This window comes from Prosopis cineraria, unplaced genomic scaffold (genome assembly GCF_029017545.1).
Source record: "Prosopis cineraria cultivar Desert tree isolate PC_DT_omini unplaced genomic scaffold, ASM2901754v1 PC7, whole genome shotgun sequence".
Classification (NCBI taxonomy): Eukaryota; Viridiplantae; Streptophyta; class Magnoliopsida; order Fabales; family Fabaceae; genus Prosopis; species Prosopis cineraria.
Window position 1 is genome coordinate 999324 of NW_026555338.1, and position 72089 is coordinate 1071412.

General features: G+C 34.4%; 1 protein-coding gene and 1 long non-coding RNA gene across 7 annotated transcripts in view; one reads left to right on the forward strand and one right to left on the reverse strand.

Moving 5' to 3' along the window:
• The first annotated feature begins 38521 nt into the window (after nucleotides 1–38521).
• On the forward strand, nucleotides 38522–49110 carry LOC129315583 (uncharacterized). 6 transcript variants are annotated; one of them, XR_008594540.1, is made up of 4 exons: nucleotides 38522–41024; nucleotides 48400–48655; nucleotides 48738–48834; nucleotides 48937–49110. It is a non-coding gene; the product is annotated as an uncharacterized LOC129315583 (long non-coding RNA). The 6 variants fall into 6 exon arrangements; XR_008594541.1 differs by having other exon boundaries at nucleotides 48774–48834; XR_008594539.1 differs by having other exon boundaries at nucleotides 48400–48834.
• Nucleotides 49111–68259: 19149 nt separating this feature from the next.
• The window catches only part of LOC129315627 (uncharacterized), a 14607-nt gene continuing 10777 nt past the window's right edge, over nucleotides 68260–72089 (reverse strand). Inside the window, exons 2-5 of the mRNA XM_054959498.1 lie at nucleotides 69741–69846; nucleotides 69476–69631; nucleotides 68515–68610; nucleotides 68260–68442 (exon numbers count right to left, since the gene is read on the reverse strand). Coding sequence (XP_054815473.1) covers nucleotides 68350–68442; nucleotides 68515–68610; nucleotides 69476–69631; nucleotides 69741–69846 — 451 coding nt within the window. The 3' untranslated portion in view covers nucleotides 68260–68349. The remainder of the gene's footprint in view (nucleotides 68443–68514; nucleotides 68611–69475; nucleotides 69632–69740; nucleotides 69847–72089) is intronic.

Consider the following 72089-nt stretch of genomic DNA (forward strand, 5'->3'; position numbering starts at 1 on the left):
CACCCTATCAGCAAGGATTTCTTCTATCTCCTTATCGTACTCGGTGACGATTGCTGTCGGTGCTCTCTTCGAGATACCTTGAGATGGATCTTCTTCATCTCTGCAGTATTTCTTCAAGAGACTAACATGGACGACAGGATGAATCTTAAGCTTGGGAGGGAGTTATACATGGTACGCAACCTTTCCCACACGTTTGACGATAGGGAAAGGGCCTTCATATCTCCTGACCAAGCCTTTGTGGATCTTGCATAGTGACTTGAATTGATTCGACAATAACTTGACCATGACCAAGTCACCAACTTGAAACTCAATGGGGCGGCACTTTTTATCTGCCCACTTCTTCATTTTACGGGAGGCTTTATCTAGGCATGCACGAATAATGTCAGCTTTCCCTTGCCATTCTTTAGTAAACTTATACACAGCTGGATTGTCTCCCTTATATGGCATGGCAAGGGCATTGGGGTTTAGAGGTTGTTGCCCGGTAACTATCTCAAAAGGGCTCTTACCTGTCAACTTGCTTCGCTGCAAGTTGTAAGAGAATTGGGCCACATCAAGCAACTTGGCCCAATCTCATTGATGAGTGCTCACATAGTGCTGAAGGTAGAGCTCTAACAAAACGTTGATCCGCTCTGTTTGTCTATCGCTCTGAGGATGAAAGCTTGTTGAGAAGTTCAAGTCTGTCCCCAAGATCTTAAAAAGTTCTCTCCAGAATTTCCCGATGAATTGGGGATCTCAATCACTAACGAGGCTGTGAGGGATCCCCCATAGCTTCACGACATGCTTGAAAAACAAGCATACCGCTTCATTAACTTTGCAATTTGCTGCGGTTGGTATAAAGGTGGCATATTTGCTGAATCTATCAACTACTACCATGATGCTCCCACATCCTTCAGACTTAGGGAGAGCAACTATGAAATCCATTGAAACACTCTCCCATGGTCTCTTAGCCACCAGTAGAGGTTCGAGCAGACCAATAGGATGTTGTTGTTCAACTTTGTTGTGCTGGCATACTAAGTAAGTCCTCACATATGCTTTAACATCGTCTTGCATATGTGGCCAGTAAATGTCATTTTGTACAAGAGTAAGTGTTCTAGTCATACCTGAATGTTCAGTCCACATTGAATCATGGCACTCTTTTAGGACATCCCTTCAAAGGTTACCCCATTTCGGCACATATACTCGGTTCCTAGAGTATTCCATCATTCACCTAGAATCTTCGAGTCTTGCCTTTTGCTGCAAGCTTTACTAAGTCACTTGTAGTTGAGTCTTGAGACATACCTTCCTTGATTCGTTCAAGGAAGTCATTTTGGGGCATGCTTGCTGAGAGAGTGGCTAACTCGGCTTTTCTGCTTAATGCATCCGCCACCACGTTTGCTTTGCTTGGCTTATACTCTAATCGATAATCAAACTCAGCAAGAAAGTCTTGCTAACGAGCTTGTTTTGGATTGAGCTTTTTCTGTGTTTAGAAGTAGCTCGTAGCGATGTTGTCTATGATTATAGTGAACTTACTCCCAAGTAAGTAGTGGCGCCAGGTTCGGAGACAATGGATGATGGTAGTCATCTCTTTTTCTTGTATCGTGTAGCGCCTCTCTGTGTCATTTAGCTTGTAGCTCTTGTACGCAATAGGGTGCCTTTCTTGCATTAACACACCCCTATTGCAAAGTCTGAGGCATTGGTGTGTACCTCAAATGGCTTGGAATAGTCAGGCAAGGACATGATAGGCTCTTGCACGACCATCTGCTTCAGCTTTTCAAAACCATCTTGGAAATCTTGTGACCATTGCCAAGACTTATTCTTCTTGAGCAAATCTGTTAATGGAGCAGTGATGGTTAAATACCCCTTGATGAACTGGCGATAGTAGTTTACCAGACTAAGGAATGATCTTAACTCTAGGACCTTGGTAGGAGGTTTCCATTCTTGAATGGTTTAAACCTTAGTTGGGTCCATCATGAGCTTCCCATCCTTGATCTTATGCCCCAAGAAGTCCACCTCTTGTTTGGTAAAAGAACATTTTTCTAGCTTAATGTAAAGTTTGTGATCAGAGAGTACCTGGAAGACTTTCTTCAAGTGTTGAGCATGCTCTTTAAGAGTCTTGCTGTACACCATGATGTCATCCAAGTATACCACCACGAACTAGTCTAAGTAAGGGTGGAACAACTTGTTTATGAGCGTGCAGAATGTTGCTGGGGCATTCGTTAGTCCAAAGGGCATGACCAGGAATTTGAATGCTCCATATCCTATCACGCAGGTTGTCTTCGGCTTGTCACTTGAGGTGATACGTATTTGATAGTACCCTGATCGAAGATCAAGCTTAGAGAAGCACCTGGCCTTTCTAAGCTGATCAAACAAGTCAGCGATCAAAGGTATTGAGTACTTGTTCTTGATTGTGATCTTGTTCAAGGCCCTGTAGTCGATACACATTCGTAGCAAACCATCCTTCTTCTTTTGGAAGAGGACTGGAGCACCATATGGCGCCTTGGATGGTTGGATGTACCCAGAATCAAGGAGATCTTAGAGTTGTCTCCTTAATTCAACAAGTTCTGGAGGTGACATATGGCAAGGTGCCAAGGCAGGTGGTTTGGCACCAGGCTCCAACTCGATTTGATGATCTACCTCTCTTCTAGGAGGTAGTTTCTTAAGCAACTCATCTGGCATGATGTGCTTGTACTCCCATAGAACCTCTTAGATGCAAGTGGGCAAGGTTTCTCGTAGATTGGTTGTGCCATCTTCTTCCTCAACTAATGAACGTACGGTGGCAACATATCCTTCTGTGTTCTTGAGACCCCTCTTGAATTGCAAGGCGGAAATCATAGGTTTAGATTTCTCCAAGCGCTTCAAGGGGATCACTCAAATCATGTTGGAATTGATGACCACCATAGACTTGGCTTCGGGAATAGGGAAGGCATGTGCTTTACAAAAGAAAGCAAGTCCCAACATAACTTTGAAATCATCTATAGGGACAATAGTAAAGTCCAGCGTACTTGCCAGTCCCTAATCTTCACTTTCACATCCTTGGCGATCCCAAGGACTTGTTTTGCTGGGGAGTTCACAGCCTTGATGTTTCCTTCTCCCTTGTTGAGTTCAATGCCCAATCTCTTAGCTTCCTTAACCTCCATGAAGTTATGAGATGCTCCTATGTCGAGCATGGTAAGGGTAACCTTACCTTCGATGGCAAGATCAGCATAATGTAGACCCTTCTCTTCCTTCTTGGATGGAGAAAAGAGCTCAGTTAGTGCATTCAAGTGTTGGAGGGAACCAAGGTCGACCTATTGCTCCTTGTCCCTCTTTTCCTTCATTTCAGCGATCAAGGCATTCATAACCTTGCAGTTGGGCCAGTCACAAGTCTAGTGTGCACCATCACATATGAAGCATGGCTTTGGTGGCTTTGAGGCATCACATTTGGTTGAGGATGACTTGTCTTGTTTAGAACTTCCACTAGAGGATTTACCACCATCCTCACGATCGGAGTTATTTTTTTGTCCTCCTTTGTCTCCCCCACTCTTACTAGGATTAGACTTCTTAGACTTGGTAGAGTAGTCGATTAGGCACTGAGTAGTTGCAATTGCCTCATCTAGAGTTTGCACCTTGTGCCTGTCGAGCTCTACTCTAGCCCATTCTTTGAGTCCATCCATAAAGTGGAAAAGAACTTCCTTGTTAGACAAGTCTTCTATCTTGAGCATGATGGTAGTAAACTCTTTGATGTAGTCAGGAATACTATCACTTTGTCTCAACCTACAGAGCTTACCTCGAGCCTTCGTCTCAGCTTTGTGGAGAACAAAGTGCTTGTGGAGTTCTGACTTGAACAACTCCCATGTGTTGAGAGTGCAGATGCCCTTCTCTCTCTTAGCATGCTTTCTGTGCCACCATAATTGGGCTGCATCCTGAAGGAAAGTTGAAGCATTATTGATTCTAACCAAGTCATCGGTGACTCCTATGGCCTCGAAGTACTGTTCTAGGCCAAAGAGGAAGTTCTCCGCAATTGTGGCACTACAACCCCATTGTACATGATCGGCTTGGGCACTTTCAAACCCTGAGAAGTGGCATTTGAAGTACTACTACTAATAGGATTGCTTACACAGTGATGAGATTCCCACTCATGACGAATCTCATTCATCTGGGAGCATAGATCTCACACCTCATCTCTAACGTATTTGCAGAGATCGGCGAGATCATGTATGAGTGCATGAATGTCTTCCCCCAAATTATTGCTAAGTTCTGCAATCATCAACTTGGCAACACGCATTATCTCAGTATTCTCTTGCAGGAGATTGTTGAGTTGATTGTCGAGTCCCCTAATAGTAGTTCTCACTTCCTCTATGTTAAATTCCAAGCTAGTAACACGAGGTTCAAGGGACTCACCTACAGGTGCCCTACTTCGGCCTCTCTCTCACTTGGACTTGGTATGAGCTTGCTCCTCATGTATACAAGCTTGCTCTTGTGCTTCCATGCCAACATCATTTCCTTCCTCAGTTGCCATTGCGCAATACCTTCCTTTAAGCACAAAGGTTAGAACCGTGCTTTGATACCAACTATTTTAGAACCGTGCTTTGATACCAACTATCACGGGGCTAGTCTTTTGACCCGTGCGGCACTTAGACAATCTTCGCTGAAAGTTGCTAAGTAAGCCTAACTTGTATGAAAGGAGGATGCTTGGCTAAGTTGAGGAAAGGGAAAGCCTGAGGGTAAAGGATACTTGGAAGAGAGCTTGGAGAATGTGAGAGTAGTATTGCTTTGAGAACTCAAGGTTGTGTGTTACAAATGAGAAGGGGGTGAGGTATTTATAGGCCTCCCCCTTGGATCTAGATATTTCCCACCTCCTTAATGGACGGTGGAGATTGAATTGATCCTACGGTTACAAATGATTCTCTAGAATCCTTTCCTAGATATTTACAACAAATATCTAGATATTTACATGGAAAGATCTAGTAGCAAATATTAAAATATTGAGGCTAGAGTTGTGTAGACTTCTCTATAATGTTATTACACTCTAGTCCAGGAGCCTTCTAGAGGGTTCTAGAACATTCTGAAGCTCCTTAACCTCATGAAAAATGATGAATCATGACAGTAAGCTTGCTTTGAGCACTCTAATTTCTTCAAAGTAACAACACCAGAGGCATGACCTGGCCAGTTAAGGCCAGAAGCATATCGTCGGCAGAAAGGATGAGCTGACTGGTGCCCACCAGAGGCAGACCGATCGACCTAGCCCAAGGTCCAACTATGAGCTTTTTAACTGCAACAACTTAAATATACACTATTAGAGCTGGAATTAATAGATCCTCGTTAAGGGATTTATATTGTACTCATTCCAATTACCAGAATCAATGAGCTCGGTATTGTTATTTATTATCACTACCTGCTCATGTTAGGATTAGGTAATTTACGCGCCTGCTACCTTCCCTGGATGTGGTAGCTGTTTCTCAAGCTCCCTCTCTGGAATCGAACCTTAATTCTCCATCACCCGTCACCACCATGGTAGGCCACTATCCTACCATTGAAAGTTGATAGGGTCATAATTTGAATGATGTGTCGCTGGCACCGGGGCCATGCGATCTATCGAGTTATCATGAATCATCTCAGCAACGGTTAGAGCCTGCATAGGCCTTTTATCCAATAAATGCATCCCTTCTGTGAGTCGGGGTTTGTTGCACATATTAGCTCTAGAATTAATACGGTTATCCGAGTAGTAACTACTATCAAACAAACTACAACTGATTTAATGAGCCATTCACAATTTCACAGTCTGAATTAGTTCATACTTACACATGCATGGCTTAATCTTTAAGACAAGCATATGACTATTGGCAGGATCAACTAGGTAGCGAACCTTCATGACACCTCTCGTTGCTCGTGCAACGGACCACCGGGAACGATGCAGGCGCGACAGTCCTCTAGGAGGTCAAGCTTTCTTTCGGGACAAGCAAGGGCATCCGCCCCATGTTCGCATAGAGCACCACGTTCGAGAGCATAGCGTATGACCTCGTGGGCCCAATCAATCGTCGTTGGCTCGAGAGAGCATGAGGAATGCTATCTAGTCCTCCGATGCCCCTTTGGGGGGTAATGGATGGAGAACCTTCTTAAAGCCATTGCTTTCCGCAGCAGTGGTAAGCAATACAAGAACTACCCCTGAATCAAAATCAAAAGGACGAGACATGAGGACGATTACATGTTTGGCAGTTTGATGCTCAAGCACAAAGCTAGCTAACACAGACAATCCAAGCACTACTCACACGCCTACGTATTCAAGCAGACCGACACCTTCGCGCCAACTACTCCTCGTGAGCCCGGAGGTTGAGGCGAGCAAATGGAAGGGACGAGAGGTGCTGGCCTTGCACCGCTAGGCATGAGCAACACATCGAGTTGGGACATTCAACGAAACCATCAAAGCCGAGGCAACAAGATCATCTGTCATGATAAAAAGCACCAGCCCCTCGCGCACCCCCGGATACCACCGCACACGACAATTTGTCCCCACGCAGGCTTATCAAGCAACACAAGGGGTGGGCCCTGTGTGACATATCATAGTCGAGAGGACGCACCACTTGATTGCCCACTGGCATATGAGCCGATTATCTAAACTTAATGGGGAATGGGGCCACCAGCCACGCACCGAGCACAAGCGAGAAACCCCATCACACTAAAAGCTACTAAGTAGACAGAGGAAGATGCCTAGGCAGGCATCTCTAAGACTCGCTCAGGATAGGGGAAACTCAAGCATGCAAGTTCCATGAAGTGCCCCCCAATAAAGAATCCTATCACGACTTGCCTCATACCAAGCAATCAGAGGAGGCCTATGAAATTCTAACCTCATGCCTGTCTGCATGCATATAATGGGAATCAAATATAAGAATGGTCTCGCAAATTGGGGCATGCTTATCCCTCGCTCTTTCTTACCAACCAATCCTGGGCAAATGCCTACAAAGCAAGCTTGTTCACCAACGTGACTAAGGGATCTCGCATGTGAAAGGGTCATGGAAGAAGGGGTTAGCGGTTTGCCAACCCCCTTCAGAAGGAGGGAGGGAAAACCAAATCTTTCCAAATGATTTTTACGGCCCCTCAACAACAACTGACGAACCCCTAAAAGAAAACCAACCATCGATAAAAGGGTTCGCTAGAAGAAGCCAACGGACTGTGTAAGTTGGAATGTTCCTGGACTTGATTGTGGCAGGTCTGGACGTGCCATGACTTACTTGAATATGCCAAGACTTTCTCGTGGCCAGTTCGAACATGCCAGGACTTGCTTGTGACAGGTCTAGATGTGTCAGGACTAACCTAAATGTGCTCAGGGTAGGCTTGGATACGCCAAGACTTGCCCATGGCAGGTTTGGACATGCCAGGACTTGCCCTGGATAGGTCAGGATGTGCTTGGACTTACCCATGGTAGGAATAGATGTGCTAGGATGTGCCCGTGGTAGGTTTGGACATGTCAGGACTTTCCTGGACGTGCTAGGACTTGCCTTGGATGTGCCAGGACGTGCCCTGGGTAGGTCAGGACATGCCTGGACTTGCTCGTGGTAGGTCTGGATGTGCTAGGACTTGCCTGTGACCAGTCCAAACGTGCCAAGTCTTGCGTTAGATGTGCCAGGGGCTTGTCATGACGTGCCAAACCTTGCACCTCCTTGCCTGAACCATGCAAACATTTGCCATATGCTTGCTCGGGGTTTTGCTTGAGCATTCCCATATATTGCCAACAGTTGCGATGACCTTGCCAACACAGGCCACAAGCTTTGCCTGGACCTTGCCAACACTTTCCTGGGGTTTTACTTAAGCTTTCTCGGACCTTCCACCCCTTGCTTGTACCATGCCAATAGTAGCCACAAGCTTTGCCTGGACCTTGCCAATGCTTGCTCGGGGTTTAACCCGAGCTTTCTCAAACCTTCCAACTCTTTCCCAGACCTTTCCACATGCTTGCTAGGACCATGCCATGCTCTTGCTCAGACCATGCCAACATTTGCCACACGCTTGCACGGGGTTTTGCCCGAGCTTACCCAAACCCCCATTATATTTAAACGTGCTTTGCGCAACGAGCTAAAGTGCTTGAGTGCTGAGCACTGAGTGTACATGTGCAATTCTTGAGGGTTCATAAAAAAGAAGGGTGGGACTCCTTGAGGCTGGGTGCCCCCCAAGGAGCAACATGGGCTTTTTCTACTTTGGTACAAACAGACAAACTTTTTGCTCAAATGACAATACCCTTTTTGAGGGACCTAGAGATCTCCAATTTGCATAATTTTTTGCATGATTTTTAGGCATGATATGAGGATGAACTCTACCAAGTTTCATAATTTTTAGACACCCACAGAATTTTCTAGGATTTTTTGATTGCTTTAAAGAGTGCAGCCTCTAGGGACCGCCACGGGCAACGGCTCTAACAATCGGACCCCCACACATGTCAAGGGGGATGAGTTTGAGTTAATAAAACCATGAAATCACAAATGTAAAGAGTATATTTCATTTTGGTATGGGTAGGACTTTTTATACATTGCTAGGACTTGCCTGTGGTAAGTCTAGACCTGCCAGGACTTGCCCTAGGTAGGTTTGGACATGCCTAAACATGCCAGGACTTGATTAGATATGCCAAAACTTACTCGTGGTAGGTCTAATATACCAAGACTTGCCTAGACATGCCTGAGCTAGGCCTGGACGTGCCAGGACTTGCCCTGGGCAGGTCGGGATGTGCCTAGACTTGCCCGTAATAGGGCTAGACATGCCAAGACTTACCCTGGGCAGGTATGGACATGTTAGGACTTGCCCTGGATATGCTAGGATGTGCCCATAACAGGTCTGGACATGCCAGGACTAGCCCTAGCTAAGTCCAGACGTGGTAGGACTTGCCCGAGGTTGCTAACACTTGCCCCATTCCTGCCAGAGCTTTGCCAAGGCTTGCCATAACACTCCATCACATACCACAGGCTTTGCTTGAGTTGCCCACAACTTTGACAATCTCCCACACTGTGGGCGTGCCATAACCTTCGGCCCATTTCTAGATGTGGAAGGTGGGGGGGATGAATCGAAGCGACTTGGGCTGAATCTCAGTGGATTATGGCAGTAAGGCTACTCTGCCACTTACAATACCCAGTCACACATTTAAGTCATCTGTAAAGGATTCTACTCGTCGCTCGATGGGAATTTCTTCAAGGCATCCCTTACGACTCATTCACCGCAAGGGTGTCGCCAATGCATATGCCTTTTAGGGTCAGGCCCCTATTACTGGTCGGTAAACGAACGGCAAGTGCACGCGTCACTTCTAGCCTAAATTTTGACTTAAAGGCGTTCAGTCATAATCCAATGCACTGTAGCTTCACACCACTAGCTTTTCAACTAAGCACAATGACCGATTATGTGAATCAACGGTTCCTCTCGTACTAGGTTGAATTACTATTATGACATTGTCATCAGTAGGGTAAAACTAACCTGTCTCACGACGGTCTAAACCCAGCTTACATTCCCTATTGGTGGGTGAATAATCCAATACTTGGTGAATTTTGCTTCATAATGATAGGAAGAGCTGACATCTAAGGATCGAAAACACTAACTGCTACAAGCTAGTTATCCCTGTGGTAAATTTTCTAACACCTCTACCTTCAAATTTTGAAGGACTAAAGGATCGATAGGCCACGCTTTCACAGTTCGTATTCATATTGGAAATCAGAATCAAAGGAGCTTTTACCCTTTTAATCCACACGAGATTTCTGTTCACGTTAAGCTCATCTTAGGACAACTACGTTATCTTTTAACATATGTGTTGCCCTAGCCAAACTCCCCACCTGACAATCTCTTCCACCCAGATCAGCCCTCCGGGCGAGCCTTGGGTCCAAAAAGAAGGGCATTGTCCCACCTCCAACTCATGGAATAAGTAAAATAATGTTAAAAGTAGTGGTATTTCACTTTCGCCATTTTTGGCTCCTACTTTTCCTACACCTCTCAAGCCATTTCACAAAGTCAAACTAGAGTCAAGCTCAATAGGGTCTTCATTCCCCACTGATTTTGCCAATCCCATTCCCTTGGCTATGGTTTTGCTAGATAGTAGATAGGGACAGTGGGAATCTCGTTAATCCATTCATGCACATCACTAATTAGATGATGAGGCATTTGGCTACCTTAAGAGAGTCATAGTTACTCCTGTTGTTTACACGCACTTGGTTGAATTTCTTTACTTTGACATTCAAAGCACTGGGTAGAAATCACGTTACACAGCATCCGCAAGGACCATTGTAATGCTTTGTTTTAATTAAACAGTTAGATTCCCCTTGTTTATACCAGTTCCGAGTCGATTGTTCAACGGCCAAGGAAGGGACCCCGAAGGGCCCATTCCCAGTCTATCCTGCTCTTGCTGTGGGAGCAGCTCAAGCAGTCTGTTAATAGCCGATGGGTTCGAGGCTGGGACCCCCGTGCCTAGCCCTCTGAGCCAATCATTTTCCCAAGGTTACGGATCCATTTTGCCGACTTCCCTTACTTACATTATTCTATTGACAAGAGGCTGTTCACTTTAAAGACTTGATGCAGTTATGAGTATGACCGAGCATAAGAAGCACTCGGTCTTCTGAATTTTCGAGGGTTACTGGGGGCGCACCGGACACCACACAATGTGCGGTGCTCTTCCAACCACTAGACCCTACCTCCGAATGAGTCATTTTCAGGGTGGGCAGGCTGTTAAACAAAAAAGAGAACTCTTCAGGCCTTAAACTAAGTCCAAAAGTGGATCACATACACATGATTAATACCACATATCACATATATCACATCAATAGCTCATTTTGGCCTCTTAAAGCCATATTACACAATTGTGGTCTTCTATGAGGAATACATACATACAACACATACTCACATATACAACTAGACTTGTTCTACTTTCAACCCTCCAACTCTTACATTTGGGGCTCTACCTCACTATGTGGTTGAGAATTGCAAATGTACTCGGCTCTTTCAAATGGGGCTCCACCTCACCATTTATATCAAGTTGTGTTAATTTTTCACATAACAACACAATTCACAATCAACATATAATCATCACATATATACACACCAGTGGAACAAGTTACAACATAACAGGTACTTTCTTGTCTCACATTTAGGCCTATCTACATCCCCTTTACTGGGGCACCCTTTATATAATGCAACACCATATATAGATATATACAAGCAAGATTCATAACACAATTCACTTTCTCATATTCACATATATCTATGTATCTTAGTTGGAAATTTTACTGTATAAATAACTTTATACATTCATTTCATTCAAATGGTAGTCATACCACTACCAAGTGAGGCTACTCTTTCCTCGCTTTCTTTCCTAGCCTTCTCACGCTCTCTTCACCTATGTTCAAAAGTAACAGAGTGAGATATACGTCCTAGTAACTCAGAGGTAACCCCAATTACTGGCTAGTAAGCAAAATCATAAACAATCGATAAAGTAGTATGTGTATCAGTAAAAACAATATCATATGCATATACAGATATTTAATCTCATCAATCCCATTATGCTCATGCAATGCGTTCCTAGTTTCCCTTGGCAGAGTAATCTCTATGCTCAAACCAAGACTTCTAGTCACAAGGAACAAGGCCCACCATACCACTGCTCAGAACAAGTAATCCTCTTTGTGTATGGGTGGTCTCCTAGATCCATCATAGCAGTACAAGCTCTATTCTCTGGAGACTTCTTAGCCTTATACAGAGTAGGACTATGACCCCTTACCCTAGTCTAGGGTAACCTCATGGATTATTCAATATCCTAGGTTCATTATGGTAAAGTCAAACTCTATTCTCTGAATCATCAAGATTGTTCTCCTAGGTCTATCATGGCAGAGTCAAGCTTTATGCTCTAGATTATCAGGACTTCTTAGACCTCTTCACGGTAGAGCCATGTCCCCCTATTATAATCTAAGGTATTCTCACGCATGCGATACATGTCAATGCACGTGCCACTTCAAATTCATTTTAATCACTACTCACACACTTGCATGCATATACTTTCACAATGTTGTTACTCTATCAGTTTCCAATACAATGCACATAGTTATATCAAAATACTTGTAAACAATTTCACAAACAAATAAGTAAAAGGGTTACTCCAGTTATCTTTAACCTTTACTACTAAGGGTTACCAACCACGCTAAGCTCCTAAGAGCACAGATTCTCACGAACAACTTCATAGGTGCTCAATCTATATAACACGGTGCCCTTCAATCAATTCTCAACACTTTTCACAAGCATTGATTTAGCTAAATCAAATCTGTGAACAAATAAAACAATTCAATTGAACCTTTTTGAGATTATCCATTTTTTATAGTCAATAGGCTATTCAAATGACCATAACAATCTCCTAACACATTTATTCAACTAATTTCTACCTTTAACCTAACTTTCTTAGGCCAAATGAGCTCGACCATTCTTTAGTTTTATATTCGATAGCCTGTTTTAACTCTTTCTTTCAGATCACAACACCTCAAAACTTAATGAATCGATTTCTTAACTGATAAAATTCAATGAAAAAGGGATAGAATTGAGGTTTAGGATTGCATGATACTTACCCAGCAAGTTATTAATTAAAGCAGACTCTTGAGCTTTAGTTATGGCTGGCCCTAGTAGAGATGGACTCCTCTTCCCTTCTAAATGTATTTCTAGCCCTTTCACTTCTGATTTCACAAGTTGACATGTCAGTTTTAAGTGATCATTATATAATGTGCTGCGGTGCACGCAACTTTTGTTGCGGCATGTGGCACAGTGAGTTCAATATCACTTATGCTCGCATGTTATACTCTGAATTGTCTTTCTACCCTTCAATCCTATCAATATTACACCCAAATAACACAAAATATCAACTCAACACCCTAACCACAATCAATCTACCAATAACTAATTTATCTCTAATCAGCAACTAGTTCCTGGGATTAAAATTCAAGATTGCACAATAGAGGAATGACACTATGAACTAGAGTGGGTGAGTGTAGTAAGGATTTTCTTTACTATGCCACGAGCCACAGTAGAGGATGGATGTATCATAGTGCATGGTATAGAATTTTGATAAATGAGGTTGTGGTAGCTCGTGAGAAATAGAAAGGAAACAAGGAGGAAGGGATTATGGCGCTAAGAAGATAATGAGGGTAAGTATTATATTGCTTTAACCTCTAATTTTATCCTATTTTCTCTTAGTTTTAACTATTGAAAAATTGAATTTGAAATTTTTAAGGAGATAATTTCTTACTTTATAGTAATAGAAAGGTCCTTTAGGACTAAATTATTACTTTTTGATTGGTTTGAATCAGAACAATAAAGCTTTGAATCTATAAGCTCAAATTAACCTAATCTAGGGAGAGGGTGGCGAGAGAGAAATTGGTTGTAAGGTGGTTGATGTTTGTAATGAGTGATAATTGGTCACAATGCAAGTAAATAGAAGCAAATGAGGGCAAGGATAGTGAATTAGGTGTTAAATTATTGTAGTTGGCATTTTTAGTCAATAGAGTAATTAACTTTGGGTGCCTAAATTGTGTAGATTCTTGTATATGATGAGTTGAATAGCTAAAGAAGCTCAAATAGGATTGTGGAATATAAGTAACCCTTTCTATTAAATAGAAGGTTGAGATAACTATATAGTTTATTATGCATATTAGCTATTATAACTTTGTAGAAGTAAATATGAAATTGTGAAATTTGTTGTTTCATGAATTTTATGCATGATTTAGCATTTTAAATGGCTTTAGGATGGAAATTGAATTTGTGAAATAAAATTTGATAATTTCTATGCTTTATATATATATATGGTGTAAGGTTTGTGGAAAAACTAGTGAACCATGTATGAAAAGCACGATTATAAAGGGTGAGAGTTCACCCAAGATATATGGAGATGTATGTGTGGAGACAAGAGTGAATAAATCCATATAGTCGAGTTAGCACTATGGGACATCTGGTGCAATATATTATGGGCTGGTATTTTAGGTAATCTGATACAGCACTATATCAAGACTGTTGCCATAGGACATCCGAGGAGTTTGGTAACTCCGTAGTGCCTATTAGGGTGCAATTAGGAGTTAATGATGGCTTTATGATAAGTGTGTAAAAAGAGGGAAACTATAGTCTGTAGGTGAGATAAATTACCTTTGGCTGAGTGTTTCTACTATCGAAAGTATGCTTAGGTCAATAAGTGATTGATCCAGAAGAGCTTATAATTTTATGTTGGGGAGCTTTAGAGAATTGGTGGATAAATGATTATGCTAGTATATGGAAATGATTTATATGAGAAAAATTTATGAGTAAAGCTATGTTACGATAAATATATATGCTATATTTTGGTTTTACTACTTTGTCATGTTTATTTATGCTAATAGACATTAAATGAACTATATTGGTCATTGAGATTTTGATCTCACTCGTGGTTATTTACATTTTTCAGGTTCTGGTAGTAGTGGTGTGAAAGGGAAGGAACTAGGGTGAGAATTATGATTTTCTAGATAAAGCCTTGCAAGGAATAGTGTAATGAATTCGCATATAATTAGTGAATATATATATATATATATATAAGTTTCCATAGGGATGGTTTTCTTGTGCATGAACATGTGATTTTTGTGTGTGTGTGTGTGTGTGTAATTTTGAGCTCTAGCCCACTAACCTGGAGTATATGCATGTATATGCTGAAATAGCAATGTGGGCTAGTAGAATATGTTGCACCAAAATTAAACAATACCTCAACTTGATGACCACAAACAGAAATCATACCTCAAATTAAATTTGGAGACACTTTGGCCTCTTCCTATATGATTGCAAATACCTATCTAGGCATGATAGATCGTTGCTTGGTCCCCATAATTTTGCCTTTTGGACACTGCTTAGCCAAATGCCTTAACTTGCCACATTTGAAGTAAGCCCAACATCTTCCCATATGAGATCAGCAACAAATGTTGTATTGGGGCAACCTTCCTGTGCTTAATGTCGATGTTGGTACATTTGATGCTTTCCTCAAAGACTATAAAAGCTCAATTCTCACACCTCCATTTCTTTGAATTAGTTGATACTAGGACCTTCTAGTGAAACTCTTTCTTCCTGCAGATTCAAAACTGCCAGAACAATAACCAAGTTTCTTCACAACTATGCTTGTTAGACCTAATGAGGATGAAAATCTCCCAAGGCTATCTCATCTCCTCTCTGCCTCTCTACCTCTCCTGGCAACCTCAACTTGTAACACATGTCTTCATATGTCGTCATATCAAATAGGGCAATCTAATATCTGTACTCGAGTCTTATCTTCTCTAACAATTACTCTGCCTTTCACTTTGTGTCATTATTGTGCTAGAGGTATGTAAAATAGACTAATAAGTCATTAAATGTTTTGATAAAGTTTTCTCGTCAAGATCTCCCTACTTGAATGTGTGAAATTCCTTTTCTTTCTCTATCCTAAATAAGACTAGAAAGTATTGATCAAAGAAGATCTTTTTAAACTCTTCCTAAGTCAGACGAACACCATCCAAAGGTCTCATAGATTCCCACTATCTCGTTGCAGCCCCAACTAACTATATAGTGGCCAATATAACCTTCTATTTAAACATACAGACCATAACATCAAAGATAGTCTCCAACTGCTCAATCCACAATTCTATATTGCCTTTTTTCATACTACCATTAAGCATGGGTGAGTTGAATTGAACAAAAGTCTTTCAGGCCTGATCTATTGATGGATAAGTGCCAAGTACTTCTAGCCTATTGCCCGAACTTTGAGATAGTCCAAGTGTGCTTTAAACTTCTTGCACTGGTCTTCCTTGATCCTTAACTCTCTCTTCTTCTCTACGTCTTAAAGTTGTATCATGATCCTATACAATTTGCCTTATATCCACCATCATGTTTCGTAATTCTTCTAGTAGTTCATCATGCCTATCTCTTAGTGGTGACTCCACTCATTAGATTTATGGCTCTTGTTCCTCCTCCTTTACCCTTCTAGAATGAGTAGCTCTAGCACAAGCACCTCTTCTTATGCCAACTATACCTTTTCCCCTTCCTAAAGACAAAAATAAAAAGAAAAGGTTAGCATAAAGGAAAGAGTTGTATAATGAACAATGATAAGTTGCCATAGTTTAAGATGAAGGCAGCACACAAGCAAACTAATCAAGTCTTGAAACTAATACTAAATTATAACCTCTCCTCATTCTAGATAGTGTCTCTTACACTAATCCAGTATAAAGAGAGGTTAATTTAATCACCACACCAAAGCTACCAAATTATATTTATGGAAAAATCAATTTTAAAAGCTTAGGACGCAAGACTTCATGGATAAAATCATTCAAAAAAAATACACATCAAGCAATGCATAGCGCAAGATGAAACTCTACATTTAACACTCTCATGTTGTACAAGAAAATGGGCAATGTGCTATGGCATGTACTACATGCATCACCTCATGTGGTACAGAGCCATAAGCCTCCCCCTTTTGTGCCATGTGCCACAGCTTGCCAAGCCATGCACCATGGTACACATGATAAAATTTTGTTGTTAAAATTTCAATTTATGAAAGTGAACTTCTTGCTACGCTGTTTCAACATGCAATATCTAATTAGAGTAATTCAAGCATCCACACAAAGTTTATTTCACAAGCTAGCTAATGAGATAAGTTTGGACATAATCCAATGGTCCGATCTAAATTTATATACTCGGGTGCAAAAAGTCACTTATCTCAAAATTTCATGCCCCCAGGTGTTCAAATCACACACTTTGTCTCATTAAGCCATTTTGGGCTTAGAACTAAGTCTAAAAGGACCATTCACACCTAAATAACTAACATTCAAATCAAGATTTAGCCATTCAATAGCCTATTTACATAAATAAGGGCTGTTCTGTAATATCATTCCAACATACACCCTTTGCCAAAATTTATCAAACAATCCACATATATTCACTATTCACACATTTACAACATATTCACAATCAAATCTTAGCCCTATGCCTTATAATTCACCACATAACACATTTATCCACATGCAGGGATAAGATTCACAAAAATCACCATAAGTCACAATTCAAAATGTGCAAATGTCATCTTATGGCAACTTTTCATTTACGAATATACAAAAGAGTGATGTTTATTACACAAATTCTGATTTTTGTATGGCTTTATCAACATTAAGCCAGCTTTGATTTTTTCCCCTTCCCTAACTTACTACTATGACCTATAAAAATGTAACCATAAGGTGAGATAATAATCTCAGTAACAAAATAACTCACTAATATTAATTATCTCAGGTAACTATAAGCAAGTATCACATAATATATACATTTGAACATAGCATATAATATAAGTTTCATTTAATAAAACCTTTTCCACCACAAATCACCACTTTTATTAGCATGATCTACTACCATCCAATCCTCTAAATTACCCTGAGCTCACATTAGGCCAATACACATTCTTTGACCTTAAACTCACCTTCAGTGGTAGAAACACTTAGCCAAAGGTGTTCTGTCCCACTTTTGGACTACAATTTCCCCCTATCACATACTGATTTGGGTGTCGTACTCCAACACCGCTATACTAAGGAGCTCAGATCTCCAACATCGTACCCTTAATATGCACTAAAGAGATAATCTCTAAAATTACAACCTATCGGGTATTAAGAGGAATGTTGCCATATGGACTTCTCACTTCTTCTCTCTACAAGTGAACTCCCACCCCCTATGATCATGCTTTCATATCATATGCTTGTTTACTTTTGCAACACTCATACATTATCTCAAACATGCTTAGTTTAAAATAATTTCATGTATAACTATAATACTTTCAAACAATTACAATTGAGAATCAAATAGAGTAAGTTATTCAATTACCTTAGCCTTTTTATGGTCACCACACTAGCTCTCTTCCTCAAGATACACTTATATTACAACAGTCAACACCCAATTGACATTCTTAGCCAATTAATCAAATTGACTAAATGCACTTAATTATGACTTTCAACCATAACTTTCATTTATTTATTTTCACTTTGTCAATCTAGGTCGATCACCACTCATTCATTACTTTCTATCACTTTTATCAATCCCAATTCACTTCTTTCTCCATTTCACTCTTGTCTTTCTTTTAGTTTAGGGAAAATTTCAACTTATAGACTCAAAGCTTTATCATTCAACCTCAAACTAGTAACAAAACCCTAGTTCTACTCTTGAAATGCCTTTTATCATAGAAGAGTAAGAAATAAACCCCTTAAAATCCCCTGATTCAATTTCTCTATAAGTTATTCTAACAAAAATTATAGTAGAATCAAGTTAAAGGTGATACAAAACTTATTCGATAAACTACCAGTCAAAAACTTCTTCCTTGGCTTAAAAAATTCATGCCCTAGCTGACTTATGCTCTTTGCTCTCTTCTCTACTCAATTTTCCTTCCTTTCCTCTCTCTTTTCCTAAGCCTCACACAACTTTATTGACCTATTCTTGTGCCATGTGCCACAGTGAGGAATATCCTCATTGTGCACACACTTTTCATTTTTGAGATGCGGTTCTTCCACCCATATCTATTCATCCAACATTATAATAAGTCAAAATACCAAACCTCCATCTAAAACTCTATTCACTCACTAATTACTAATTCACCTTTAATTAACAACTAGTTTTAAGATTAAGAAAAATTAGGATGTATATTTAATGTTTTAAACAATTGAATGTAAATAAATACGTTTTAAGAGGGTTTATGGGGTATTACTTGGATAATAATGCATTTATTTTTACTATCTATTTAATAATGATATTATTTATGGAAATAATATTATTAACATGCATTATGATCATAGAGACGAGGAGTTACACTTAGGGAAATGCAACTAGATTAGGTACCTTAAATAGGCTAAGGAACTGCTAAAGGGAGAAATTATAAGTGTTATACTACCTTAAAGTGTTGAATTGGTCAATACTCAAGGAAGGTAGAAAAGGGTAGGAGGCATGATCTCAGTGGGAGTTCACCAATGGGGAGATGCGGTCTTATGATATTCTATGGCTCATTGCTAGTACTCAGTGTTGCCTTATCTAATTATGGGCTTAGTTCACTAAAAAGGTTAGTGGATTGAGTGTTTGACATCTTTCAATGAGGGAGGGGATTTGATATGAGAAGTGTGAGGTTAAGTGCCTAGATCAAGGTAGCCTTCACGTGGAAAGTAAGTTAGGTTGATTCTAGAAGGGAGTTGGTTTCAACTTCTTAGGATCCATGTCGAAGGGGTACAGGTAGTTCGATGGATCAGATTATGCTTTGGATTATATTTTGTGCCTGTGGAGGTACAAGTGGATATATGGTTTACATGTAAGCTAAAGAGTGCCAAGGGCATTCTATTGGTTAGGAAAGGCCATATCGGCCTATGTGATTCATTCAAGCATTTTTATTAGTTTAATTATATGTTATTTTGAATATATTATTTATTTACTTGACTATGGCTTTCCTTGTAATAGGGAACATAGATTTCTTTGACGGAGACAGTAGTTGTCTCACCACTTATTTCTTCTTTATTTTTTATATATAATTTTTTATTTTTCACCTTCTTTTCTTCTTCTTTTGTTTCTTTTTCTAGCAAATTTGTTGGTTTCATTTTCATATATGTTATTATTATTTTTCAATCTTTCTTTACTTTTCTTTTTCTTTTGATTGCCCCTAACTCTTTGTGAAAATAATAAAAATAATGTTGAGACAATAGAGGATAAAAAGTAATGGATAGAAAAATGACAATAGACATCCACTTACTTGATATATGACATTTTTTAAAATTATTTCATATTCAATCAATGAGACATCAACACCTAGACGAGGGACCCAAATTATGAGAAAGAAGACACATCCAAAAATCTTATATAATGAAAAAATGTGTTTCAATAGTACTTTTATAAAATCCCATATCATTAAGAATTTGAGAAAAATGAGGAAGAGTTATCTTATAAACAACAGACTTCATGGACAAAAATAAAATCAAGAGTGGTTAGTTATTGCATTTAAACTTTTCTTGGTGTGGCAAAAAAATAAAAGAAAGAATGATACTTAAGTCATAACAGAGACTGTGACAATTAGGTTTTAAAAAAATTATAGAAATTATTTTTTTGGCCAAAGTATAAATATCAATTTAAATAGTTACAAATTCAAAAAATTTAATTACAAATAATACATTTAAATTCTAAATACAAATTTAGCTTACAATTAAGATTTTTATTTGTAATTGTTTGAATTAATATTTATAAATCATTTTTAAAAAAATTTTCAGATCCAAATTGCTTAACTGTATGGTTGTCGGAGACTGGCAGATCCAAATTGATCAAAGAGCCGGCAACTTTCTTTTCTTTCTTTGTTTTTTTTATGACCAATGAGCTGGCAACTTTCTTGTAGAAGACAAGTTAAAATCCATAGGAGATTGTAAACGAAGAAAGCCAGAAGAGAACAATTAAGGTCAGATATCAGAAACAGATCACGTTGTTGTGTCATGAATGGGCCTGATAGTAACAAGGGTCCTAAATGCCACTTTGAGATAAATTACATTGAAGTTAGGGAATGGATTATTGGGCCTTGGAGTCATGTGAATAGGCCAACGGAAGGGGTGATGGGCTTTGGTGTTATGAAGATATGTAGACAGAGCAGGTGCAACGTGAGGGTTGTTGAAGAATTTGTGAATTGTCTTCCTTCTTGAGCCTGCGTCTCTTCTCTCTAAACTTCTACCCTACTTCTTCCTTCTGTGCCCTTTTCTATATCGATCACTTGTTCTTATTTTCATGTTGATTTCCTTCCATTTACCTGATAATTTCATGTCTATGACTGTAATGGCTGGTTATATGAATTGAGTGTCTATATCCAACGTATTTTTGGATATAACAGTAAAGAGAACACAAAAATACCCAGCCGTCAGGGCAAGAGCTAGGCCCCAATGAATAGTGACCCGTTGTAAAAAGTGGTTCAAATTCTTTTTTCTTTTCTACTCTGCGCGTCTCCTCCCTCATTTCCTCTTCTTTGCGCCTTCAGAACTCTCCTTACTCCTCTCCCTTGATTGACGCCCCTCCCCTGCCCCGCCATTTGGCCCTCGCCCCCCTCGTCCCCCATCCCCTCCTCCCCCTCCTCTTACCCTTCCGAGCCCCCTCGGCCCCATCCCCCTTCCCCACCTTTACTCTCGTTCCCTTCGTATTTCCCTCCCCCTGCCTCTACCACCTCTTCCCCCTCCTCCTCCTGCTGCTTGCTCCTCTTCTTGTTGTTGCCGCCACTCTTGATTGATTAGGTATGGCTCTTAATTTTTGTAAAGATAATTTTTTATTTGATTGTATTTTTTGTTAATTTTTTTAATTTATTAGGATGATATGTGTGTATATATATATATGTGATGATAATGATATTGATTATTATTGAGAGTTTTGTTAGTGGATTCATAAAGCCTTAAGTTGTTGCATGTGATCATTAATTTAGTTTAAAATTATCAATTTTCTCTATAAAAATTTTTTAGAAGTCTTAGGAGGTCCAATTTTTAGAGGAGACTCTGTCGAAATTTTTTAAAATTCATTCTTTCCCCTTGAGTTGCTTAAATTTAGTTTTTAAGAAGGCGTCATCAAGTTGTTTGCATGTGGTCATTTTTGAGAAGGTCCAATTTTTAACATTAGTTATATTCTTTAGGAGTTGACATATGGATCGTAGTTGGATGAATGCTAGATGAACGAGTGATGGGTATGATAATGGGGTGAAGGAATTTTTAGAATTTGCTAAGAAAAATGTTGTTGACAATAGTGGAAGGTTCTATTGTCCTTGTGTTAATTGCTTGAATGAAAGGAGATTAGGTGCTGCCAAAATAAGAGAGCACTTAATTTGTGATGGGATTTAACAATGAATTTAGTTTTTAAATTAAAGTATGTTTCCTAAGTTCAATTAAATTTATATTATGTTTTCTAATTATCTTATATTTGTTTATTTTCTAATTAATTTAATTTATATGAATTAATAGGAACATGGAGTATCAGAGTGAACATGGTGATGACACTCAGAGCCAGCCTACTATTGGCCAACCACTTGGTGATGACTCAAGTCAGGGCACCCCTAGTGAGAGCAAGTCTGTGAGAAGAGGTAGACATAGCACACGATTGAGAGATTTGACATTAAGTAGGAGTGCTGGGCATAGGTTACTAATCTAATTTGATTGGAGATGGAGTCTGATAGGGGAACACAAGGCCAAGTTTGTTAGTTTTCTTGGCCTCCTATCTTATACCAAGCCACCTATTGTATTTGAGGATTAGTCTAATATGCCAAAACGTGTGAAGGACCATATATGGGAAAGTATTCAAGTACGTAATTAATTTATGCATGTAGTTATATGTCATTGTTAAATTACTAATTATCATCTTATGTTTTAATTGCAACTCACGTACGATGTTCCTTCTAATCAATATTGCTGACACAGGTTGATTTCCTACTGTGGAACACGCTGGAGAAATTTCAAGACTGATCTTGCTAGGAGATATATCCATATTTAGGTGCCATAGGGTCAGGCTCATCCTAATCCTCTTGACACATACCAGTTCCTTGATGAAGATACTTGGCAAGAATTTTTCAAGATTCAAACTTCTGAAAAAGCTTTAGTCTGTTGATTTCTAATTAATTTAAGTTTTGTTTAGTTTTACTTCAACTATAAAATTTAAAATTTAGTTTTTTAATAGGAAAAATGAGCTAGAGGGTAGGAAATTGCTAGACAAAATCAATGCCCCCACATGCTGTCTCGTGGGGGTTATGCTAGGGCTAATAATATATTGATGATGGAGAAACAGAAGAAGAGAGAAGAAAAAGCTAAGTCCAATCCTTTCATACTCCTTTCTCTACCATCCCTAGTCTCCCGAGAGGAGAAATGGAGATATGGACACTAATACTAAAAAGGAGGCAAAAAAGGCTATATAAGTGAGATGACGTGCAAGATTATTAAGAGGATTGTAAGTAATATTATTATTTCTTGTCCCTTTACATTTCTATACAATTATATATAATATTAATTAAGATTATTATTTTAATGTTACTGGATGCTCTTAAGGAGCAACAAGCTCAAGGAAGTTTTATTCCAGAGGGCAAAAATAATATCTTGACGGTTGCAACAGGAAAACTAAAGCATCCGGGTCGTGTGAGGGGCGTTGGACATGATATGGGCATAAGAGACTACTTTGGAGCACCTTTACACCCCAACTCAAGAGGTGTAGTGACTAGAAAAGAACTTGAAATAGTGATATCCACTGTGAGACAGCAAACTAAAGAAGAGTTTGAAGCTTCATTCAAGGCCTGGCTTTTACAAATGAAGGAGCAAATGAAGGAGGAGATGATAAGCAAGATGAGCTCACGACAGGAGATGACTACTGAACTAGTTCATATGTCTCCTAGATTTCATAGCACAAAAGGGAGTAATGTTCTTGAGTGTGTGTCAGAGGGTCCTTCTGGTGACAACATTGGTGAACCATAAGAGATGTTTCTAGAAAATCCTGATAGAGACTTGGTTGCTCTTGGTAGTGTTTATAACTTGAAGTCAACCATCCACCATAAGCAAAGTCAAAATTATCAAGTAAAAGTAGGGTTGAAGATCCAAAAGTTCCAAATGTGTTGGTTCCATTCCTTATTGATGGGTGAAGACTGTAGCAGAAGCTATTGGCAATTTTATCCTGTGGCCTAAGAGAATTGTGAATATGGTTCAACCTATGGTATGTAATTTTATTATGTTGCAGCTTTCCTAAAATGTTTTCTTACTAGCTATTTCTTTCTTTTTTATTATGTATAATAGCTTTTCTCGTCGAATCTCCCGAAACTTCCAGAACCCTTGCTAACTCCATACCAACAAATGATTTTAATGGCGTATGATTCATCATTCAAATTTAAAGATTTAGAAATGGATCTGGAGGTTGTGGTTAAGAAAGACATGACAGTGACCATTGAACGGGAAGATTTGCTTGGACTTTTATCAAATAGTCAGCTTACCACACCACACATTGAACTATTTATGATGTAAATTTGTGTTTCTTTAATGAAATTAACTTAATTATCAAGTCTAGTGATCTAACACAATTGCATTACTATAGGTAACTTCATCATTTGTGCATCACATCAGGCAAAGGTGATAAATTCGGATTCATTTGCCCACATCACATGACAGAGAAAGGGAATACTCTGGAGTTAAGGGCCTAGTATCTCCAGCAAAGAATATGTGAGTCAAGAAAGATGTTTTTATCGCTCCATACGTGCACTCATAAGGATTAATTTGTAATTAATAGTTTTTTCAATGTAGATTTACTTTAACTCGTTATAATTTGTAGGAAGTATTGGTAGTTGTTTGTTCTTTCAATGAAGAGCAACTATTGTCTTCTTATGTTCCCTCCATTACAAACTTGGGAAGGAAATGAAGAAGACAATAGACTTGTAAGTATATTTGTGCAAAAATATTTAATATAATTTACACTAAATATTTTAGTTACTAATTTGGTGATCTTGAACATAGAGCAATGAAAACATATCAAAATGTGGTCTTACAAAAGCACAGACATAAGCTCAAGGATCCTACATGGATCGAGCCAAAGGTAATGATATACTTTATAAATATGTTCAATTACTAAGATTTTTTATTGATTTGTTATGATTTTTTCTTATACAGAGTCGTAAACAACCAGTGAAGACGAATTTGTGCGGCCTATATGTCATGTGACATATGCTCAACATTATCACATTAGGTATGACTGAATTTACAAAAGAGGTAAATATATTTTTAAGAGTTTTATTTTATTATGTTATTTGAGAGTACATAATAAGTCTCTTTTACAAATTATATTTTAGATGATTGACAATTCGGATCCATTCCCCAAAGCTGAAATTGAAGACATTCGCATACATTGGGCAACTTATTTTGGAGAGAATTTGTGAGTTTTGTAAAAGGTTTCATACAATTTAAGAAATTTTTTAGTTATAGATAACTTTTGAAAACATTTATTGACGTAATGTTTTGGATAGCTTAGTATATAGTTTTTAGATAGTTTATAGATAACTTTGAGTTTTGAATGGTTGTTAATTTAATTTTATATCAAAAATTATAAATAAATTGAGCTGTCTGATTTGGCTGTGGTAATTTTTGTGTACAAAGTAGGGTAAATTTAAAAATATGGACATTTATTTTAAAAACAAAATACACTTTTTACAATGATTATTACCATAATCGGTGTAGAAATTACTATTCTACATGGGTTAACGTAAAAATCGGTGTAAAATAGCAATTTTTCTACAGCGGTTATGTTTGAATTGCTACAGAAAGCGGACTTTCTACACCGGTTAGACTGACAACTGCTGTAGAAAGTAGTCTTTCTATAGCGGTTGGACCTAAAATTTTCATAATAAATAAGTTCAAGGTTTATGGTGCAACTGGACCTAAAATTTTAGGGGATAATTTGCTCCCTTATCCTTTAAATTTTGATAAATTATTTTTTGAAAAATAAAATTTTCACAAACTTGTGAAAACAACCCAATAAATTAAAGAGGCAAAGTAGCTGGTAGCCTTATTATTATTACCTTGACTGATCTGTTTTATAAGTTACTTTTAACTAATTTATCAAAATCAAGGTGGGTTAGTTAGAATAATAAAATTATCTCAAAAATAAATTACTCTTCAATTTTATTCATGCATTAAAAAATTAATGTGATGTGTGGAAGGAGTTTTTTTAAAGATTGGAATATTATATTTTAAGACTTTTTTTATCATATATAACAAATCATTAATTTTTGATTAAATATTAGGCATCTTAAATAATTTAATATTTGATTTTCTAGCTTAAAAAGCTAAAAAAAAGTGGTCTAAAGATAGATAAATAATACATTAGGTTTCTTAAATAATTTTGGCTTAAGTCCTAGCGCCTACTTTGCAGTATTAGAGGCAGGCTTCACGTGAAAGCCTTTGTAAAAAGCCCAATATTGCATGATTTATATTAGAGCCGGTAATTCGGATAGACTAAGCTTATTCAAGTTGGGCTTAAAATATTCTATCCTTTTAAAAAAAACTCATATAGTCAAACCCAAACCTAACTTTTTTAATCGGGTTTGGGCTAGCCCGTCGAGCTTAGCTAAAATTATTAATTTTATATACATATAGAATCAAAAATTTCAGCAATCGGGCTTATTCAAGCCAAGCTCAATTTGTATCGGGCTTAAAATATCATAACCTCTTTAAAAAGCCTGTATAGCCAAGTCTGGCCCTAACTTTTTCTATCATCTTACCAAACCACTTCGTGGTTTCCCTGGTCACTTCTTATATGTTAGTTTCTTAGAAAATTCTCACAAGTCATCACTACATAAATTTCCAACAAAATGAATAAGGAAAAAAGACTGACGTTCATTTAAGAGTTGTCCCATTGCAGCAATCTCACAACGAGTCAATCGACGTCGCCTGAGTTATCCTAATTTCACGTTGTTGTATCATTCTCAACTCAATCCTTCAGGTAATTTCTTTGAGTTTCTCACCTAATCACTAACTCTGTAATTTTAAATTGGGAAAATCATTCTAAAGTCCCATGGAAGCATTCAAAATACGCTGAAGTCTTATGAATTTATCAAATAGCTGTCAGATCCTAAGGGACTTAAGGGTGAATAAGTTTGAAAATGAAATTACTAATTTGTCCTCTGCCATTAAAAAGGAAATTTTGCTTGAACGCAGATCTCATGAAGCCCATGATCAGTGATTATGAAGATTGATGCATATCCATGATTGTTGATCACAGTAGGGTAATTTTCCATCCTCATATCTATGATTACTGCCCTTGTCTTCATCTAAGCGAGGTTAGAGTATTCTTGTGCTACTACAGTATTTCATCGACAGAAAAAAATACAATGATTGTTGAGCGAGTAAACAATTTCTCACGCGTTAATGATTTCATTATTGTTTAAGGGTAGGATAATGCTTTCTGGGTATACCTACGATCATTTGATTTGCATAGCTAATGGGTATGGATTATCTGGTGCGACATTGATACATTGAAAAATATCTAATACGAACAACTCTACATGTTGTCAATAGTGTATTCTTGTGTTGTCAATATGCTATCGATAGTTGTCGATACACTGTATTGTGCAGGATGACTTGTAAGAATGCTTATACCACTGAAAAACATGTATTATGTTATGTTTTTTTTCATATAGGGGACATTTTATATATTATTCTCAAGCATGTGATGTAAGCTTCTTTTGTTGCAAAATCTCTATTGTACCTCATAAGACCGACTTGTGGTACAGGATGACTTCTATAGGAAGAAGATAGAATTCTTGTGATGGCTATTAAGTCATTGTAACAACGTGAAGGAGCATGAAGCCATGCCCTTATTAAAAAGATCCTAGGAAAGGAAGAAGAGGAAATAGAAGATTATTGATAGAACTTTATGATATAACTTTATTGATAATCATGTCCTTTTATATAGTTAGCCTATTTCGTGTAGTTAACTTAAACAATGTTATTATGAATGGTGATTACAAGTTTGTAAATGTGGCAAATAGTTTGTTTTATTAATTAAATGTTGACAAGTAGCCAACTGTGATTGACAAGTGGTTTTCACTTTATTAATAAGCTATGCATTCGCTATTGACTAGTGCTGATATATTAGGTGCTGTTGTTCCCTTTAAAAATCAACAAACTACAAGAACCTATTGATTACTTGCCGTTGGCAATTGATAAGTGGTTATCACTATATTGACAAACTATACATTCACTATTTACAAGTACTGATACATTAGGTGCTATCATTTCCTTAAAAATCAACAAGTTACAAGAACTTATTGATTATTTGCTGTTGGTAATTAAGAAATGGTTATCACTATATTGATAAATTATGCATTTATCATTGACAAGTGATGATACATTAAGTACCATTATTCCCTTTAAAAATCAACTAGTTATAAGAACTTGTTGACCACTTGTTATTGGCCATTAACTGCAAGTTATCACTATATTGACAAGCTATGCATTCGCCACTGACAAGTGTTAATATATTAAGTGTTGTTATTCACTTTAAAAATCAATTAGTTATAAGAACCTATTGACTATTTGCCGTTGGCCATTGACTACAAGTTATCATTATATTGACAAGCTATGCATTTTTCATTGACAAGTGCTGATACATTAGGTGTAATAATTTCCTTTAAAAATTAACCAGTTACAAGAACCGACTGACTACTTGCCATTGGCTATTGACTATAAGTTATCACTTCGTTGATAAGCTATACATTCTTCATTGATAAGTGCTGATACATTAGGTGCAATAAACAAAAAAATAAATTTCAAATACATAAACAAAAAAGTATACTTGTCTCTGATATTTTCTAGCATAGATTAGGATTTTTGCAAGTCTTGGAGGTATGACCAGTCTCATGGCATCCTGCACAATGATAAACCCTTTTGTTTTGGATTTGAGATTCTCTTCTTTTACGCTTTGGCCTACCCAAAGGCTTTATAGTCATTGGTAGCTTCAAGCAGGTTTGGGTTAATAAATTTGTCACTGTCAATGCTTATGGACATGGATAGTCATGTGTGGCTACCGGCCTCATGTTGTTGGCATATATCTTCTGTTGAGCGATAAACTTGTAACATTCATATATAAATTTGTACACATTGCCATAAACTATCTTAATTGCTGCACATGCATGTACACAAGGTATTCCACTCATTTGCCATGCTAAACAAGAGCATGTATGTGCTACTCATTTGATGATATCATTCTTATCAACTCTTTATACGTTGTCCGTTCCTTTATTGTTCTTGTTCTAACACTCCCCCAACATATTGCATACTTCCTTGGTCATAATTTTGAAAATGTCCCCTATATGAAAAAAATATAATATATGTTCTTCAGAAGAACTTGCCATCTTACAGGTCAATCTACACCACACATATTGTATTGACAACTACACACAGCATAATGTCAACACATTCATCCACTACTGACAAGATGCAGCGTTGTTTCATAATAGAGATTTTGCAACAAAAGAAGCTTACATCACATGCTTGAGAATAATATATAAAATGTCCCCTATATGAAAAAAGCATAACATAATACATGTTTTTCAGTGGTATAAGCATTCTTACAAGTTATCGTGCACAATACAGTGTATCGACAACTATCGATAGTATATTGACAACACAAAAATACACTATTGATAACATGTAGAGTTGTTCGTATCAGATATTTTCAACGTATCAATGTCACACCAGATAATCCATACCCATTAGCTATGCAAATCAAATAATCGTAGGTATACCCAGAAAGCATTATCCTACCTTTAAACAATAATGAAATCATTAACGCATGAGAAATTGTTTACTCGCTTAACAATCATTGTATTTTTTTCTGTCAATGACATACTGTAGTAGCACAAGAACACTCTGACCTCGCTTAGATGAAGACAAGGGCAGTAATCATAGATATGAGGAAGTGAAAATTACCCTACGGTGATTAACAGTCATGGATATGCATCAATCTTCATAATCGCTGATTATGGGCTTCGTGAGATCTACGTTCAAGCAAAATTTCCTTTTTAATGGTAGAGGACAAATTAGTAATTTCATTTTCAGACTTATTCACCCTTAAATCCCTTAGGATCTAACAGCTATTTGATAAATTCATAGGACTTCAGCATATTTTGAATGCTTCCATGGGACTTTAGAATGATTTTCCCTTTTAAATTCTGGAGCTTCAATATGTTGCTTATGAGTTCTCACAGGGTAATTTTTAGATTAATAAAAGTTGGCTTCTTGTGTCATTTAATTTCTATCCTTCAATCAAATTCTCGTCATTAATTTCCTTGCTCTCTATACATCCTGAAGGGTCACAGCTGGTTTCTTCGGTGACTTGTTATTTATAGGGAAAGTTTTTAGTAGTTATCTAAATTAATCTTAATCCATACATAGTATGAAATTACAGTTGCCACTTATATTAGTTCCGCTGCAAGACTAAGCTGAGAAATGAGCAAGGGCCAATTCAAACCTTTTTAATATATTAAAAAAAATGAAATTATTATTTTCAACCACTTCTTACTTAATTAATATGTTTTATTATTTTTTATTATTAGAGAAACTATTATATGTTTTATTTCTTATAATCTAACTCATGACAATGAAAATTTTAATAAATTATTTTTTACAAGAAATAATAAATAAAGTAAGGGTATAATTGTTTTGCTAAAACAAATACGAATATAGTTTTAAAAAAATATAAAAACTAGACAGAATTTTTAGAAAATGTTTTATATTATAGATGTGAGGGAGTATATTATATAAAAAATTATGTGATAAAAATTTTTGTTATTACTTTCTATATACATGTCAATCGCAATTCTTTAATTTCCGTGACAAAAATGTACGCGATACTCTTTTAATTTGTTCTTAAAAATTGAATTAAAAAAAAAAAAGACGAAAGTATGGCACTCTTCTCTTAGAGGCTTGTTTATCAGTCATTCCATGACATAAAACTCAACATTTATATTTTCCCGTTGATTTAAGTTAGAGAAGTACAATTGAATCCTTTATCTAACTTCTTGTTAGTTCCATTGCTATACTATATGTCCCACAACAACTCTATCACCAACAGCTTCAGTTTTCCCGGCAAGTAATAAAGTCATTGAAATACTTAATATTCCTTAATTATCTTCTCCGCAAATGATCATATATACTCCATAATTTTTTTAAGGCAACTTAGCAGTGATTTCTTTGCTTTTACGAGTAGGAAGCCATCATGACAGGATTAGCACTGATCTCTTCTTACTTCCACTACCAATGGACATACGATGTCTTTATAAATTTTAGAGCTGAAGATACTCGTCATGGTTTCACTGGAAATCTATATAATGCTCTAAAGAATGTAGGAGTTCACACTTTCATTGATGATGAGGAATTAAGAAATGGGAATGAAATTAAACCATCACTTCTCAAAGAAATCAAAAATTTTAGAATGGCCATTACCATATTTTCTAAAACCTATGATTCCTCAACATTTTGCCTCGATGAACTTGTCAAGACACATCAATGTGTTAAAGGAAATAATCGGTTGGTTTTGCCAATTTTTTATGACGTTGAGCCTTCAGAAGTGCAGCATCAAAAGGGGACTTATGAATAAGCATTAGCTATGCATCTTTCATCAAGAGAAGACACGAAATTGGAAGCTTGCATTGCGTGAAATAGCTAATATTTCTGGATTCCATTATAATCTCAGGTAAATTACAACTTTTATCCCCTTTTCTCTTCTTTTTTCCTTATATCTAACTTTGATCAAGTTACAAGTTGATAAAGACAAATATCTTGTATATGATAATGAGTAGAATGAAAATTAGCATTGACATCATGACATTTATAAAAAAATTTCAGGACTAGATTTGAATATGAATATAGATTCATTGAAGGGATTGTGAAAGAAATTTCTCATAAAATTAATAGGCTTCTTTTACATGTTGTTGAATACCCCATTGGATTAGGCTCTGCAGTGTCAAAAGTAAACTTTCTATTACAAATTGGGTCAAACGACAAGATCAACATGGTAGGAATTTGTGGAATTGGAGGATTGGGTAAAACAACGATAGCATGTGCTGTATATAATTCAATTGCTAATAATTTTGAAGGTATGTGCTTTCTAAATGATATCAAAGAAAACTCAATGAAACTCGGCTTACAACAATTGCAAGAGACAATGCTTTTAGATATTCTTGGAGAATACATCAAAATTCAAGATTCCAACAGAGGAGTTGAAGTCATAAAAATAAGACTCAAACAAAAGAAACTCCTTTTGATTCTTGATGATGTTGACAAATATATATGAGCAATTGGAAAAATTAGTTGGTCATTGCAAATGGTTTGATGGTGGGAGTAGGATCATTATAGTGACGAGGATAGACATTTATTTCTAAGACATGGCGTTGAAAGAATATATGATATGGAGGAATTCAATGTCAAAGAATCTCTTGAATTGTTGGGTTGAAATGCCTTTAAAGGTAACCAATTCAAGTTGCAAGGAGGTTATGTCTAGTGCTATTTCTTATGCAAAAGGTCTTCCCCTAGCCCTTACAAGAATTGGCTCTCAATTGTTTGGCATGACAATAAATGAGTGGGAATCTTTATTGGAAAATTATAAAAGAATTCCTGATAAAGATATTCAACAAATATTGAAAAAAAAAAGCTATGATGGTTTAAACGATTTTGAGAAAGAAATTTTTCTTGACATTGCTTGTTGCTTCAAAGGAGAAAAAATTGAAGACGTCAAAAACATGGTCAAACATGCTCATGATTTTGATCCAAGTCATGGTATATATTAGAGTGTAGGTGAACAAATGCCTCATAAAGATTGAATATGATTATATAAAAATGCATGATTTAATACGAGATATAGGGAGAGAAATTGTTCGTCAAGAAACACTAAATGAGGCAGGAAAACATAGTAGATTTTGATTCCATGAAGATATTGTTCATGTTTTGTAAGACAATACAGTAAGTAATTGAAATTATCTACTTTTTCTGTCTTGTAATTTTACAGTCCCTTTTAAAATTTCTTGGTAATTTCATTTTAGTGATGATATTTATATTTATTCTCCTTGTTATGTGAAGCCGCTCACTTGTTCTTTTGTCTTATAAATAGAATGCATAAAATTTAAACAAAGAATATAATGGGTTGAATGTGAAATAGTTAACGATATATATATATATATATATATATATTCTCTTAAAAGGACTTTAGTTAACGATGCATGATGCATGACGTGATGGATTTGTACAGTTGATGATTTTATAGATTTTTTTGCTCTTTTTATAATAATGTGTTAGTTTCAACGAAGATAGCATTTTTTTTTCCCTTCTCTTTTTATCTAATGATATTTTTGCTCATCCAATTGTGTATATTTTTTAATTTTAAGTGTTTAATTTTTTTATTATCATCTTTTAGAAAAAAAATTGTATATCTTAAAAAATCCTTTTAAAAAATTCATATAAAATGATATAAAAAATTGTAGAAACATTTCACAATAATTAAAGACATTAACCAAGTATTGAAAGTAAGCTATAAGGATCTAGAAAAAGAAATATTATTGATAATGCGTATTTCTTCAAAGGGAAATATTTGGAATATGTGAAATATGGTGAAAGTAGGTCATGTGGATTTAAAAATCTAACTTATTTTATCGGATTGTTGATAGACAAATGCCTCGTTAAAAAAAGAGTGCTATATTATAAAACAAAAAATTATTTAAAAAATCAATTTAATGATATTAAAATAGAAGAAAATTTTCATAACGTACAAAAATAAATATATAATCAGCAAGTTAATCTTAAAAAAATTGAAAAGTTAAAACAATAAGAAGTTTAATTTTCAATGGCCTAATAAAATGATGACGGTGTATATTGTCAATAGATTTAGAATTGGCTAGATAATTTGAATGGAAAGTTAGGAAGATATTTGAAATTTTATACAACATAAATCAACAAATAAATTCTTTATATATAAACAAGGAATAATTAAGATTATTTATAAATAAATAAAATAAGAAAAAATAGAATTATAGTTACATTGTGTTGTTTCAATTTCAGTTGAATAACCTCCTAAATATTTAGTGAAAAAAAAAATAAAATTTTTGCATATGTAAGGACACGGTATGGGTCTAGCCCAAAAAATTGATTGGGTTGGGGCTAGCTTTATATTTACTTGTTGGCCCTCCCTTGTATGGCATTGATTTTTTTTTTAATTTGTGGTGAATTAATGTTACTCATGATTTGCATCAAACTTATAATATCTCATTATTTGCATTTATTATTGGTTTGAAAGGGCACAAATGAAGTCAGTATTATAATTCAAGACAACTGGCTTGAATGCATGGGAGTAAATTGGGGTGGAGAAGCCTTCAAGACTATGAAACATGTTGAAGTTCTTATTATTAATATTTGCACCTAAATTGTAAATTTGAAGGTCCAGATCCAACTCAACTTAATAATGTGAAATGGTCAAAAAGTCCTAAATATCTTCCTAATAGCTTAAAAGTGTTAAAGTGGAAAGGGTATCCTTCTTCATGTTTTTCCGTTGACTATCACCCAATGAAGCTTGTTGAACTTAACATTCAGCAAAGTTATTTCAGTTCGCTAGAAACAATCAAGGTAAAAGAACCCTATCTTATGGGCATTCTTGTTAGCTAAATTTTATTGTAGAATTCAGACATTTTGAGTGTTTTGAATCTTGGAGGTTGTCAATATATTATATTGATACCTGATCTATCCAATCTCAGAAATTTGAAGGAATTACCTCTTGAAGATTGCAAGAGTTTAGTTTAAATTCTTGATTCGGTTGGCTATCTAGCAAAATTTGAGTCAAGGGAAAGTTTGTTGAGATTATGACTCAAATCTTTATAATTCTTTATGATTATTTTTATATATCATCTTGGTGTAAATATATCATATCTCTATTTAATATTTTAAGAGGAATATTTTATTATTCATGATAATAATTTTTAGTAGATGAGAAGTTCTATATATATATGTCTTGTCTCACTATCTCCCATAGCAAAAACAATTATTATAATTCCTATTTTTTATAGTGAAATTTATCGCTTGCTTACTGCTAGTGATCCCTCCCATTGGGGGTTTCCCATGTTAAATTTCTTATATCATCTTTTATCACTTTTTTAACTTCTCTACAATTTTTAATTATTTTATCCTATTTATTTCTGTTCATTATTTCTGGGCTTTCTAACAAATTTCTGATTATAATGTAGCAAACATGAAGAGGTAGGATTACTTAATTCTAGTCTCAATTTCACCCTCCTAGTCCTTTATACCATACAAGGCCTAAAAATGTCTATGATGGTCGCTTGGATTAGCAAGCTAATTAACAAATACCGTATTTTGATTTTAAAAAAAAATACCATGTGACAAAGGTGCTTTAGTTTTTGTATAAACAAATATTTAGTCATGACATTGGTCCATGAATATGCACGCAAATTTCAATCGTTCATCTGATTTGTATTTTTTATTAACGGATTCATCACCCGAAGTTATCTCTTACAATGACATAATCAAATGTTTTGCTCAACAAAAAAAAAAAAAAAAGACAAAATCAAATGAACTTCGTCATCTTGATCCAAACCTAAATACTCTAAGATTCCTACCATTTTTTATTTTACTGAAGATTCAATGAAATTCATCATAATGCATTTATGTTGAATGCTCGCAATCATTTTGAATTTTAACTCTAAAAAATAATAAAATAAATTATATCTAAATGGTAAATAAATCTTATGGTAAATAAATCTTATAGTAAAAATATATACCTTTTCAAATCCTTGCCGAAACAATGAAAGCCCGAAAACTAGTGATATTTTTAATAACCGAACGATTGAAATAAAAAACTTTTTTTTGTTCACAACGATTGAAATATTAATCAATTTAGATATCATAAACTGGGGCGCATATATATATATAAGAGTAATTATCATATTATTGACTGTTAGTTGACTAAAAAATGATATCAAAAAATCCAAAATAGGACCAACAAAATTTTCTTTCTTTTTTATAATTTTTTGGATCATTATCTGTAATTTTTGGATATTTTAATGTATTTTTTGTTATTTTCTGTAATTAATTTTGAGGTTCTTTTCTATCATTTCTTGATCAACTAATAATTAAACTTAACTAAGTTGCACTGTTTTCAAACCTTAAAGGGAACATTGCACCAAAAAGTAAATTTAAGGTTCTAGATATTCTTGAACAAATTTAAAAACTAATTTGCTCTTTTACCCTTAACTGCACCAGGACGAACATTAATGATAAAAATAAAAAAACAACCTCTTCTCTCAGTTTGTCATTTATGAATACAGGATTAGGCATTGAAGAAAAAAGAAATAAAAGATTAAATTAAAAGTATGTAAACAAATAAATTAAACGACTATAATAATAATTTTGTCAAAATAATTTTCATACTCTCTCCATCCGCAAGTAGGATTTTTTCGGCCAGATTAGACCATGTTGTATTAGACTTGTACAATGAGCCTAAGTCCCTCTCTATTCTCTTTTTGTACATGACTTCCTGTCATTGTTCTTTTACTCAAAAAACAAAAAAAAAAAAGTAAAAAAACGTCTCTTTAGAAGAAATTAAGCTTGCCAAGACGATGACTTTCTTTGGCGTGTTCTCAAAGTTTTGTCTTTTATTCAATCTTTTCAAATATTTTTTTTGTAATAATTTATGTAAATATCCTTTCAATCATCAATATGCTTGAGTCATATGATTTATTTCATCACAGTCCATTGAATTTTTTGTATTATTTATAAGTTTTGTCAATATAAGCATATGAAATTATTTTCTGTCAAAATATCATAAAGTTTTTTCTTAAAAAAAGTTGTACTTCATCTTCATAATGAAAAATAAATGGTTAAAATTGAAGTTTAATTTCAAAGGTTTTGGGCAATCTAAGTTCCAGCGAGAAGATCATAGTGACCAGTGACTATGCATCCAAATAATCTAAAACAACTTGAACCTATACTGTGTTTATGGGTTTTGCAGGTGCATTGTCTCAAAACAAAAACATTAGTTGCATGGAGAGGGAGAGGCAAACACTTTTGGAGCTGAAGAAGGTCTTCGTGGATGACTATGGCTTTTTATCTTCATGGAGTCAGCATGGAGACTATGGCTTCGTGAAAGTTCTTGCTCTAGGAAGAAACTTTCTAGAAGGAAACGTTCCATGGCAACTAGACAATCTTTCTAATTTGCAGGAACTTTATCTCTTTAACAACCATCTTGCAGGCATAGTTCCGCACCAATTTCATAATCTTTCAAGATTAGAGGTTATTTATCTTCATTCAAATGACAATCTTTAAATTAACATTCAATGGGTGTCTCATGTTTCTTCTTTAACTGAACTTATGTTAAGCACCATGCCAAATCTTCCAAAATAAAAAAATTAGCTTCAAATGCTTGGTCAGTTACCAAATCTCCAATTTCTATATCTCGCAAATTGTAATCTTTCAGATTATGATCTTCTTCAAATGCATCCTTCCCAGCTAAGTTTTTCTAATTCCCTTAAATATATTCAGCTACCTCATAACAAGCTTACATCATTCATATTACCTTGGTTGTTCCATTTCAACTCTAGTCTTCAAGAGCTCAATCTCAGGACAAACCTCTTAGAAGGTCCCATCCAGATGATCTTGGCAAGATAATGAAATCCTTGCAAACACTGTATCTTGAAAACAATCAATTAAATGGATCTTTATTGAAATCAATTGAAAATATATTAGAATTGATAGAATTTAGTGTTTTAGGGAATTTTTTGAAAGGTGAGATCAAAAACTTGGGGCCTTTTGCTAACCTCACCAAATTAAGAGGGAAAGATTTATCTAGAAACTCTTTTACTTTGATATTTAGCAATGTTTGGACTCCTCTTATTCCATTGGAATAATTTAGTTTGCAATCCTACACATTGGGTCCTTCTTTTCCCATATGGCTTCAAACAAAAAATGACCTTATCCATGTTAATGTTTCTAATATTGGGATCTCAGATATAGCAACAATGACTTCTTTTCTTTGCTCAACCAAGGAAAATTTGGTCTATTTAAACATGTCAAGCAATCACTTCAGAGGATAACCTCAAAATTATTGGAATCACTTAAAGTGATTAAGAATTATTGATTTCAGTGATAGTGAATTCTTTGGAAAAATTCTGACTTCTATGGATTCATTGCTTCTGGTCCGCAACTTGATTTTGTGCAACAATCACTTCATAGGCCAACTTCCATCCTTGAAGAATTGCACCAACTTGATAATGTTGGATGTGGGACGAAATAAATTATCTGGACCCATACCTCCATGGATGGGATCTAGCCTTTAATTTCTAAATTGCAAGTTCTTAGCTTGACAAAAAACTACTTCTATTGAAATTTGCCACTACATTTTTGTCATATGATGACCATCCAAGTTTTAGATCTTTCACTAAATAATTTATCTAGACAAATACGAAGATGTCTTCAGAATTTCATTGCAATGACACAAAAGCCTAGCATCATTGAGGCCATTGATGAATTCTTTGTCCTTCAAAATGGTCCTGCCTTATCATTGATTTTGTATGATTTTTTTTTTCTTGTCATAAAGTGGATGTCACTCAAGGACAACAAAAGACTCTTGAAGTTGATTGATCTCTCCAATAATGCACTGGTTGGGAATATTCCAAAAGAAATTGGTAGTATCTTTAGATTTATCAACAATTTAAGTGGTGAAATGTAATAATCAGGAAAAAAATAATAATAAATACTAATAATAAAATAAAATTAATTAATTAAATTATTAAAAGGTGTTTAAAGTTTATTTTTATTATTTTTAGAGCAAATATATCAAGGGGAAATTGAGGCTTAGTGGACTTTATGCAAACTACATTATTGATAGGTCCTAAATTTGAATTTTCATGAGGCCAAGAGTGGGATTTTACCTTTTAGCTTTAACTTAAGGCAAAATTATGAAAATGCCCTTTTGTTAAATTAAATAAATAAAGGGAGAAAGAGATAAGGAGGAGAGCACGTTTCTCTTCCATTTGGGGATCAGATTCAAGAACCATCATGAGAGAGAGAGAGAGAGTCAGAAATCAGCTGAACTGGGGCTCACCTCTACCGTCTCTATCTTCTTCTTCCCCCTTCGTCGTCTTCAACATCGCTGGTGTTGTGTGCGCTGCTGCCGTCCGCCCAGCTTGCAGCAACTTCTTTCTCCTTTGTTTCTCGTCATCGAGCTCTTGTCCTTTCTTCTCCATTATGTCTAATCGAAGGTGGTAAGCATGTTAAACGCTGTGTTGTTGTTGGAGATCTAATAATGTTGCTGCTGTTTTGGGGATCGTGGAAGCTACCGATCCCTTCTCCTCCTCATTTACGTGCCATCGTTCGAGTTCTTTTTCTGTTCAATATGCTGATTCTTCTTCCTTCTTGCTTTGTTCATCCACTTGATATCTTGCTTCTTTACTTTGTCACGTTGAGTGAGGTGAGATGCTTCAATTCTTCTCATGATTTTTGCTGTGGCTGTGACATTCCTTGCCCTGTTTTGCTGTGAGATATGTGGAGGGGTAGAATTTATTTAATTTATTAAATAATTTATTTATTTTTCTTTCTTTTAGTTAAGATCAATTTGAGGAAATGGAATTTAGTAAGCTGATTATTTATATATTTATGTTAAAGAAGTTTTGAGAAGATGAAATCAAAGAGGAAGAAGTTGGTTTGAGTTTAAGTGTGAAGGCACAAAAGGTGCTTGATAAAATGATTGTTAGGAGAAGTTTGCTTAATTTTGTATTTTTCTAAAAGTTCATTAATTCTTGTGAAAAGCATGTTTAGTTTAGGTGTTATTGATTCATAGACTTAACTTGTAGGTTGCAAATTAAAGGAATTTGACTATGAATTCATATGTAACTAGTTAAACTCCTGAGGATAGTATGGTTATTGATAAATTGTTGGATAAAGGTTGGAAGATTAGAAAATTTTAATTTCATGGTTGGAATAATGCACCTAAAGTGTTTGATGCAAAGATTTAGAGAAAATTTTATCTCAAGTAAATAGGTTGGTATGGCTAAAGTATTATAGAGGAAATTAATGACATGAATGATAATGCTTTGACATTGTTAATTGTAAATTTAATTGGGTTTTATCCTAGGAGTTTATGTAGGAAGTTATTGATATCTTATTTTAGCTTTAGATTATTGGGAGTAATAAAGTTAGAATTTTATAAAGTATATTATTGCTTTAAAAAGGCATACTTAGATGCTTGAAAAAAATGGTTGGGCCAAGAGAATTAAAAGTTACACATTTTATCAAATGGGTTGGAATGTTGCACATTATATGTTTAGTAAAAAGCCTAAGAAGAAACCTTTATGTGTAATTTTGTTACTGAAACTTAAAGTTTTATTACTAATTCTGGTTGAGTGAATTCTCATAAAGAGAGACTTGTTGGTTCAAAAGTAAAGTTCATTAAGATCTTATTATTTATTATAGGGTGGTTGTGTGAAGGGTAGCTCGATTGAAGTTGTAAGAAGTGAGTTTTGAACTTTGAAAGCACTACAGTAAGTAGATAGTATCCCAACTGATTTTGCAATAAAGATTTCCTTTACTACAATAGTACATTTTTATGCAAAATGGTTTTAGTAACAACGATATGGTTATTGAATAGTTTGTTTATTAAACTTCTTTATTTTGTGAAATTACATCTATCAATTTTGAAATTTTAATTAATTAATAAATATAAGTTTGGATTTTGATTATGAGATTTCATTCTATTGAACATTAGGTTAATATAGAGAATGATTCATGCGAGTTTGACTTTGAAAATAAAAATTTTATTATGAAAGTAATGATTTTCTCTCATGTTTGAAAATAGATTTGAAGGGGACTTTATACAGAACACTAGTTGCTAGGGGCAGTTCCATTAGCCCTTGGTGCGCCATGGTTTACCTAACTAGCTGAGTACTTATAGGAGGTGCTAACCCCGTGCGATGGCCAACGCACATGGAACGGAGGGATGGTTATTCGTGAGCATCGTACTCACGTTTGTTTCATGGTTTCAAGTTACATTTGGTTAGCATTATCTTCATGGACTATGTGTCCACATTTGTCTTCATGGCACAAGCTGTGTTTGGTTATTTATCCTCGTGGACTGTGTGTCCACGTTTGTTAATTATTCTAATAAGCTTCTATAATTATGAATCTGATTATTTGGTAATTTTATATTCCATTGATTTTATTTAGAAATTTATTTACAAGTATTTATTTTATTTATGTGACTTCTTAAAATCAAGTGATATTAACATTTGCTATGATAGTTCAACGGTTTAAGATTTTATTCAAAAATTTTGCAGAGCCATTTTATTCTAAAATTTATACATTTTTTTATGGAAATTGTCGTCTCTTTAACTTAGATGATTATTTCAAACATTTCTTTTTATTCATGTTAAATTATTTATTGTTGGGACATTATTTACTGAAAAATTATTTTTGTCTCAGATAGCATAATTGACACTGTACATCTTGCTTACCAATGATGGTTGTTTGCAAAGCATAATGGAGGTTGGTTCTGTAAATATGTTTTATTGATGCAAATATGAAATTTATGTATTATGTCATGAGATATATGATTAGATGCTTCACATAACTTATAATTAGAGTCCTTAGTTTATTATACATTTTGTTTCCTGGTTAGAAGGAGTTAAGCTCCTGATTGATATATTGTTTAAGGAAAATTTTTTGTGATACAGAATTTGAGAGATCCTATTTATAAAGGAGGTTCTGTTAAAATTTTTACAAAATGTTGAAATAATTATTATAATGATTAGTATCAATGGTATTAAAAGGTCAGTGAAAAGTTGAGTACATTTTAGTTAAATGAAATAAATCTTGAATTTGTGGCTTACAGGATGTGTGATGTTGTTCACATCCTCTGCCGGTCACCCCCTATTTTTAGGGCATGACATGAAATCTCTTGGGAGGTTGGAAAGTTGCATGCCCTCAATTTTCTTGATCTATAAAGAAACCATTTGTCTTGAAGAATCCCTTCAAGTCTTTTAGAAATAAATGGGCTTGCTATCTTGAAGTTATCCAATAATAATTTGATTGGAAAAACTCCATTAGGAACACAACTCCATAGTTTTGATGCCTCTATGTTTGAAGGAAATAATCTTTGTGGCAGTCCACTTAAAAAAGTTTGTCTTGGTGAAAGAGAATTAGAAGGCCCTACAACTATTAAGAAACCAAAAGAAGAGGAAGATGATTCCATTTTGAGCCAAGGATTTTACATGAGCATGGGTTTAGGATTTGCCACTGGATTTTGGGCCATCTTTAGCCCCTTGCTTCTGTACTATACTTGGAGGCATACCTTTTCAACTTCCTCTATACTCTATATGACAAGATTGTTATTTTCACAATTATCAATGTAACAAGATGCTGCAGGTTATATAAAGCATGAATAGTAATCTCCTCCCTTTCACTCTTTTTATTCTTTTCTTTCCATTTTTCCTAATCAGTTTAATCATAAAAAATAAGATCAATTAAATTAAGCAAATCAATTTTATATTTTATTTAGGATGATGAGAGGAACCTACTTGTTGGAAGCTCAAATGTAGGCCTTGGTGGTGGGATGATCATCAAAGAGGTAGTTAGGTGTAGAAGCAAATATGTGCAATGGGATTGTGCTAGCTACCATATAATAAAGCATCCATACGTGGTCTTGTTAATTAAATTAGTTACTGCTGTGACTTTGATCTTTTTTTTTGGATGAAATTGATTTGGTCTTGTTTTACCTTGTTAGTTGTTATCTGTTATGATCATACTAGCTTTGGACTTGGGAAACACATCTCTTCATCTATACATGAGTTTTTTATATCTACGTAAAAGTTTAAGTGAGTTGGGTCCTGGGGACTTATCAAAACTAAGACATGCCTTCAGACTCAAAGAGCATTTACACATATAGTTATAGATCTTGTGCATTATGAGTCAAGGCATTTCCAACACTGCTACAGGATTGGCCATTTACAATGGTTATTTTGAACTTTTTTGTCAATTATAAAGGGGTAATGAAAAAGAGGGTAGTGGAAAGACCAGTCTCCACGTTGGTTAAATAACCTTTGTGGAAAGTGGCCTTTCCACGTCAGTTGTTAATGTTACATGACATGAAAAGTCCACTTTCTATAATGGTTACAAAAAATCAATGTTAAAAGTTTTTTAACATTGGTTTTCTATATAACCATTGTTAAAAGTTTGATTTTAAAAAAATTATTTGTTTTTCTTGACATCCATAATTTTAAACTTACAAATTTCATAGTTTATACAGTAATACAAATAGTAGAGCTAGTAATATGGGTTAATCCACAATCCGCGGGTTGGGCCATAGCAGATTATGGGTTATGCAGTGCAGGTTGGCATAACTTGCATCTTATGTGGGTTATATGGGCTACCCCGCTAACCCATAGTAGGTTTGTAGGCTAACCCACCAATAAAAGAATATTTTTTAATTTCTCTAAATTGGGCCGTTGATCACCTCAACATTAATACCAAGAAATTCTAGAAAACTTGGTCATGTAGTTGAAAAATCTCATCAACAGATTGAAAGGGAGGAAGTAAATATGGAATATTGATCAAGCTATGAGCATATTCTTTCACATTTAAACCATATGGACAATAGTTGGCTAAAAAGAAAAGCATAACAATAGTGAGTTTTGATAAAAAGAACATAGAAAACCCAAACCACAGTGAGTTTTCATGCCAAAATAGCATAAACTCTTAGAAGTAAAATATGTTATAAAATTTTTTCTAATTAATGATAATGTTAGAAGCTGCAATAACAATAATTTGAGTAGATTTCTCTATGGCTTCATCTATCATGAACAAAAATAAAACATAATTGATATGAAAATATAATTAACATTTAGAAATCTAGAAGGTAAATGAGAGAATATAAATATTATACTATCGAGTCATGGAAAACCAAGAATCCAATTATGAGTACAAATAAGGCTACTTCAATATTGTGAGAACTCTCAATCCAATGCTAAAAGCAAATTCACTAACCATTGTAGTAATTGAAATGCTAAGAATATCACATGCCATTCTTGAAAGATAAGGAAATCGAGTCAAGTTAGTCCTCCAATATTTCAACACATTTAATTTTTTTCAAGCTAGGATCAAGTGTTGATTCTTCCAAGTAATAATCTAGTTTAGACTTTTCTATGGATGCAATGTCTAGTTTCTTGCAAGTAAGATAATCATTAAGCATCACTGAAATTGTCAATCCAAATAACATTAAAAGAACATATTTAAATATAAAAATATTTAAAACTTGCAGCAAAAGCAACCATGTAATTATCTTCCTCTAATCCTACCAAATCAATGGTAGATTGATATGATGACAATAATGATGGTCCCAACACATTAGAACTCGATGTACCTTCTCCTCCAATACTACTGCTAGTAGTTGAAGATAATGGTGATCCCACATCTCTATAATCATTGAACAAATAATACAATTTTTTCTTAATATATTCAATTTTTTCATTACAATGTATGGGATAAAGTTTTGAGTAAGAATACTTCACTATATCAAACTTCATCCTTGGATCAAGAATAATCTCAATAGCAAGAATGACACAGTAATCACTCTAATATTTATCAAACTTGACAAGCATTCTAAAAGCCATATCTCCAATCACAAGATCAACATTATCTAAATTTGCTTTTAATAATGACTCAATATTTGAAATTTGCATGAAATATATGTTAGAAGTTGGATATGATGACCCAAAAATCAACTTTGTTATTATTGCAAATGGCTTCAAGGATTTGCACATCTCCTCTCCTCTAGACCACTCTTCACTTGTGAGGCAATATTTAAAACTAGTATCACATAAAGCTAAACAAACAAAGGCACAACGATATTTAAGTGCACTTTCAAGCATTGTATGTGTTGAATTCCATTTAATTGGGACATCTAACCTCAAGCCCATGGAAATGTCATCCCCTCCATCTTAAACATATTTTTGAAAATTCACCATCCTTGCGTTTGATGGCTTTACATATTTAAATATAAAAATTCCAAACATCCACTACAAAAGTTTTTCTCATTAATACGAGGCAATGAGTATTTACTTTATTTTTATTTTCTTATCTTAGATGGTGCCATTTTGTAAGGGGGATTTGAAATCAACTAACTACTTGGAATTACATTAATAGCAAATTTGATTTCCCTATCTCAGGGTAACCTAGGCAACTCATCTAGAAAGACATCAAAAAATTCTCTAACTATTGAAATATGTTCCAAACTAGAAATTGGTTACTAGACATCCTTTATTAAAGCTAAGTACTCTTGATAACCCTTCATCAAAAGTCATTGGGCCTTCATGGTTGAGATTAAACCTGTTGATCTTTCTATTTGGCTTACTTGCAAAATAAAAGAAGTTTCCCAAGGAATTTCAAATCTCACCACTTTCAAGTAGCAGTCAACAGTGATATGATAAGTAACTAACCAATCAATGCCTAAAATTACATCAAAATTAATCATATCTAATATTATCAAATCAACTAAGGTTTTTCTACCCTTAAGAGATATTTCATAAGATTTATATCCCTACTTAACAAGGAGAGGTTCTTCTCTTGGAGTAGTGACCATAAAAGAATTATCAAGTTTGATGGTTTCCTTACCTAATCTCTTAGAAAAGTACAACAAATATAGGAATGTGTTGAATCAGGATCAATCAATACATTCACGCTTTTAGAACATACAACAATAATACCTATAACCACATCATTTGAAACTCAAGCATCCTGTCAAGTCATAGCATAAATATGTGCTTGTCCTTGCCTTCAAGATTGTCCTCACTTTCCAGGAGCTTTTCCTAACATACCCTCATTAGTAGAAATAGAAGGGGACACCGACCAAAGTATCAAGTGGGGAGGAGGTCAAATAGATCCCCAGCTAGACACTGATTGAACAAGAGGACTATTTCTTCTCAAATAACCAACCTGTCCACATTCATAATAAGCACTAGATGCCTCATGACAAGATTTAGAATGAAAATTCTCACAAGTAGTACCAGGAGCCTTAACATAACTTGGATGATTCAAATATTGCTCAGATTGCAGTTTAGGATTCCTAAAACTATATCTAGAATTTGGGGAACCAACAAAGGGAGAGATATAAGATCTAGACATCTACTACTTCCCACAAGAATAAAACTATCCATGAAATTGATCATTTCCAGAAGAACCTTGGAATCTCACACCATCTCCCCTATTACATTTCTTAGAAACCACCTTGTTTTCTTGATGTTTTAACTCAATTATTAAAGCAGCATCTATAGCCTATGAATAGTTAGTGAAAAGCTTCATCATGACAAATACTAAATCATGTATCTCCAAGGCAAACCATGAACAAATCTGTAGATATTTTCTATCTCCAAAGGCACTATATGAGGAGAAAAAGAGGAATGTTCCATAAATTTTTGATCGTATTCTAATACGGGTCCAGTACATTTTAAATTTAAAAATTCTTCAATATTGGCATCTCTTTTACTTTATGGAAGATAAAGTTGAAGGAATACATCTTTGAATTCTTCCAAGGATAAAGATGGCACACTTTTATGCTTGACACCTGGAATAATTTTAACCCATTCTTCCGCTACTCCACTGAGTTGAAAAATATTAAACTCCATAAACTGTACATCTAAGCACCTCAAGGTTTGATAGCTCTTTTCAACGCCCTTAAGGAATGCCACTAGATTTTCTTTCTCATTGGTTCCAAAGAAGATAGGAGGATTTAGCTTAATAAAATCAATCAATTTTGATATGGCAACCTCTTCTTTAGTAGCACTAACAGCTTCTCTTTCAATGCCAAGTGCAAATGATAAAGCATGTTCATGAAATTGAGGGTTAAAAGGTTTGACCTCAGATACAAACTCCTGAGTATGCCTATGAGGTCGACCACCTTCATGAAAGTGATGCTCTATTTTATAATTGTGTAAATGGGCTGATTCAAAGAAAAAAGAAGAAATGAGAAAAATTACAAAAAAGAACACAAGAAAATTACAATAAAAGGCACAAAAAATTACAAGAAAGCACACAAAATTTTCTATAATTTAAAACTAAACTTCTACTTAGAAAATTTAGACTCTGGTTCCTTGCAAAAGTTTCTAGCATAATTTCCTATAAGCTATATAAAATTTATTTAAATAAAATATTCATTAGGAAAAATTTTTTGTTCAATTTAAAATTTAGGGTCATTATAAAAAGGATGTTGTGGGCATGGAGAATCCAATGGTGATTGAACGGGAAGACTTGAATCAACTTCTCTCAAAAAGTCAGCTTACCACAATGTCAATTGAGCTATTTATGATGTAATTATGTTTTATTTGAATATAATTAACTTATCAATTCCAATCAACTAACATAATTGTATTATCGTAGGTGTCTCTATCATTTGTGTTTTACATCGGATAAAGGTGATAATTTTAGATTTCTTTGCTCTCATCACATGACAGAAAAGGGAATTGATGCACATAATTATGTTTTATCGCAAGCGTACGGTTCGTAATTAGTAAGTGGCAAATCAAAGTCAGTCCTATGAGTTAATTAGCAATTAGGCAATAAAGTCCCATTTTCATTTAAGTTGAACAAAGCAAGATATGGATTTGATTTTTACAAAATAAGGATTGAAATTAGAAAAATGCATTCAAATTAAAATTCCAACAACCACAAATAATCAAGGCAACCTAGGATAGCTAATCCCTTTTTTAATTCATAGAGCATGTAATTACCCAAATAAATTCACTTAATATTAATTTGTTAATCTAGAGTATTAATAGGAATAATTATCTTTCGATTAATTACACCCCTCTCTTGAATTAATTTTCTATTTCTAACATAATTACCCAGGAGGCAAAATGACACAAATTTACTCTAATGTGATTATGAGTCCAATAGGTATATTCCTATCCTATTAGCAAATTTGAATAAATTCTAATCTCACATTACTCAATCTAATGATGTAATTCATATTTCCCTCTTTCAAGGTAAAAATAAACCCCCAAATTCACACTTAATGGTGATCAAGCATTAAGTAGACAAATAAACACAAGATTAAGTAAACAAAATTAATATTAAGCTCAAATAAATGGTTCAAACATGCTCTAATCCAAGAATCATTTCATAGCCACCTTAGATTAAGAGAAAATTAGCCACACATGGCTTTCATGATAGCAAAATCAGCAATATATACAGCAAAGTAAATAGAAGAAGGAGAAGAGTAGCTTAATTGAAGCAATTTTGAGCGAAACCCTTAATTTTTCACTAAACCTAAGCTTCTCCAATCCTTCTTCGGCTTTTTCCCTCTTCTTGGATGTTATGTAGCTGCTGGAGGTGAACAATGGTTGAAAATGAGGTGCCCAAGCCCTAAAAATTCACCGAGAGTCAAAACTGTGCGTTTTACTAAAATCGTGCTTCGCTGCAGCAAATCACGTTTTCACTACAACGAACATGACTTGTTCAAATTTTCTTTTTAAATTTAATTCCTTTGACTTGGGCTTCGAAATTCTCTTCTTTGAGCCCTTAAATTAGGCCTCCCTACATGCATAAAACCTAGAATAAATGATAGAATTGGTCCACTAACTTCTAACATATTTCCAAGCCTATTTTCACACACATTCATCCACTTAATCATATTTTTGCTAACGAAATTTAAATAAATGACTTCCAATTACATTAAAAACATCAATAAATTCAACAAAATATTGGAAGTCATCAGGAATACTCCAGAAATAAGATCTTGATACTTCCAGCAATGGATATGTGAAGTCAAAGAGAATGTTTTCATGGCTCTATATGTGCACTCGTAAGGACCAATTTATGATTTTTTTTTGTTAAATGTGAATTTCTTCTAATAACTCATCTTATTTTGTAGGGACCATTGGCCGTTGATTGTTCTTCATTAAAGAGTAATACTATCCTCTTCTTATGCTCCCTCCATTACAAACCAAACAATGACATAAAGAAAACGATAGACTCATAAGTGTACTTATACAAAAATTATCAATTTATATGGATATATTACTTACAAATCTCATGATATTGGTTTTATGGCAATGAAAACATATCAAACAATGGTATTGAAAAAGCACGCACATGAACTCAAGGGTCCTATATGGATCGAGCCAAAGGTAAGTGAAACTAATGCTTTATTAACATATTCAATTATCAAGATTTATTGCCAATCACTTATATATGTGTTTTTATACAAAGTTGTAGACAACCATAAAAGATTAGTTTGTGCAACAGATACGTGATGAGGAACATGCTCAACACCATCACATTAGGAATGACTGAATTTACAAATGAGGTAACTTTATTTTTGAAAAGCTAATGTCATTGTTATTTGAATTTGCTAGTCAAAGTTTTAATTGAAATTTTATACTTTTAACTTAGATGTTTGACATTGCAGATCTATTCTCTGAAGAAGAAATTGACGACATCCTCACGAGTTGGGCACAATATTTAGTAGAGGGCATATGAGGTTCAAATAGTATTTCAGGAAATTTTATAGACTATTCGAGTTTTATGTAATTTTTGTAAAATTTTGTATTGAAATTTGAATGATTTATATATACTGGAACTAGCTAGCTTATAATATATTATATAGGACATTTTAATTTGCAGAAATTGGGGAAATAAGTAAAAAAATTATTTTTTTTTGCAAAAAATTACTTTTAACAGCGGGTGTGACCACACCCGCTGTTAAAAACAAGACTTTTAACATCAAATGGTCACACCCGCTGTTAAAAACAAGACTTTTAACATCAAATGTGATAATACCTGCTGTTAAAAGTCTTGTTTTTAACAACCGGTGTGGTCACACCCGCTATTAAAAGTGCACCATTTCTTCCCAAATTTCAATCAATGGGAAACTTTCAACATCGGACTTGGAACTACTGTTGAAAGTTTATTTTTAACAATGGTTGTCCAACTGCTGTTAAAAGCCCAGACTATTAACATCCCTTGAAACAACATCAATTTTGTCATTGCTATTAAAAGTATTTTTTACCTGCTGTTAAAAGCCTTTTCTGTAATAGTGATGAAAAAAAAAGGAAGAGGGAAGGAGGAGAAAAAAGAGAGAAATCTCTAACCAATAAAAATAGAGGAAGAAGAAGGAAGAGGGAAGGAGGAGAAAAAGAGAGAGATCTCTAACCAATAAAAATGGAGGAAGAAGAAAGAAGAGGGAAAAAGGTAGAATGAGGGCTCTTAGCAGTAGACAGATGGACCCACGGTGATAGTGAAGGCTGGACATTCTAGATAGAGGTAATAGAGGGAGAAGGCATGACCTTTCAATGCTGAAGCAAATAAATGTAAAACTGAAATTGAAATTGAAACAAAGGTTACACATTTTTTTGCGTCAAATATGCAGAACAGGTTTTAAAAGATTAAATGAAACCACGTTGGTTTTCTAAAAAGGAACGTGGTTTCATATATTCATGTCAATTCCAAGGAACTGACATGAAAGGTGTAACATCCCAAAAATTTTAAGACTCGAATTTATTTTAAAAATAAAATAAAATATTTATAATTAAATTAAAATTAAGAATAATTTGATAGAGGTCCAGAGTTTAAATTTTTCTCAGCAAAAGTTTGGTTTTATTTGATTTTTTAACTATGAAAAAAATTACCAAAGTTGACCTAGCCTTTTGTGCTATAATAAAAAATGTTGGACCCTCCCTTTCTTGCAATTTTCCCCAAAGTGTGAGATTAGTATTTTAAAAAGCAAATAGAACGCAGAAACGAAAAGAAAGAAACAAAGGAAAGAAAGAAACGCACGGACGAGAGTGAGGGGGAGAAGAGAGGAGGAAGAGAGGGACTTGGGCTCGAATTTGGAAGGTTTTACGGCCATTGTGAGCTCGGCTATGCAGTAGATAAACTCCTTACTTCAATCTTCTTCCTTCCCTCTTGATTTTCTTCAATTTTTGGAAGAGGAAATTTCTAGATTTTGATCCCAAAGGCTTTATTCTTGTAAGCTTTGGTTTCTTTGGATCCTTGAGAGGTTGTTTTGAGTTTCTATATGATGCCCTAATGTTTTGAGCGGGTAATTGGATGAAAAATAGAGTTTTAGGGCAAAAGTCAAACCTAAGAGATCGGGTTTTGCTCTTCAATGGTTTAAGTCTATTGATTTAGTTATAATATTACTATTTAAGCCTAATAAGATTTAAATTAAGGTTTGGTTTTAATTATAAGGGTTAATGGTGAAAGTTAGTAACACTAAATAAAAGTTTTTAATTGATTAAAAATTGTATAAATTGGAAATTGGCCTAGTGATAGCTAATAAATGGTTTTGGTGGTTAAGTGATACTATGTGAATGGTTGGTTTAATATATGGACCAGTAGGATGTGATTATGTATATGTGTGTGAGTATGTGTGGATTGTATGGCTTGTATATGAATTTTTGTTTGTTTGTAGACTTGTGGCTAGGAAACTTGGCTATGGTGTGTGGTTTTGATAAATTTATCTAGTAGACCAAGTTTTCACTACAAGCAAATATTTATTTTGGTATATATGTGATTCCACAAGCAAATGCAAAGTGATTGCATTGCAAATGGTGTGCTATGGGCAAACATACACCTTTGATAGAGAGAGTGGGTGCGTGGACCCCACAGAGATCTCTGAGCCAGGTGAAAATTTTTAGCATGTGCATTCATATGTGTATATGATATTTGGAATAGTTTTTGATCACTCTTGTGTGATTTGTGCATTTTGGGGGTTTAGGGTCCATTTTGAGAAATAGCACCCAGTTGGTCAAATTTTGGTATAAAGGGTTTTTATATCATTTAAATGTTCTATTAGGTGTTTTTAGTCCTATTTGACATGTCCAAAGTGTTCTCATAGGTTTGTGACCATTAGGATGAGATTTGGACAATTTTGAAAATGATTTTTACTAAAAAACTACACTTTTGTATCCGGGTGTCCAAATCTTAATCCGATCGTTGGATTTCTCTAAAATTTGGGTCACAAGTAAAACCTTTTATAAGCTTTATGTGGGCTTTGGAATCATGTCAATAGTACATTGGATAGAGAAACAGTGCACTCCGAAATTTGGTCCGGAGGAGCTGTCATGACAGCAACAGTGATGATGTTGCAATATGCACAAAATTCAATCCGTCTGTTGGATCTTTAAATTTTGGTATGCAAATAGTAATCTCTAAAAGTGACATGTGGGCTTTGGAATCGCTCCGATCGGAGGTTGGATGATGAAATGGTGTATTTCGAAAGTTAGTCCGAAGATGCTGTCATGACAGCTTTTTAGCTGCCATGACAGCAAAACTGACCAAACTTGTAATATGTCTAATTTTTAATCTGATCGTTGGATTTTTTTTAAAAAAAATTGGTACACTTATAGTACACTTTAAATATGACGTTTGAGCTTTAAAATTTCTTCGATCGGGAACCGGATGACAGAACAGTGCCTCCTAAAAGTTGGCTTGAGAGGGTTGTCATGATAGCAATTTAATGCTATCATGATAGCATCTTTTTACCTTACTTTCGCCTAGCTTGCTTCCGTGCATTATAGGTAAAACCTATAAATTTTTTTTATTTAAAAAAGGTTGTAAATGTTTACTTTCAATCGTGTATCTACTTAGTGATTTAAATAGTTTGTTTCCTAAGTTGGTTTTAGGATTAACTCCTTAACCATACTTAGTTTATTTGAATTGTGTGATTTTTGAATAATACTCGGGGCAAGGGTTACAAAAGGTGAAGATTTTTTTGTTTTTATTATTAAAAACTTTAACGTCGGTTTTCAAAGGCTTTAAGTTTTTCTATTTTTTTTTAAATATTCCATGTTGGTTATACAAATGCAAAATTTTTTTAATAGAAATTTTTTTGATGCAGTTTTCCACATCGATGTTCATAACAAGTGATGTTAAATTACTTTCCACAATGGTTGTTTGAAAAACTGACATTAAATGTGTTCAATTCATTTACAAATAAACCACCACCTTTTTTAATAACGATTTTTGTAATAACAGACATTAAAAGATGACGTTAAATACAATTTCTATGGTTGCGTAACTAGATTAACCTTTATTGATATCTATATCTAAGTTGAATGAAAATAGGGAGAATCACATCCAACGACCTCCCAAAAAATTTATTTACAAATAAAGATCAATACGAAATTGTTTGTTATTAAAATTGTAATGGAAACTTATTTTTTTTTCAAATGATGACTTATTGTTAGTCTTTGTTTGTAAAAAATTCTCTTAAAAGATCCTTGGATGCAAATCTCCTATGAACATATGTTAATTAAGAGCCAAACCCGTTTCACTATTAGGTTTAATCAAGTGGGCCTGTTTAGTCTGTTTCACCTTTTGGGATGATTTTATTAAATCCCAACCCGCAAAAAATAGTGAGGCAATAAGAGTAATTTGGTTCCCAATTTGAACATGAGGCAAAAAGCCCAAGCAAAATGAGTGCGAAAGAGAAAAATATAAAGCAAACAAAAAACAGATAAAATGCACAATATGTTTTCATTGTCGGTTTTTGACCTGTTCTTTCCTTCTATTTTTTTTAATTATTGCTTATTTATTATTAAATTTTTATGGACAAAAAAGTCTGTGATTATCGCTCAGATTAGTAAACTAATGAATACATGTTTTGATTTAAAAAAAAAATACCATATGACAAAGATCAGATGCTTTATTTTTTGTTTAAATAATGAGTTAGTCATAACATTACAAATGTGTCCGCAATTTTCAATAGTTGATATGATTTATTTTATTATTGGATTCATCATCCGAAGTTATCCCTTCAAATGATATAATCCAATGAACTTCATCATCTTGGTATAAACCTAAATATTTTATGGTTCCTATACCATTTTTTATTTAACTGAAGGTTCAATGATTTCATCAATATGCTGGATGATCGCAATTATTTTGAATTTTGACCCTAGAAAATAATAAAATAAATTACTACTGTATCTAAATGGTTTTTGACCCTAGAATATAATTGGTTTAGTAAAAACGTATACTTCTTCAAATCCTTGGCCGAAATGAAAGCCCGAAAACTTATGACATTTTCAATAACTTACAAATTGAAGTATTAAATTAGATATCATAATTTGGGGGCACACGCATACATATATACGAGTAGATACCACATTTTAATAAAATAAAATTAAGATAAAAAATTGAAACTATTATTTACTTTTTTTTAATTTTGTATATGTATTCTAATGGAGATTCAAAGTCCAACCTAGCTATCATGTTTCATGTTCTAGTTTTCTTTTTATTTAATTTAACTATTATTTACTTCATTATTATAACCATCCATTGTCTAAACTTAAAAATGTATGATTCTCAATCCAATGGCCTTGGCCCATGGGTTACTGCATACATACTACAGTAGACTGATTAAGAATTAGCCCATGGGTTGCTACATACAAACTTAAGTAGTCACTCCTTAGATGACATTAGTTTCTCTTTTTAATCTTCATTTAAACAAATTGACATAATCAAATGAACTTCGTCTCCATTCGTTAATGATTAAATTTAAAAAAAAAAAAAAACTCTCTCAATTTGGCAGCTGCCTTAATTTTTGTTTTGCTAGATGAGACTATGCTACTTCGTTCCAATTTAAGACATTTTAAAACAGAATCACACATATTAATAAAATTTATTAAATATATTTTAAGATTTTATTTTTAAAAAATAAAATATAAACTTTCAAAAATGTACTTTATTTAATACTCCATTTGTAAAAAAAAATTAAGGAGAGAGAGTATAATGGAAAAGGTAATATTGAAAAAATATAATTAATGAAATCTTATTTTTATCAAAACATCTTATATTTTGAGATATCAAATCTCTCCAAAAGTACCTTATAACTGAGGACAAAAGTAGTATATTTGTACTTGTATAATCAGCCTCCTTTTTGGAAGAAATTAAGCTTGCCTAGACGGGCAATTTCCTTGGTGTATTTTTCAAAGTTATGTTTTTATTTGATGTTTTCAAATATTATCATTGTAATAATTTATGTAAATATCCTTTTAATAAATGCTTGACTCATCATATGATTTATTTTATTTTATTAAACAGTCCATTACATTTTTTGGAGTATTCGCAGGCTTTGCTGCTATGTGCGTGTGAAATTATTGTCAGTCAAAACTAAACATTATAAAGTCTTAAAATTTTTTTAAGTTGTACTTCATTTTCATAATGGAAAATAAATGGTTATAAATTGAAGTTTAATTTCGAAGGTTGATGAGCAATCCAAGCTGTGAGAGAAGATCATAGTGACCATGCATCCAAATAGTCTAAAACTATTCGAACCCATATTGTGTTTGTGGGTTTTACAAGTGAATTGTCTGCAAAACAAAAACATCGGTTGCATAGAGAGGGAGAGATAAGGACTTTTGGAGCCAAAGAAAGGGTTTGTGGATGACTGTGGCCATTTATCTTCATGGAGTGAACATGGAGAATCTGATTGTTGCAGCTGGTGGGGTGTTGAGTGTAACAACCAAATAGGCCATGTTGTGACACTTAATCTTTCTGCTCATGAATATGATCAACCTTTAAGAGGTGATATTAGTGCATCATTGGTGGAATTGCAACATTTAACTTATTTGGATCTAACTTCGAATGATTTCCATGGAAACTCGATCCCAAAGTTCATTGGTTCTTTTACCAATTTAAGATTCCTTGAATTGTCTCGTTCTTTTTTTGGTGGAAAAAATCCTTCTGAATTGGGAAGGCTTTCAAACTTGAAAGTTCTTTCTCTAGGAAGAAACTATCTAGTACGAAATATTCCTTGGCAGTTGGGAAATCCTTCTAAGTTGTAGGAACTTTATCTCTTTAAGAATCATCTAGTGGGCATAATTCCTCAGCAACTTGGTAACCTTTCAAGATTAGAGGTTTTTTATCTTCATTCAAAAGACAATCTCCAAATTCACATTCAATGGGTGTCACACCTTTCTTCCTTGATTGAACTTAGGTTAGGCGATATGCCAAATATTAGAAAATCCAAAAATTAGTTGCACATGGTTGGCCAACTACCAAATCTACTATTTCTATCCCTCAGAAATTTTAATCTTTCAGATTTTGATCTTCTTCAAGTGCATCCTTCCCACCTGAATTTTTCTAATTCTCTTAAATATATCCAGCTTCCTAAAAAACAAGTTTACATCATCCATATTCCCTTGGTTGTTCAATTTCAACTCTAGTCTTATAGCCCTTGACCTCAGGGCAAACCTCGTAAAAGGTCCCTTTCCAAATGATTTAGGCAAAATAATGAAAAACCTACAATTATTGTATCCTGATAAAAATCAATTAAATGGATCTTTACCAAAATCAATTCAAAATCTATTAGAATTGAAAGATTTTGATGTTTCAGAGAATCTTTTAAAAGATGAGATCACAAACTTGGGGCCCTTTGCTAATCTTACCCAATTAGATGGGTTAGATTTATCCCAAAACTCTATTACCTTGAAATTCAATGACAATTGGACTCCTCCTATGCATATAGGATCATTTCATGTGCAATCTTGCACGTTAGGCCCTTCTTTCCCCAAATGGCTTCAAACAAAAAATGACTTATCCTTTCTCGATGTTTCTAATACTAGGATCTCAGGTATAGCAACAATGACCTCTTTTCTGTGGTCCACTAAGGAAAGCTTGATCTTTTTAAAACATGTCAAACATTCATTTCAAAGGACAACTTCCAAATTGTTGGAATCACTTAAAATCAATAAGAGTTATTGATTTGAGTAATAATGAATTCTCTGGGAAGATTCCAACTTCTATAGGTTCATTACTCTTGGTTCGCCACTAAATTGTGCGCAACAATCACTGCAGAGGCCAACTTTCATCCTTGAAGAAATGTACCAACTTGATAATATTGGATGTGGAACAAAATGAATTATCAACACCCATCCCTCCATGGATAGGATCTAGCCTTTCTGAATTGCAAGTTCTTAGCTTGACAAAAAATGACTTCTTTGGAAACTTTCCATTGAATTTTTGTCATATCACAACCATTCAAGTCTTAGATCTTTCATTAAATAATTTATCTAGACAAATACCAAGATGTCTATAGAATTTCACTACAATGACTAAAAATCCTAGCATCATGGAAGGCATTGATGAATTGTTTGTCCTTTAGAATGGTTCTGCCTTATCTATGATTTGGCATGATTTTTATATTGTCATAAAGTGGAAAGGAAAAGAATTTCCATTAAAAAATAACAGAAGACTTTTAAAGTTTATTGATCTCTCTAATAATCAACTAGTTGGGGAAATTCCAAAAGAAATTGGAAGCCTCTCAGAACTAGTATCTTTAGATTTATCGGGTAATAATTTGGGCCATGAAATCCCTTAAGAGGTTGGAAAGTTACATGCCCTGGATTTTCTTGATCTATCAAGAAACCACTTGTTAGGAAGAATCCCTTCAGGTCCTTCTAAAATTGATAGGCTTGTTGTCTTGAACTTATCCAATAATAAATTATTTAGAAAGATTCTGCTAGGAACATAGCTCCAGAGTTTTGATGCCTCTGTGTATGAAGGAAACAATCTCTTTGGGAGTCCCCTTCAAATACTTTGTCCTAGCGAGAAAGAATTAGAAGGCCCTGCCACTGTCAAGAAACTAGAAGAAGAGGAAAATGATTCCATTTTGAGCCAAGGATTTTACATAAGCATGGGTTTAGGATTTTCGATTGGATTTTGGGCCATCTTTAGTTCCTTGCTTTTGTTCCGTTCTTGGAGACATACCTATTTTAACTTCTTATATACTCTGTACGATAGGATTGTAGTTCTCACAATCATCAATGTAGCAAGGTGCTGCAAGTTATGCATAAGATGAGTGGTAATCTCTTCCCTTTTTCACTCTTTATTCTTGTCTTTTAATCAATGTAATCATGAAGTTAAGACAAATTAAATTAAGCTTCTCAACTTTTATATTGAAATTTTTGTTATGATTAATTAGGTTTTGAATGCTATTTACTACTATATGTAGGATGAAGAGAGGAGTCCAATCAAGTTCGAATGCATGCATGGATAGGGTGATTGTTAGAGAGGCAATTTGGTGTAGAAGCCTCTACAAGCAATGGGATTCTACTTCCTACCATATAATAAAGCACCCTTATATGGTCATGTTAATTAAATTATTTACTATTGTGACATTTTCTGTGTGCTTTTTTTCATTTGGTTTGATGAAACTGCTTTCGTCTTGTTTTACTGGGTTACCTATTGTGATATTGTTAATTAGACTTGAGAAACTTATCTTTTTCATTTATATGTGAGTTGAATGACATTATGGCTACAAAACTAGTTTTCTTTTCTTTCATTTTTCTTTCTAACTATGAAACTTTTCTTTTCTTGATATATTTAATATCCTCATGGCATGCAAGAGGTAATTTGCAAATTTAGATTAAAGCATTGAACACAACCAACCAGCATTTTTTTTTAACACTCTTTACTGTTTGCCCAAACTGAAGTTAAATTGAAAATTTATCCGTGGGCCCATGAACTTAATAGTAATTGGGCTTTCATGTAAGAAGGCTTATCTTTGACAAAAAGACCCAAAATACTATAGTGAAGAATAAGTAGCCCAAATATTACAGGCTTCCTTTGACTCAACAACTCTAAACCTAGTTTAGCTCTCAAAAACATGCTTGTCATTTTATTTTACTTTATTTTTTTTATTTTTGCTTTCTATGTAGGATATGTGATTTCGTCAATTAAGAGCATTAGGTTGAATCTTGTATTGGTTAGCTAAAATCAAATATTAATATTAATATGTTTATACATCCTGATATTTATTTATAAACTATAAGGGCTCATTCTTCTTGAAAGTTCATGTTGAAATATAAAACCTCTTCAAACTTAATGCGTAGGGTCCTAAACTCGATTTCATATCATTTTTATTTTTAAATGTTTGAAATCACCTGCTTCATTATGATAACATTAACATGCCTTAATGGTTACATTTTCTATTTTATGGGGCCCACTATTTTGTACAAGTGGCTAACACACCATCCTTCTCTGACTCTCCCTCCTTCTTTGTCTCCCCTGTCTCTCCTCTACAAAATAAAAAATGATTTGTTCCTTTCTACAGATCATGTCCACAATACTGGTCCCTAAACTCTGTAGAGGAAGCAATATGCATAATAGAAATAAACCATCTTTTTTAATTTGTGTTGTGAATCTTCTCTTTTGATCTTTTTCATAATTGTTAGTTACTCTATTTTATCAAGCAGTTTTGTCTCTATCTGCAGAGCCCAATCCTAACAAATATAATCAGGACTTGAATAGAATCAAATTTAAATCATACCTAATGAGGGCAAAACTCATTTTCCTCTTTCTCCTTTATTTCTGGTTCGCAATTAGGTATTAATCTTATAATTTTCTTTGAGAGAATAGGGGATTGTTATACAGAGATAATATAAAAAACATTTTTAAATCAATAGTTCTTTTAACAACTTTTTTTTTATTCTCTCTTTTAGGTTAATTGGACCTGCTTAGTCTGTTTCATTTTTAGAGATGGTTTTATTAAATGCCAGCCTGTGAAAAATAGGGGGCGAAATTGCTTATATGGTTAACTGGTTTCCCAGCTCTAGCATGACGCAAAAAGCCTAGGAAAAAATTTTAAGAAAGAGAAATGACAAAGTGAACCCCAAAAATATAAAATGCACAATATGTACTCATGGTCAGTTTTTGACCCTTTCTTTTATTAATTTTTTATTTGTTTAATTATTGCTTCTTTATTATTATATTTATATAAAAAAGTCTATGATTATCTCTAAATACTTTACTTTGATATAAAATGTACAATATGTACTCAAACTTATCCTTTTTTTTTTGTTTGCCACAACACAACTAGAACAATTATACTACAAACCAAATCAGAACAAAACAAACACCACAAGTTATCCCTGTAACAATGACATGATCAAATGAACTTCATCACCTTGATCTAAACCTAAATATTCTACGGTTCCTACCATTTTTTTATTTAATTGAAGATTCAGTGAAATTCATCATTATGCTGCATGCTCCAAATCGTTTTGAATTTGACCCTAAAAAATATAATAAAAGAAATTATATCTAATTGACCGATTGAAATATTAACTAACTTAGATATCATAAATTGGGTCGTGCATATATGTATATATACACACTTAATCGATTAACAAATGAAATTAATTCTTATAAAAAAAAGAAATTAATATTTTCCACTACTTCTTAATTACTGTTATTTTTTTATTTTCTGTTATTGTTTAGTTTAGTATAAAAAATTATTCATATCATCTCTTATAATTTTTATTTTCGATATACCCAAACAATGGGCAAGATATTATTCTAATTTGTTGTTAAAAAATCTATATATATATATATATATAATCAGGAGCCTAAAAGCACACGTGTCAACATATTATGAAGCCACATCAGCTCCATATTTTTCTCCTGTGCTGACAAGTGTACACCGGTTAAATAATTTCTCAATGGTAAATTATTTTTCATTATTTGAAAATATAATGCATGCATTTAATGTGTGTGGATGCAGTGAATTAATTTCATAATTTAATTCTTTAAGTTATGGAAAGTATAATCATGGGATAAATTTGTGAATAAAATGAATTCTTGAATGCATTTTATTTTGATTAATAACTTTAGGATTCAATATCTTGAATGCAGTATGTATATATGCACGTCTAATTTTAGGTTGTTGGGTAGGCTACGAGATGTAGCTTATCTGGTATGAATTTTTTTTGTTATTAAATAGCTAAAACAAAATATTATTTCTTCAATATATTATTCTCCATTAACATAATTTATTAAGCCTTTTTGTGCTATAATCAAATGCATTATTAATTCTCCTCAATAATTCTAAATAAATTTAACTCTCCATTAACAAAATAATTAATTAGTCATTAAATGTGCAGCTATATCGTGATTGCATTTCAAAACAAGAATATAAAAAAGTTTTGTTGTTGAGCATAGGAAAAAGTAATTAATTTTTCTATGGTATCAATAGAATGAATAAAATTGTACATATAATTGAGTGTTATATACCCTTTGCGAGCTAATATAAAAAAAAATTATATTTGTCAACATAGGTATAAGATGAAGTTTGAGGTTATTGATGAAATTGGCTCTGTGAACTCATCGTATTTGATTGTGAATTCACTAAATTGCTGCACTTCAGTGTAGTACACTTGAGCTATGAGATGTAACTTATTGGGTATGAATTGTTTATATTATTAACTTTTTAATATTAAGCTTTTTTGTTTTACCTCTTTTTAATAAGTACTATCACGTTGCAATTCAATGTCATTATTGTTTAGTGATTAATACTGACTTTTTTTATTTTTTGGTTTAATATGTTTATTTTATAGTGTTATGTGAATGACACGTAGCATTAAATAAACATGATATTTGCCAATCCCTTTAGCCAATATCATATACTGGTGAATTACATTCTCGAATAATTATCATCATATTTGCTATTATACAATGCCTCCCACGAGCATTGATTGATCTTATTTTCTTTTTATGAATTCTTCATCACATTTTGCATCAAATTATTGAATAAATAAGGGAGTATTTTTTTTATTTCTGTTTTTTCTCTAACAATAACAATCTACCTCTTAGCTTTCATGAATGACTTTTTTAATTTCTTATAGTTCTAGTATGTTTGGAAAAGGCCATTAGTAATGATAATTAAACCGTTGAGCACTTTGATCAACTCCTATACAAAGAGTTCATTTTTAAGCTTCGTAGTGCTGTAAACACATGTTGGATTTGCATATGATGTCCTCTGGATAATGGATGACGTGGACATTTCAAAGCTTATAAAGGTGAGTTTCAACAGTCTCCAATTTTTCATTGTGATCGATGTCTAATTCTACAATTTTGATTTGTAAGGCTATAATTTCATCTTTTATGGACTTCGAGGTTTGTTGCTTTAATGTGGTTATATTGATTTATAAGCATGGATCCATTATTGTTGTGAAAACGAAAGATTCAATTATTCAAGGAGATAAACCTACAAACATGAAGAAGCAAATCAAAATGAGAAGTAGTTTATTAATTGCACATGTAATGTGTGCAAGTTTAGACTACTATGTTAAGGGAGTAGAATCATATGAAGATATTAGAACAATTGATGGTGTACAAAACCCAACATTCAGAGATGCATGCTATGCACTTGGGTTGCTAGATGATGATAAAGAGTATATTGATGGTATTTTCGAAGCTAACAATTGGGCATCAACTAGCTTCATGCATAGACTATTTTGCACATTGCTAATCTACAATGTATTATCAATACCTGAAGTGGTATGGGAGAAGACATGGAAACTGTTGTCAGATGATATAACCCATAGACAAAGAAGAATCACCAGACATCAAGGTAATCTTACATAATATTGATTGAAACATGTAATTGTTGACTGGTATGTTGTATGTTAAAATAGGTACATGAATGTTATTTTTAAATACATATGCATCTATTAATTATTGATCTCTTTATTTAGTTATTGAATTAAGAATTTATGTGTTTTCACAATTACTTATATATCATTCTTTTCAAAAGGGCTAAGCCTTTCAGAAGCTGAATTGCACAATCATGCTCTTTTTGAAATCGAGAAGTTATTGCAATCGAATGGTTGAAGCCTCAAGGATTATGAACAAATGCCATTTCTTGAGATTTCAAGTATAGAGTTATCAGGTAACAAGTTGATTCGTGACCAAATGAACTATGATAAGGTTGTACTAGCTAATGAATTACCTGGGCTATTGGAATCACTGACACTTAAATAACATAATATATATAATGGTGTTATTTGCTCTGTTGAGGCCAGGAATGGTGGTATTTTTTTTTTTGTATGGTTATAGTGGCTTGGGTAAAACCTATACTTGGAACACTTTGTCAACCTCTTTAAGATCAAGTGGCAAGATTGTTCTAAACGTTCCATCAAGTAGAATAGCCTCATTGCTGCTACCTGGTGGAAGAACCGCATGTTCTTAGTTTTGTATACCTCTTACAATTAATGAAGATTTAGTTTGCAACATAAAACAAGGTAGTTATCTTGCAGAGTTGCTGAGTCAAACCTCATTGATAATATGGGATGAGGAGCCTATGCCAAGCAAGTATTGCTTTAAAGCACTTGACAAAACACTAAGGGATATCTTAAAGTTTCAAAATGCTTTAGTAGCTACCATGCCATTCAGTGGTAAGGTTATAATTTTTAGTAGGAATTTTCGTCAAATACTTCTAGTGATACCCGGAGGTGGGCAAGAGGACATCATTTTTGCATCCATTAACTCATCCTATACATGGAAGAATTGTAGACTAATGACTCTAACCAAGAACATGTGACTATTGCCAACAAATTCTTCTAATATGAATAACGAGCTTAAAGATCTTGCATAATAGATCATTGCTATAGGAGATGGAACAATTGTGGAGAATAATGATGGAGAGACAGAAATCACCATTCTAGATGACATTTTACTGTAATGTTCTGGGGAACCTATAAAATGCATAGTTGATTCTACATATCCAGATGTTGTTAGTCATCTCAATGACCTATCATATTTTAGAGATAGGGCCATATTAGCACCCACATTGTCTATAGTCAATAAGGTTAATCAATATATGCTATCTATGATTCTTAGAGATGAGGTGTTGTATTTAAGCTTAAACAGTGTGTGCATGCAAGATAGAAATATTGACTCAATGGATGACTTTTATTCCATTGAGTTTTTAAACTTAATATCAATGTCTAGCCTCCTAAACTATGTGCTGATACTTAAAGTTGGAGCTCCTATTATGCTCTTAAGAAATATTTATAAATCTCTTGATCTTTGTAATAGCACACATCTAATTGTCAACCGGGCAAGAAAACATATTATAGAAGCACAAATAATTTCAAGATTAAATGCTGGGACAAAGGTCTATATTCCAAGGATTGATTTGTCACCTTCTAACTCTCGACTTCCATTCACTCTTTATAGGAGACAATTTCTAGTTATATTGTCTTTCACTATGGCCATAAAAAGAGCTAGGGTCAAAGCTTACTTAACATTGGGCTGTACTTAACAAGACCTGTCTTTACACATGGCCAGCTATATGTGGCTATATCTTGAGTGCAGAGTAAGAAAGGGTTGAAGATATTAATCCTTGATGCAGATGGCAAGCCCACAAACGTTACGTCAAATGTAGTCTATATAGAGATTTTCAACAATCTAACTAATGCATGACAGCTGCTTATTCATTGAGATGCCATAATTTTTTGTTTCATTGAATCTTTATTTTGTGTAATAAGTGGTTGCCTTCACATACAATATGTGTAAACAAATTACAAATAGTGGTTTAAAATTTACCTAACATGTCATCACCATGCTTTTTTCACTATCATTCTTAAATATTAATCATTTACATATTAGTTACATCTTATTATTATTTTAGGCATATAACTATTCAATATATATCAGATGATGTAATATATCAAATGATTAATGTTTATATTTCCCTCCAAGGATGTAATATATTAGATGAGATCCTTAGAACTTTACTTACTCGATTTATCAATGTGACTGATATGAACTTGAGTGATAATAATTTTACAATTTTGCCTACATCGATAAAAGAATGTCAGTTCTTGAATACCCTTAAGTTACATGGGTGCAAGATTGAACGGTGCGTGAGCGGAGGTCCTGGCCTTTGCGGTGGGAACCAGATTGAACGAGGAGTCGCCACCAAGATTTTGAGATAAATCTCAGGAAACCGATTAATGGAAGATAAGGGTGATCTGTAAAATTAGAGAATAGGTTCGGGAGTCGGTTGAGTGTGGGGAAGGTGTTAGGCACCCCACAACACCCGTTCGTGAGAACAGTTACCTGAAGTTTGTTGTGCTCTATTAATATAGTTTTAAAATTATTTTAATTATCCCTTTTATATTCATGTGTTTGATATAAAAATGATGATAATTGAGTGAGAAATGTTTATTTATTTACAAGGGAGAATGGACTTGACTCAGAATCTGACTCTGAGGCCTACGTACTCTGTGATGGGGATCAAAGTCCACGTAGTTCGGGCTCAAAAGTTTGTTGATGAAAATATTTTTTGAAGAGAAATTAATTAGAAATAATTCACCATTTTGCAAATAAAACCATTTCTGAAATTTTGATATGTGTGTTTTAAATTACAAAAGGTAATTTAATTTTAATTATTTTCTCCATTTTTGAATTTTTGGAATAAAGAAAGGAAAGGGTTTAAAATTATTTTTCTTTATGATTGAAGATTTAATCGCAGTACTGCAGAACCTAATTAGTTCATACGATAATGCAATTGCTCTAAATATCTGCGGAGATTCTAAAATCTCACACGATAAAAGAGTTTGGCAATTTAATTTATTGATTTATATTCTTATGTATATTTTTAAGTGTTAATAATAATTTTACTTAAGTGTGTATATATTTTTTAAAGGATTTTAATCATCATACCTGTATAGCCTTATTGGCTTATACGATCATATGATTTATCCTAAATATCTGCAGAGATTCTAAAATCTCACACGATAAAGGAATTAAATTTAATTAATTGATTTAATTAATTATATAATATATATGTATATATATATTTTAAAAACTAAATCGTTATATCTGCAGAGTCTTATTGACACACACGACGATACAATGATCTTAGAAGCCTACGGAGATTCAAAAATCTCACATGACTAAAAGATATAATCGGTAAATATAGTTACAATTTAAATACATTAATTTGGTTAATTAAGGTTTCTAAATTGTTTATTATATGATTATTTACAAATATCATTTATTATATTATAAAAATTGATAATCGCTATATCTGCGAGGACTTATTATCTCACACGATAAGGTGATTAATTTAAGTCTCTACAAAAATTCTTGAAATCTCACATGAGACTTAAATATTTATTATAAAGAGAGAATTAATTTTAATAATGGGCTTTTCGAACCCATATTAATATATACAAGATTGATTCTCATACCTGCGAAATCTTATTGATTTACACGATAAAGGATCATTCTAAATGCCTATGGAGATTCTTAAAATCTCACACGACAAATAGGTAATTAAGATATTTGCATTTGCAGGCAGTGCATAATATTATGGTTGGCTAAATGATTCATGCGATGAAAGCAATGTAAAGAATAAAGAAATAAATTATTTTGACAGTTCACTATTCTTTTAACCTGGGGATATATTCTAAAAAATCCATATTTGGCATAAAGTCTAGCAAGATCATAACCATGATAGATACGGCTTCAAACCACAATCACCTAACAAATTATCAACGATATTCTCACAGGCTTCTTCTTCTTTTTTTTATTTTGTCAAACACCTCTCAAGTATGTTCTAAATTCTAAAACAAATATTTGATTCATGAATTTCTAATGCCTAAACATATATATATGGATCAGTCTACACTCTTAGCATCTATCAATATATACATGTTCATCAATGAATTAAATCCAAATTAAGGGAGATGACACGATTTAAATATCACCTGAGTAACTTGTGATTCTAGGTTTACATTCTTCTTCTTCTCAAGACAACACTTTCATCACCTCAACCTCAAGTATTGAACGTGTTTTTGATTCTTTGTTGCTTGTAAAACATCCAGCACTCGTGTGACATCAATTCAGACTCTCAGTCGGTATCATATGGTATGCCATCGTTGCTTGACCAGACATGAAGATATAACCCATGAACATCAGTAGAAAGTGGACGTTGAAGACTCAGAATTTGTTGAAAGAATCATACATCATCTCCTCGTGAAAACGTAGCAGCCAGATGATCAGGAACATGACGGTGAGGATCCCAAACCATTTGAATCTCTCTCTCTCTCTATCTCCAGATCTTACCGTGAGAGAGTAATAAAATGTAAGATCTCTCTCTTTCCCTCTACTGGTGCTCTTTCAACCTCGGTCTCTCTTCTTTCTGCAACTTCTTCTCCTTCCCTCTCTTGTTCGTTTTTTTTGTGCTCTCTTCTCTACTTTCTTCTAGTCTTTGTTTCTTCTTCTTTTTTCGTCCAGTTCTCTCCTCCTCCTTTGCCAGTGTTTTTCTTTTTGTCTCCTCCTCCCTATCATCCTTGGCTCTCTCTTTTTCTAGTTTTGGATCAGTCTCCTCCCACGGTTCTCTTCTTTTTTTCTATCTCGAACCTATCCGTGTTTCATGCTCTGTTTTTCTTGATTTTTCAGTCTTTCATTCTGTCCTCTCTTTTTTTTCCTCTTCTCTTCCAGTTTTCCTCTCTTCCCTTCCAGTTTTCCTCTCTTCCCTTCCAGCTTTCCTCTCTTCTCGTCTTAGCTCTCTGTTTCACGTCCTTCGGTCATCTCTCCGCTGTCACTATCTTTCTTTTTTTTTCTTCCCTTCTTGCTCTGTTTTTCAGCCCCTTCCGTCCTCTCCCATTCTCTGCTGTTTTCTACGTTTTTATACTCTCTTTTATGCACTTGTCTATTGCTATCCCATGCGTGTATCTCCAGCTCTGTTTTTCTTTGCTTCTTCGTACGTGCATGCGTCTCTCTTTCTTCTTTCTGTGTATTTTTCTTTGCGCGTATCAGCTGGCGTGTTGGGTTCGGTTTCTGTGTTTTGTGTGTGCTTCTTTTTTGCATGACTCTTCCTTCTCTTTAGTTCTACATCTCTCTTTTTTCATCTCTGTCTCTCTGCGTTTTCGGCTGGCGTATACTCTTCTCCTTCTTCTATTCTGTTAGTTTTTTTTGTCTGGTCTTTTCTTCTGTGCTCTTTGGCCGAAAAGTCTGCTCTCTTTGTGTTGTCCGTAGCTCTGATTTTGTGTATTATCTTTGCGTGCATGCTTGTTCTTCTTCTACGTACGGCAGTCTGTGTGTGTGCACATCATAGTTGCTGCTCCTTCTTTTGCTGTGCTTTTCTGCTCGCGTGTGGGTGTTGTTTCTGCGTTTTGTGTCTCTGTTTCTGCTGTTTTCTCCTTTTCCTGCTGCATGGCCGAGAGAGAGAGAGAGAGTGTGTGTACGTGTATTTCATGTGTTATGTATCTGTTCCTTCTTCTTTTCCTTTTTTTTTCATTTTTAATGCCCCTTTTTTTATTAATTAGATTGAGGGGGGAAAGAAAAGTCTAATTTTAAAGCATATATTTTTAAATGAAAAACAAAAGATTTAAGGAGAGAAATTTAAAAATAGTTGAGTCTCAAAAATTGATTCCCAATATCTTTGAATGGTTGGGATAATTTGAGAGAGATTTTTTAAAAAAATTTGAGCAAGATTTTTTTTGAAAATATCACTACTACAAAATAAGTTTATAGGAGCGCTTTTTTTTTTACTTTAGGGAGCGCTTTTGAAGCGCTCTCGTATCGAGCGCTCCGAAATGTATAGGAGCGCTTAAAAAAAGCGCTCCTGTATATACGCTATACGGGAGCGCTTTTCGAAAAGCGCTCCTGTAAGGGAGATACATACGGGAGCGCTCTCTACAAGAGCGCTCCCGTATGCAACCATACCGGAGCGCTTTTATAAAGAGCGCTCCCGTATGAACCATATAGGAGCGCTCTCTGGAAGAGCGCTCCTGTATGTTACTTTACAAGAGCGCTTTTCAAATGAGCGCTCCCATATATTACTTTAATTTTTTTTTAAATCAGATTTTTTGAAATTTCTCCTTTTACGTCTCTTTAATAATGACAAATCATAATATCAAAAAATAATTTAAAAATAATATTAACATAAAAATTTATATACAAGAAAAGAATTTGAAACTGATACAAAAATTTTAATTTCCTAACTAACCTAGTTTAATTTCTAACAAGCCTAACAAATGAAACTATTGTTATTTTTCTAACATTGAAATCTAACTTCCTATCACAAACAGCTAATAATATATTCTGACAACTCTTCAACTAAATCTTCTATTTGCTCCATAGTAAAATACGAACATCTTACTCCAACAAAATACTACACAAGATATGAAAGCAATATATAAGGAATTAACATTATATCAACTTAATTTTAAAGTTTTTGACTTACATTTTCAGGAATGATCAACTCTTGTTGTGTGATTACTTCTCTCATAAACTTCATAACATAGTATCCACACTCCCAACCTTGTAATTGTGTAGGTACCTATAAAACAATAAAAGATGTCATTATCAAAATATGGTGAAAATAAATTCTAACTTAATTTAAAATACTTCAGCGATGAAGTTATATATATGAATCATTTCATCAAGACGGTCAACATCATATGTCCCACTATCACGATCAAATGTTGAGTAGCTCGCACTATCCCTCCAATCATTTGCATCATTCCTTGTCTCCCCATGCATGGTTCAACAAGTATAAGTTGGATCAATCCCATTACAGATTAAATGATCTTTCAATTTTATTGGCTTTACTCTTTTTCCATAGCAACATTTCAAACAAGGACATATGACTCCAAGGGGGTCTTGATCACAACAAAATGCAAATTCAATGAATTCATCTACACCATCCCAATATTCTCTAGATAGTTGATTAGCCGACATCCACTTATGATCCATATCACTAATATGATTATCAAAATTCAATAAACAAAAGACTTAGATTTCTATAAAAAAAATTCAACAACATCTTCCTTAAAAGAAGAACCTCTCAAATGATCAAACAATCAAATTCCACAACACAATACATTTAAACTCAAAAAATTAATTCATCCAAATAAAAATTTAGTAGCATAATGCATCTAAATTCTGTCAATCAATTGTAATTTAATTAATAACAATAATCTCCCTTAAAAGTATATTTCATAAATAAAATAAAAATGTTCAAGTAGTTTCCTCAACTTTAATCTAATTATCAACTACAAATACTCCATAATTCTAATATAAATAACTCCAATTCATATATTATCTATAATATTGATTATTAAAAAAATATATGTGAAATTTATTCTCAAATATATATAAATATATCAATATATTACATTATAAATTAATTATTAAAAAAATACCTTCACAGTGTAGTCTTCATGGCAGAAAACGAAAGTCTTCACGGCAGTAGCGGAGGTCTTTGCAGCGTTGCTTCCTCGGCTGTACAGCAATGACACACGGCTACAACGGAGGTCTTCACGGTGTCGCTTCCTCCAGTGTACAGCAGCCGCACAAATCTGGAACAGCAATGTAGATCTAGAATAGTGATGCAGGAGATGGCGGTGACGGCAACGGCAGCGCAAAAACAGAGACAGATGGCGCGACATGACACAGAAATGAACAAACAGCGATGAACACTAATCTGGAACAACGAACAACAGCAGACGATGATTTGGAATAGCGAACAGTGGCGAACAACGATCTGGAACAGCGAACAGCGGCGGACGACGATCTGGAACAGTGAACAGCGACGGAAGATAGACTGATACAGCGATGATCTAGAACTCGTTGGGAACGCACAACCTCAGCAAATGAGAGAGAGGTTTGAAAGAAACTCATAAATAGGGAAAAGAAAACTGACGGGAGGCAGAGATATAAAAGACCACCTCTTCCGAAGCGCTCATGAATGAGCGCTCCGGAAGAGGTGGTCTTCCGGAGCGCTCTTCAAAGAGCGCTTCGGAAGATCTCTCTTTCGGAGCGCTCTTTGATGAGCGCTCCGGAAGAACAACTCTTTCGGAGCGCTTATTAAAAGAGCGCTCCGGAAGATAGTCTTCCGGAGCGCTTAACTACGAGCACTCCCGAAGGTCTTTTTAAATTTTTTATAATATTTTATTTATATTAATTAGGAGTATTATCTTATTGAAAAGCCCTCTAAAAAAGCGCTCCGGTAAATTCCGCATTTACATTTTAGAGCGCTTTTTAAAGAAGCGCTCCTAAATACCCGCTCCTAAAGATATATTCTGTAGTAGTGTATAATCCTAAAAAAGGATTAAATTTCATTTTTGTATTTTTTATATTTTTTAATTATTTATTATTAAATTTAAAAAAAATGCCCGGACAAAATATGATGTTCACAGTTACCCCTCTTTACTTGTTTCTTATGTAAGTATAAGAAAAAGTGTGCTTTTGAATTCTTACATAAGTGACAAGTAAAGAGAGAACATATATTTTGGCCAGCCATGCAATACCTATGAAAAGACCTAATTGCCCCTGACACGACAAGATATAATTAAATGCAAGACTATTGCTTAACCAACACAGTGACGTGATTTTTTTTTGTTTTTTTCTTAGTAATGTAAGAAGATTATCCCTCAAATAACATAAAAGAATGTAAGATTATACGATAACAAACACAGTAAAATGATGATTTTTATTTTTTATTTTTTAGCAATGTGACACAAATCAAAATGACCAAATGATGCAAGACTATTGGATAACAAACACAATAGCATAATAATTTTTTTTGGTTTTAGCAATGTGATGTGAATGAAAATAATCAAATGACAACGATCCAAACAAAATATATGTTGACTAGATGCCCCCTCTTCATTTGATTTCTAAGTGAGAATTTCATGAGATGATATTTTTACCTTAGAAATGAATGAAGAGAGAAATATGTATTTTGTTTGGAAGGGCAAGACTCTTAGGTACCTACAACTAAACAAAACAAACAAAAAAAACAAAAACAAAACAAAACAAAACAAAATAAAATGAAGGGTTTAAAATGAAATGTGATTTAGGAACTAAACAAAACAAAACCTCAATGGAGATGAATTGCCTATGTTCCAAAGGACCTGGTGGATGCTTGCCTTTACAAGGCTTGAAGGATGCCTGCTGTGATAGGGCTTTAAAGAATTGTGCCAGCCGGTACTAGGCTTTGGGGTGCCTGTCGTAACAGGGCTTTTAAAGAATTGTGCCAGCCGGTACTGAGCTTTGGGGTGCCTGCCGTTACAGGACTTTAAAGAATTGTGCCAGCTGGTACTGGGCTTTGGGGTGCCTGCCGTAACAGGACTTTAGGGTGCCTGCCGTTACAGGGCTTTAAAGAATCATGCCAGCCGGTACTAGGCTTTGGGTTGTCTAACGTGACAGGGCTTTAAGGGTGCCTGCCGTTATAGGGCTTTAAAGAATTGTGCCAGCCGGTACTGGGCTCTTGGGTTGCCTGCCGTGATAGGGCTTTAGGGTGCATGCTGTTACAGGGCTTTAAAAAATCATGTCAGCCGGTACTGGGCTTTGGGGTGCCTGCCGTTACAGGGCTTTAAAGAATCATGCCAGCCGATACTGGGCTTTGAGGTGCCTGCCGTGACAGGGCTTTGGGGTGCCTGCCGTTACAGGGCTTTAAAGAATCGTGCCGGCTGGTACTGGGCTTTGAGGTGCCTACCATAACAGGACTTTAGGGTGCCTGCCGTTACAGGGCTTTAAAGAATCATGCCAGCCGGTACTGGGCTTTGGGTTGCCTAATGTGACAGGGCTTTAAAGGTGCCTGCTGTTACAGGGCTTTAAAGAATTGTGCCAGCCAGTACTGGGCTTTTGGATTGCCTGCCATGACAGGGCTTTCGGGTGCCTGCCGTTACAGGGCTTTAAAGAATTATGCCAGCCGGTACTGGGCTTTGAGGTGGCTGCCGTGACAGGGCTTTGGGGTGCCTGCCGTTACAAGGCTTTAAAGAATCATGCCAGTCGGTACTCGGCTTTGAGGTG